Raw genomic sequence first — 59,059 nt, forward strand, 5'->3', positions numbered from 1 at the left:
ATTTAGCTTAGACACATAAACTGGATACAATATAGAATTGTTTTAGAGAGTAACTCTATTAGGCAAATAATAAGGGTTAATTCCGTTTTGGCCCCCGATTTGTGACCAACTCGCCGTTTTGGCCCCTATAAGTGTCCGGCAGTTCGTTTTGGCCCCAATTTCCTGTTTGGCCCCAACATATTTTTGTAAGCTTCTCCATTATACCCTTATGGCAATTCTGTAAATTAAATGTATTTTCTTTCTCTTTGTCCACCTCACTAAGCAATTGCCACGTCATATTCGTCCACATAAGGTCGCCGGAAAATGTCGCCGGCGACCACCATTTTTTTTTTTTTTTTAACTTCTTCTTCTCCAACCATCTCCTTCTTCTTCTCCAACCATCTCCTTCCTTCTTCTTCTCTCTCTCTCCTTCCTCTTCTCTCTCTCTCTCCTTCTTCTTCTCTCTCTCTTCCCCTCTTCTCTCTCTCTTCCCCTCTTCTCTCTCTCTCCCCTCTTCTCTCTCTGTTAGGTTTCCGGCGAAGGGAAACCCTTCGCCGGAAACCGTCTGGATCTGGGGAAAACCCCAGATCCAGGGTTCCTCTTCGTCTGGAAATTTCCAGACGAAGAGGCGTCTGGATCTGGGGTTTTCCCCAGATCCAGACGGTTTCCGGCGAAGGGTTTCCCTTCGCCGGAAGCCTAACAGAGAGAAGAGGGGGAGAGAAAGAGAAGAGGGGAAGAGAGAGAGAAGAAGAAGGAGAGAGAGAAGAAGAAGGAGAGAGAGAAGAAGAAGGAGAGAGAGAGAAGAAGAAGGAGAGAGAGAGAGAAGAGGAAGGAGAGAGAGAGAAGAAGAAGGAAGGAGATGGTTGGAGAAGAAGAAGGAGATGGTTGAAGAAGAAGAAGGAGATGGTTGGAGAAGAAGAAGTTAAAAAAAAAAAAAAAATGGTGGTCGCCGGAAATGATGTCGCCGGCGACATTTTCCGGCGACCTTATGTGGACGAATATGACGTGGCAATTGCTTAGTGAGGTGGACAAAGAGAAAGAAAATATATTTAATTTACAGAATTGCCATAAGGGTATAATGGAGAAGCTTACAAAAATATGTTGGGGCCAAACAGGAAATTGGAGCCAAAACGAACTGCCGGACACTTATAGGGGCCAAAACGGCGAGTTGGTCACAAATCGGGGGCCAAAACGGAATTAACCCAAATAATAAAGTATACAACACAAATAAATGTTTATAGATTATAATTAAATTTCAAAATTAATTCTTTAAAATATAGTAGACCATTTTGACTCATGTTGAATCATTTTGTAAACGTGTTGATACAAGACCTTCCACTACCAGAACTCAGACCACCCACGCGGTAATTGATCTCATGTTTCACATGGGCGGCCATATTTATGTGTACTATCTTTTTTGTTTTTTTGTTAAAAGATTTATTTATTTGTACTATATATTGGATACAAAATTAGTTTCAACAACAAAAAAAATTCTATTGGATACAAAATGAAACATAGACGGTCATGAAGGTGGGTCCAATCATTCTCTTATTTTTTTTAAGTGTCATCAATTAATACATAAAAAACTTAGTACAATATTTATGACTAATTACAAATGAAATAACCTCTTAACAAAAAAAAAAAAATTACAAATGAAATAACAATTCAAATAGAATTACTAATACGAATCTTTACCCATTTAATGAATGTTTGCTAATTCATTTCCGTTGTGAGGGATATGAGATAAAATGATGCCTTGAAATTGTAGGAGAAATTTCTTAATCGGTGTACCATAGATGTTTGGTTACCAGTTTATCATTTTGTTCGGGTGGTTGAGATAATTGACGATTGCCATATTATTTCCCTGTAAAGATGACTAGTCCACCAAATAGGCACCTCATTTACAAAGTAACTCACTTTTACAAAGTTCCGTCATTCAATTTCAACCGGTGCCTTTTTACTTTACTTATTTACTCTCATTTAAAAAAATATTCACTTCTTTGTCCTTCCCACTTATTCCCTCTTATTGGGGAACTGTTGCCAGCAAATGATCGACCGACTATCTACCGACGATCTTATTTTTAAAAAATATTTTGTTCTTCTTCCTTCTCCCTCCTCCTTCCACCACCATCACCCCCTCCAACCACCATCTAGTTCTAGATCTTTGCTTCTCTCTTCATCTCCCCCTTTCTTTTTCTCTCTAAAAAAACCAACACATTTCAGATCTATTAGAGAAAACGAAGACGAAGAGGAATTCCTCCTTTATCTTTGCAACAAAGCAGCATATTTGTTGCCATGTTGCAGGAATGAAGACGAAAAGGAGATACTTTTTCGTCTTCATATTTCCCAACAAATCTCATATTGTTGGATTTTTTAGAGAGAGAGATGACCGAAGGAAAGAGAGAGATGGTGGCTGACGGGTGGTGACTGAAGGGGGAGTGGAAAGAAAAAAAAAGAAAAATATGCAAGTTGGGTTGCTGACATGTGGTATGTTGGCCCCTTTTCTCTCGCGAAAAAAAGAGAGAGAATGATAGGGAAGTGAATACTTGTGCAATTAAGTTCAACAAACAAAAGGATAATGCTACTCAGACTCCCAAAGTACATACAAAGTCAAGAATGTAAGCATTTTGAGGGTGTAGGTTTTATTCACCTTTACCAAAATAAAAGTTATTTACAAATCTTTAACCAAATAGTGCCTACTTTCTTGACTTTGTCTGTACTTTGGGAGTCTGAGCAGCATTATCCAAAAAAAAAAGAATACTTGTGCAATTAAGGAAAAAAAAGGAAAAACCAAGGAAACTGTTAAAATTGATTGACTGGAGAAACTTGTAAAAAGAGTCTATTTTAAAAACTAATCATCTTTAGAAAGCTATTTTGGTGAATTGGTCATGTTTAGGGAGCTAAAATAAAATTAACCAGCCAAAATTCACCTTGTGTTCTTTTTATAATTGTGGTACTTCTGTTTACACCCAACTACCCAAGTCTTCATCAAAACAGATAAGAGTTGTTTGATTTAGTTTTTGTTAAAAATTACTCCATTTATTTGGTGACGGAAAATATTAGTTTCCATTGATAAAAATAAACTGGTTCAACAAAAAAAATGAAATTGATAAAAATAAAGATATTTTATAATTTTCTGTAATTTAGATGGTTATATAGTCTATCGCCCCCTTTGACTATATACCGACATGAGTAATTTCCTCGATAATTTGCTTAGGGCGTGTCTGATATCTCATATTTTCATGAAAATAAAAGAATTTTTATGGAAATAGGTATTTTCACCGTTTGATACGAAACATATTCCATGACTTTAATTCCCTGGAGAATCCATGTCCACGAAATAGTCCACTTTTAATTCCTTACTCCCCCCTAAGAATTATTTTCGTGGAAAGTCAAAAATCAAAATAAAAATATTTTAATATATTCAGATATTTGAAACCTACATATTTATCTCCATATATGTTCAAAATGACATTTTTACCCATAAAATTAGTCAAATAACTTTTACTTATATTTTGGGCAAATGACATTTTTGTCCTTCTTACTAAATGACATGTTTACCAAGTTGTCAAAATGACATTTTGACATTATATAGCGACAATTACATTTTTACCCTTTTATAATATCAAATTGACATTTTACCCTTATGTTGTCAAAATGGCGTTTTTATCCTCATATAATATCAAAATGACATTTTTACCCTTATGTGATATGGATGAAAATTTTTGCATTTATCTTGTAAAAATGGTATATCTATACTCTTATATTAAAATGACAAATTTACCCTTTTATATTAGTAAAATCTTTCTTTTATCAATATATATACGTTGTCAAATTTACATTTTTATCTTATTTTATTAAGGGTTATTTCCCAAATGACCCCCAACTTTGTGACCATCTTCCTGCCTGGCCCCCTACTTAAGCAATAATTCCCGTATGGCCCCATTTTCCCGTTATCTTTAACATTCCGTTACTCTCTCTCCTCCATCACATTTTCTCTCTCTGCCACATCATCTTAGCACGACACATCATCATCTTCTCCGGCAGGGGTCGCTGGCCGGCGACCTTCAAAATTTTTTTTTCTCTCTCTCTTTTAAAATTTTTTTTTAAAAAATTCTCTCCTCTCTCTAAACTCCGGCGAAGGAAAACCCCCTTCGCCGGAGGGTCTGTTCATCACGAACAGACCCAGATCAGGGTCTGTTCGTGATGAACAAACCTCATCACGAACAGACCAGATCATGGTCTGTTCGTGATGAACAGACCCTCCGGCGAAGGGAAACCCCCTTCGCCGGAGTTCAGAGAAAGAAAATGTGATGGAAGAGAGAGAGTAACGGAATGTTAAAGATAACGAAAAATGGGTCATACGGAAATTATTGTTAAAGTAGGAGGGCAGGCAGGAAGCTGGTCACAAAGTTCGGGGCCATTTGGGAAATAATCTTTTTATTAACAACTTGACATTCTTACTATTAAGTTAGCAAAGTGACACAAGGTTAAATCATTTTACAACATAGGGGTAAAAATATAATTTTGACAACATAAGGGTAAAAATGTAATTTTGACAACATAAGGATGAAAATGTAATTTTGGCTACATAAGGGTAAAAATGTCATTTTGACTACATAAAGAGTAAACAAAAACTCAGAATTGAATATTATATTCGTAGAAGTTAGTTGTCAACCAAATAACAAAGTTCGTAATTCTACGGAATAATAAATGACGACCAAACGAAAAAACTCTTATTTCCACGGAATAAATTCCGTGGAAAACTATCCATGAAACTCTTTTATTTCCGTGAAATTATTTCTTTGATATCAAACACAACCTTAGTCATATTGTTTCCTAAGAAATAATTTATTCGTGACAATCTGTGCCATTATTCATTTATTTGTCCTTAAGGCTGAAGGTGCATATTGGAACAATATCATCTTATTTTCAGTACATATTCTTCTAGATAATGTATGACTATATGTAAATATAATAATGAAAGAATCATATCTTCATGAATCACAATCTTAGAAACAAGACAAACATCAAGATGTGATTATTTAAAATAAAAAACTACTTATAAATTTTGATATTCAAACTAATTGAGGTGATCAAGATGTGATTATTATGTTCAACAAAAAAAAAAGTGATTATTAAAAGCTTTTAAATATAAAAATCTTTCTTCACAAGGAATACAAAAATAAAATGAACAGACTGTTAAATCTGTGTAGAATGGCTGAACCTGTAGGATAGGTGTACGGTGTACCTGACTCGGTTCGCCTTCCACTATCATTATCCTTGTACAAATTGAATTCAGTGTTATCATGAACGTTCAATTTGTGACACAACTCGAGAAACCGTTTCCTTGAGAAATAATCTGTACCAATAGTAATTTTGGACGGGCGCGTTTATTTGCGTCTCAAGAACTATTGGGGACAGATATAACGTGGCGTAGTCAACAGAGCCGTGGCTGGGGGGGGGGGGGGTCCGCCCTGGCCCCCCACCCCAGCGGGGCCCATTTATTCTGAAGGTCCACTTATTCTGAAGGTCTTTCTTATTATATATTCGTCGCAGCATATAACATATCGTGAACACCTAGTTAGCTCTACTAGTACTAGTCATGGGCTTTCAAGGACATCACCTAGGTTCAAGTCCCATTGTCTTCAACTTTCCTTGTTTCTTTCCTCTCAATTTTTAATCGAGAGTACAATTGCTAAATGGGCCTCTCTTTTTGCTCAATTATACTTTTACTTATAATTTTATTATGGGTTATTTCCCTAATGGCCCCCTACTTTGTGACCAGCTTCCTGCCTGGCCCCCTACTTTACGAGAAATACCCATATGGCCCCCTTCCGTTATAACACCGTTACTCTCTCTCTTCCATTTCTTTTCTCTCTCCTCCAACATGTTTTCTCTCTCTGCCACCTCGTTAAAACCAGGCAACTCATCATCTTCTCCGGGAAGGTCGCCGGCCGACCAATTTTCCGGCCGGCGACCTTTAAACCTAAAAAAAAAAAAAAAAAATTATTTCATCTCTTCTCTCTCTCAAAAAAAAAAATTTTTTTTTTTTTTTTTGACTTCCTCTCTCTCTCTCTCTAAACTCCGGCGAAGGGGGTTACCCTTCGCCGGAGTTCGGGAGACCTTAAAGGTCTGCCGGAACAGACCTTCATGGTCTGTTCGAGCAGACCATGAAGGTCTGCTCGGGCAGACCTTAAAGGTCTCCCGAACTCCGGCGAAGGGTAACCCCCCTTCGCCGGAGTTTAGAGAGAGAGAGGAAGTCAAAAAAAAAAAAAAACTTTTTTTTTTTGAGAGAGAGGAGAGATGAAATAAAAAAATAATTTTTTTTTTTTTTTAGGTTTGGAGGTCGCCGGCCGGAAAATTGGTCGGCCGGCGACCTTCCCGGAGAAGATGATGAGTTGGCTGGTTTTAACGAGGTGGCAGAGAGAGAAAACATGTTGGAGGAGAGAGAAAAGAAATGGAAGAGAGAGAGAGTAACGGTGTTATAACGGAAGGGGGCCATATGGGTATTTCTCGTAAAGTAGGGGGCCAGGCAGGAAGCTGGTCACAAAGTAGGGGGCCATTAGGGAAATAACCCTTTTATTATTTTACTTATAATTTTATTATTTTGAGTGCATTTCTTTCATTTTTTGAGGTTTTTAAAAAAATATATAAATCTAGGTGTTTTTTTTTTTAAATCCAACAATATATAAATACATATGAGATAATCATGATGTAAAAGATACCATATTCAAAAAATTCTACGAAAAAATTATTAGTTTTTTTATCATTTTGTTCGTAATTTTTTTATTGTAAAAAAGACCGAAAATCAAATTTCGCCCAGGGCCCTCAAATTGTCAGCCTCTCTGGTAGTCAAGAGTGGTTTCTGAATGCAGATGTTATGTGTCCCAAATAATTTCTTCAGCAGCTTTATAAGCGTCCTGAATAGTAATTTTCTGTTAATAAAAAAAAATGCTAGATTCTATTTTCGAGCTACATCAAATTGAGATTTTCTACTATCTATAATCATACAAATTTCACATTCCAGTTGCATATGGATTGTCGAGAAAGTAGAATTTCATTAAATAGTACCATAACCAATGAAGACTTAAATTCCTTTCGTATATTGAACAATGTCAGCTAATTAAAGTTTATAACAAAAAAACAACATTAACAATAATTTCATTCCTTCAGTACTCCTTACCAAATACCATCCATATCCATCACTCAAAAAAATGTACTTTTCAAGCCATTTCAGTAATCAGTATGACTCACATGTCAAATATATTATGGGGAAGATAAGACAAATTAGCTATTAAGGATTTATATTAAAAACCAAGAGATGTCAAATATATTTTTTAATGGGGAGGTTGTTTTGTGTTTTCATAATTTTTTGTTTTCTTATAATTAATTTTTGTGACCTTCGTTGTCATTGATTTTGTAAGTTATAATATTAAATGCGATATATATCAATAGAGCCCGTAGTTGACGTGTATATCTTGCATATCATTTCTTTTAGAGCTGTGATTTAATGAGTTAGACTTATGCGGATCGTTTGACTGAGCATTTGAAGGTATAATCGTACGTAACTTTAGTTGTACGAAATCTTTCTTATTAAAAATTATGAAAATCTATTATTTCAAAATAAAAATACTAAATAAAATTGAAATCAATAAAAATGAATCACAATCTTAGAAACAAATGAGGATCATGTAATTTGGATTTTCCATCTTTAAAAAAAATTAATGAAATCAAAGAGAAGCAAATGCCTAATTACTTATATTCACAGTTAAGAAGGATGATTTTCTTGGATTGACTAGTCAAAATAGATTGACTAAGTAATTGGAAATTACTAGGTTGCTGCTTTTGTAACTCCATTTATTTGGGCTTCCACATCCTTCACCACTTCTTCCTCTACTTCTTGTAGCTGCATATAAATAAACAAATCACCACAAAAAATTAATTACCTCACTAATTACTTTTATAATCTAAATTGCTAGTTAATCAAATATTTTGACACACTTATGAGGCTAGGCGGCTATTAATTAGTGGTACCCAAATTCTTTAATTAAATCAATTAATTTCAATCTACAAATTGCTATATGGAGTATATATTATTTTATCCCATCTTGGACTTGTTCAACTTTTTTTTGTTGTTAAGATACTTGTTCAACGTTGTTCGATACAAATTAATTTTTTTTTAAAAGAGATAGACAAAAACTTCAAACAAATCAATTATTAATTAATTGAGCAACTTGCAAGAAATAATAATTTCTTAAACCTATATATGACTAATACAAAGTTAATTTGATGTACATTTACCATTTTTAATTAATTAATGTTTGTTCGGTAAAAAAGCATAATTAACCAGTCAATATTTATTTGGAGCAAGTGATTAGAATGAGATTAAAAAGTATTATAATTAATACAAGTGATTAATTAAATAATTAGAGTAATGACCTTATGGATGAACTCATCTGCTAGGTGAGCATCTTTGGAGGCTTCTTTAGCTATATCTTCAATGCATGTGACAGCACTTTTAAGGTTACCTTCAGGAAGCTGATCAGCCACCTGCTCCGCCACCTTCTCCACTTCGTCAGCCACCATTTCTATTACCTCAGCCACCGTATCGATTGTCTCTACCACCATGTCTACTTCCTCTGCAGAATAATACTTTCTAAATTAATTAATTCGATCAAATAACTACTCTACTCTACAGAGGCGGAGTCAGGAATTAACCTACTACAGGAGCTAAGGTTAAAATGAATGATATTCCAACCCTAACCAATTGACAATGAGTAAAGAAAACTTGAAATATTTTATCTTATAATATTACTACAACATTTTCTCGTGTGGAACTACTCTCACAAGGCAAGTTTTCTACCATGTCCCCTAACCCCGAGTGGACATGATAAGCATTAACTTATTTATTTATTTAGTAAATAAGTTTTCTACTGCGCCTTTGATTGTCTTAGTTTCGAGATTTCTTAAGTCGAAATAGAAAACAATTGAAGACTTATGACATTCGTATGATCCTATTGATATATATGAATATGCATGCATGACATCAATTTGGAACTTTAGGTTTACTATATGTCACAAGCTTTTGCCCTAAATTTTCAAGGGAACGTTTACATGAATATGCATGCATGAAATTAGTTTCTAAGAATAATTATGTATTAAACCTTAATCAAGCTTACTCTTTAGTAGAAGTAATGGAGCTCCTTTGTGCTTCCACATAGGTAAGATTATAGATAATACTATTCCTAATATCCAGCTTTTCCTGTTTAAATATGATTAATCGGAATTTAGTTCATCATGAAGAAGTATTGAATGAATAATTAAAACCCAATTAGAGGTAAGATTAGCAGATAATTACCAACTACTAGATGAAGGAGGTGGTGTTGAAGGGATGGGAACTCCTGGTAAAGTACTTGCATTTACAATTGTATTTCTACAAAAAAGAGAACACATTTAATTAAGTTGTTAATTGTATTAATTAAGACTAATTCAAAACTAGAAAAATTCGAATAAAGAATTAACAAAAACTTGGAATTATGAACTAACTACTACTCTACTAGTTATTATACCAATTAGAGATGAATAATTGAGGAAAAATTGCAAGAAACTAAGACAAGCTATAACAAGAAGAAGATGAATAATAGTACTTGAATCGACAAGAGGCTGGTCCATTGATGAAATGGATAGATAATCCTTGTAGACGATGATCAAAAATGGTAGATGTAGTTGTAGGTTGGGATTTTATCATCACCATGGGACGACGAACACGAGTAAGATCATGAAGAGAAAGGGTAGTCATATTATTGTTAATCTTCATTAAATTGTAATAAGAAATAGCCATTGTTCTTGTTATTGTTGCAGAGATGGTAGGAATTGGAAAATCTTCACTCTATATAATAAAAAAAAATAGTAATGTATGTCATAAAATTTTGAGGTAAATTCAGCTATCAAGATTGTATGAAATCAGTCATATATATATAAAGTGGTCATATGTAAGTGGCAAGTGGTAGTAATAATGTATTATTATTAGGGAAGATGAACATGAAATCCTCATGGTCTGCTAGATGGAGCAGGTTAGTCAATTTCCTACTTTTTCAAAAATGTACTGCTGTTAGAATTTTTCTTGGTAATCATCTGTTTCCCTCTTCCCAGGAAGGTATACAACATAGACAATTCTGACGAGCAATTCCATCAAGCGCGTCTATTAACCACGTATTGACGGCGTGCGTATAATAGCATATTAAATGGACAAACATATTATACGAAGGTTTAATTCGTCGTATAGTGTTTATTGTTCTGTCTGTTAACATTTGTCGTACTCTTCACTATAAGTACCACCCATATGGGCCTAACATTCTTGCACAAATAAAATAATAACAACAATGATCTTGTGTTCCATTAAAAGATTAATTAAGAGAACAAGAACACAAAACTTGAAAGACTATCTCAATATCTTTTTCTTCATTCAAGCCCTAGAATGAAAAAGTAATACGAATCCAAGCAAAATTATAGCTACCCTGGAAACAATAATACATCCCTTGAGAGAGTTTTTTGTAAAAAAATAAAAAGCCCTAATAAACTATATAATATAGAATTAGCATTTTTAGGTCTTCATCAAATTCTGATTACCCAATGCTCTACTTTGGGCCATTTGGGTGGAGAGCTTTCCCTACTACCACAGATTACAAGGAGCTCACAACCTCATCATCGCAGTTAGAGCCGTTACTATGGGAACTCTTCTCGCACTTCGGAAAACTCTTATGCCTTCCATGGAGTTAGCTTCCTCAGTAGTTTTTTCTTTGTCAAGCATCTGTATCTGTCGTCATCTCGGCCTCTTAAATGAAACTTTGCCTGCCTCTAGAAAAATATAGAGAAATATGAATATATTGCCGATCGACAATACTCGAAAGTAAAACAAGAAAGGTAAATGCCACACCTTGCAAAGAAATAAGCCAACATGAAGCTTAACCTAGAAAAGAGAAGTCGAGTTTAAGCTATTAATGCTGAGGTTCAAGATAAAATTAGTCTAGCTCGGGTGATGAATACATTTGTTGTTAATCTATTTCCCTTGTCAGACTTGTGAAGCATTTTTATCCTCTGAGAGTCTATTTTCATCGTAAAAATGTAACAAGTTCATGTCTTCAGGAAAATATAACCCAATACCCATATAAACAACGACTGTGGACTATTACAAATGCCAAAAAGTGTAAATAACCGTCTATGCAGATTATAATGTCTAACCATAGTTCTTTTTATGGCTCATGAGTATGCTATACAATAAAATTCTACTTTTACACCTTTACATATAAATTTGACTTACAATAAAATAATCTGAACCGAAATCGATAAGATTAATTGAATGAGCCAACTCAACTACCCTTATAATTTTGACATAAACCAACCTGTCCTAAACCAAGTGTACAGCACAATTGCACGAGTAGCATCTCTCCAAAAGAAAACCCACATTGTAAACCTCGTACTCTACGCTATAAGAACCAGTTAGATACACCACAGTTTATGGCCAGTTGGCCATAATTAGATTTCAGCTCCACAACAAGTCTTGTCAGCCCAATTCCTACTCGACACAACTCATTTTATGGCCAACAGCCAAGGCATGTGCCCGTGGTCCAGGTCGTAGCCATATTATTTGTTTTTCCACGGCATCACCCATTTATGGGCATTGCCAGCATTACTGACACATGCCAGATGCCACACAACAGGTGTTGGTGCGACGATGATGTGAAACTCAAGCTCTGCACATTAATTTAATCATTTTTCTTATGAGAAAATCTAGGGCAGTTTCCGTCAAAACTGATTCCGAATCCTTTACGATAAAACAATGATCAATATCAATCCAAAATCAATAAACTAATCCAAATTAGTTAAATTGGATGGAAAAGATTTTCATAAATGAAAGCAACGAGTGAGGAAAACCTAAAGTAATAACTACTCCAACCACGCAATGTATTATAATGGCTCTTCAGTTTAGTTATTACTCTAACTTGACCAAGCTCCACTATGTGAAGTGCTATAGCATCATTGATCTAATTAAGCGCAAGAATTGGAAAAGCAAACCATTCCATACTTGTTATTTTACTAACACTTAGAGCAATTAGAAGAACTACCTACCTTCAAATACACTTATAGAGGTAAATATGTACAAGGATAATTCATGGAAACAAATATTCATCTCTCATTTTGCCACAAAAATTTGAAATTCCTCATCAATAAAAAAAAAAGACAAATGAAGTATGAGAGAAAGATCTCAAACGATTGTTGTAATGGGTTAAGAAAAACTAGAGGCTTAAACTCATGATAGGTGTTGGAGTTATGACTTGTGTACATATACAAATACATATACATATACATGTACATATACGTGTGTGTGTGTGTGTGTGTTAATGTAAGAGTATTATAGTCTTCATAGATTATTTGTGTTTATCTAAAGTATGACCTTGTAAAAAACTATTAAAAAAGAGGTCTATAAGCCAAAATGTTTAGAGATTCCAAGAACATGTATCTCTTCTTTTCATTTGTAGCTCTGACACCATGTTGTAGATCTAGAGTTGAGAGGATAGTGAAGAAAAGTTGAACCTAGTCGAACTTCTTCACCAATTCCTTTCTAACTAGTTTCTTACAAGAAAATACCCTACATAAATACAAATAATCTATAAAGACTATAACACCCTCAGTCCCTCACATTAACTATATATATATATAGACACAAATTGTAACTCCAACAATAGTTATACAATGAGCTTACAACAGGCTAGCCTATGTTGAAATCATTAGGGATTAATATATTTAAAATGAACTAACTCGACTAACCTTATAATTTCAATATATACTAACCCTTTCTAAACTCACCGCATAATAAAATTGAACAAGTAGCATCTCCCAAGGAGAAATTATCCACAATTTAACCGAGACACTCTTACGTTACAATAATACACTACTTACTAATAACATAATTACGATACTATATGAATTATTAATTGATGAAAACACCTTTCTTCCGACAAATAATAATTTAGCTAGAATATTAAGAAGCGAGAGATGCCTTGGTATACTTAAATATGTTTTTCTAACATGTGCCGTAATGCCACATGTTAAGACATAAATTCTTTCTATTTCTATCTGAGAACATCGAAAACGACAATATTGATGAAAAAAGCTAGTATAACTTTACTTGTTAAAAGTAAAAAGAATTTATGTCTTAACATGTGCCTTTAAAGCACATGTTAGGAAAACCTTACTTAAATACATGCCCAAGTATTCACAGCTACGATATGTCTCATCAAATCAATATGTCATCGAATAAGGTTGGCCAAAAGGATAAATTAGGGTTTTATGTTGTTATACGTCATATATCATTATTTTCTATTGTACGATAAAATTTCTTCCTATCGTACAAAACACTTTTTTACCATAAGAATATTTCAAATTGCTAATAGTGTTAAAGTCATCACTTTCTATCGAAATTGAAAATTTATGTTTTACAAAATGGGTTTAGACACATCCTGTACGTAAGAGTATTTACAATGCATTACAACAATCATCACTGAGTTATATTTAGATTTTACCATTACTGTTCAAGTTAAAAAGATTACATTCATACTATCTCTATAGCACTTTCCACTAGAGCATCTTGGATAGTTGCCATCAAAGCCAATTTCAAATCTTTTTTAATAAAAGAGATGGGTAAGACCAAAATCAACTCAAAGCCTAATCAGCTCAAAACCCATCAAATTTTGATAAAGATATTTTGTGGAAACCAATATTCATCTACCATCCTAGCTAGGAAATTTGTAGTTCCTCAGAGAGAGAGAAAAAAAATACACAAATGTGGAAAATTTTGGTAGTAGTTCTCTAAAATTTAACATTTTCTTACTCTGCCTAGCCATTAGCCAAACCCTAACTATATCTGGACAAAGAACAGAGAAATCTAAAAAAGGTAATGGTAAAAGAAATACAAAAACAAGTAAATGCCAGGATCTGTATCTGTAAAAGATTCAATTGGATTGTAAACAAATAATGGGTAAAAAAGAAAACTGAGAGAGAAAGATTCTTACTAATATATAAGACTACTACTGCTGCATTAATGGCGGATTTCTTCTTCGCCCATCCTAGGCCTAGGGTTTGTCGATTGCAACTGGTTGTTCCAACCAAAATGCCTTATATACGAGTAGGAGGCGCCATTAACTTACAGAGGGCGCCTTTAAACATGGGCAACCATGAGCTTGTAGAATTGGGGTGTGAGGCATATAACCAACGGTGCCAATACAAAAATATTGAGGTGCTTCTAGAATTCTCTCTTACCAGTTGAGAGTTAAACTAAGAGAGTAAGAGCTGTAATTAGATTATTAAGAAAACTTTTAGGGCAGCCTCCTACTATCTTTACATTTTTTTTTCTGTTGAAAGTCCTATCTTTACATACTCAAACTTTATGCTGGTATATACTTAGTTACAAAACTAATGGTCCTTCTGATTCTGAGATTAATTCCAATATAACCTGTAGTCTTGGTCCTAAAATCTCAAATGGAACTAATAGGAGAAGATGTGTTGGCTTGATTTCATCCTGAATTTCCAAATTATGTCAACGGAAAATCTTGAATCTTGCTTGGTACTGGTTCTTCTCCATCCTTGTGATATTGCAATTGGAGATCATTCTCTTTTAAAATCAATTAAGAACAAGCACGATTATTATCGACTTCATGAGATCGAAGTGAAGAAGTAAAGCTAGGCTCAAGGATTTTGGTCAAGGAGCGCCTGGCTTATCGGGGGCGCCAATAAAAAAAATGAAACTTTGCGAGGCGCATATAAAAAGGCCGCGGCTTTGGGGAATAAAGAAAATTCTCCGGGGAATAAAGATTTTTCTTAAAACTAGTCAAATAAGATTGACTTTTTATGTTTCTTTTTATTGCTAAGGGGCTTCTAATTTTAGAAGATGCTATAAAAAAGGCTCCTCCATCTCATCACCTCTCTCTGCCACCTAACCTTCTCGCCACCTCATCATCATCTTCTCCGGGAAGGTCGCCGGCCGGCCAATTTTTCGGTCGGCGACCTTCAAACATAAAAAAAAAATCTTTTTCCTCTCTCCGCTTTCTCTCTCTAATTTTTTTTTTTTTCAAAATCACTCTTTTCTCTCTCTCTAGATCTGGTTCACCAGATCTTGTTCACCAGATCTAGATGGTCTGTGAACAGACCTTGTTGAAGGTCTGTTCGCAGGCCATTGAAGGTCTGTTCGCAGACCTTTAATGGCCTGCGAACAGACCTTCAACAAGGTCTGTTCACAGACCATCTAGATCTGGTTCACCAGATCTAGAGAGAGAGAGAGAAGAGTGATTTTGAAAAAAACAAAATTTAGAGAGAGAAAGAGGAGAGAGGAAAAAGATAATTTTTTTTTTATGTTTGAAGGTCGCCGGCCGGAAAATTGGCTGGCCGGCGACCTTCGCCGGAGAAGATGATGATGAGGTGGCGAGAAGGTTAGGTGGCAGAGAGAGGTGATGAGATGGAGGAGAACTTTCAAAAAAATGTATTTTGTATTCCCCATAAAGATTTATTCCCCGGAGAATTTTAAAAAAAATCTGGATTCCCTCGAGAATTTATTCCCCGGAGAATTTTCTTTATTTCCCAAAACCGCGGCCTATAAAAAAGATGAATTTCTAGGAGGCACCTATAGATAAAGGCACGAAGAGCAATTATATAGGCGCCTTTAGTAACACATTAAGAAGTACTTTTAAGTATTTCTTTTGGGAAGTTTTATAAGGCCTCCCCAATTTTGTTAAAAGGCCTCCCCATGAATCATTTTCACTTGCTAAATTATCACTGAGGAGAGGCCTTTTAACAAAAATGAGGGGCCCTATAAAATCTCCCATTTCTTTTTCATGCAAACACGAAAATAGGCTAATATACAAAAAATACTTGCCCTATATGCACACATAACATTTAACTACTAACTATACTAAGCTAATCTATTTAATGGCAAAATTGCATAAACAATTCTTTTAGCGAGAAACGGTTGCAATCTGACCAGTTTATGTGTGTATTGACTGATCTACCAAACCTGATTATTTCAAAGGACATATCAACTATTAGAGGGTCCAAAGATTCAAATATCCATATGGAAGATGATTCATGACGGTAATATTGGAAAAAGAATCCTAATCGATACCTCAGATCTATCAACTTTGTGGTGCAGAAGAAATAAAAACATTTTTCCACCTTTTCGGTGTCTACCAGATTTAGAGAGTCTATTCAAACCACTGGAAGACATACATCTACAAGATTTAACCACAGATTCGATCATAAACCTAGCTAACTTGCTGTTATAGGGAATAAATAGGAAAAGATTTGGTATATGTTTACTTATCTGTTGTGGGGGGTGGTGGAAAATTCGTAATGATCTTCATTTCAACCATAAATAGCATGGTTGTTGGTGGAAAACAAAAGAATAACCAAAGTACGTTCCTAAATACTCTAACCCCTATTATTTGATATTGTTGTGCAGGTTGAGGAATGGGTTCCTCCATTGCCAGGAAGCATAAAGATCAATGTTGATGGTTCATATAAACCATCGTCGGCAACTTGTGTTGCTGTAGCAAGAGATTCATCTGCAGTGACCATTGGAACCAAAACCCAAAATTCGACGCTGATTTCTACTCTTCCTAGGGAGACGCTAGGGTTTAGAATCAATCCTGATTTAGCAGACGAATTAGGGTTGAGGCCTTTTACAGGGGAGGGTGACACTAGGGTTTTTGTGGAACTCTTACCTAACGGCGAGCTCGAAACCCCGTGTATTCTCCAACATTAAATCATCGACTTGTGGGATCACACTAGAGGCACCCACGGATCGATGATATCAAAATCGATCATATAGTTAACCTAAATTGATTTTCCTACACGGTTAACTTAGTTACAACATAGTCTTCTAAAAATTATATTTTACAACTTTGTGGACTTGTATTTGTAACTCTTGTATGAAGGTTATGTATTTCTCAAAAAGAGAATATTAGAGGGTCCGTGAGGACTAAAAACTTTCAAAATGTTCAAAAACCATATTCTAAAATTGAATATTTGAGAACAAATTTTAACAGTTGTGCGAGAATTTAAACGGGTGATATACGAGAAACAAAATATATCCCCAAAAAGACCGATGGAACTACTTTATTCTTAGAGTTGGTAGACGAATCTTATCTCTAATTCTATGGTTTTATTTTATAGATTAAGCCAGACTAACAGAGATTTAAAACAAATTTTAATATTTCAAACATCTATCTATCTGTGATGAAACTTAACCACCGGCCACCGTTAAATGTAATAAGAAATGAAGTACGGATAGACAAAAATAATGCCCTAAAAAGCTAAGTTGCCTGCACAAATAAGATTCCTCAATTATAGGAACAATGAGAAACCGTGTCTAAATATTTAGTGATTTACACGTGCAATAAGGAAACACCATTAAGACATAAGGAATCTATCCACAGTTAATCTTTTCTTCATAATTTAGTTTGGCCCGTCGCTAAACGGAAAGCACTTTCCGTTACGTGAAATTCTTATAATTTCTCATATTTTATGGAGATGGTTTTCTCCAAAACGATGGATTGATATGTGTGACTTTATTGAGTAAGACATTACCATAATTTAAAATTATTTGATCGATTTTGACCTTCTTTTGGGGGATTTTTCGTATATAAAGTTAACTCTGGATCAAAAAATTTCAACAACCGAATGAAACAACTTTAGGTTTTAGATTTATTATTTTTCTCTACTTCAGTCACTAACGAAGATATCTCGGTTCATTATGCAAGTAGTTGTAGTGGCCAAAAATCGTACTAGGCCCAATTCGTCCAAATGTCGCCTAGACCCAACCTACATCGAGTAAATGTCACTTGGGCCTAGCCCACTCGTCTACTGGTTGGACACTCTCCAACTAGGAATTCGACCCATTAGAAGCCTGAAGGCTCCAAGCCTATGTGAGCGTCCATCTAGACAAACAATAAACCATTAAAAAGCAACAATACTCCAAGCACGCCTTGGTCGCCCTCAACCGAGCCTGCCGGTTACCGAGTCAACCTCAACTCCGGAGACCTCGCCACGTATTCATTTGACGAAGTCCCTCTAAAACCCCACGTCGCCTTAAGTACCGTTAGGCGATCTCAGACTACGAAGAATCTAAAGTCGAGGCGGCGTAATCGTACGATCGAGTTACTCCAGACGACAGATCGACGGCCAAGAACGAGTCTCCCTTAGGGCTTGAGGTCACCCTCGACCCCAATTATCTCGGATCTGACAGACTCCACGAGTCCATCAGTCGCCTATAAATAGAAGGAGACTCAGACTCCAAAGGCATGGAATACCAGCTAGAAAATGACTGAACACTCTTCTCTCTCTCATCTTTAGTATCTTCAGTGCTCTAGACGACGATAATCGACCTTCGAATTCCAGAAGACTTGAAGGATAATCTTCTAGGGGATCACTCTAGACGGCGATATTACATCTTCAAGCTCCATCACTCTCGAAGTCCTTCTCAAGTCCCTGTTACATCCCACTTCTTCCTTATCCGGAATCTCCGATCGAGACGACCTCTCGACCTGCTCCAAGAGATCAATCCGACCAACTATCCCGTAGAGTCGAAGCCCCGACCACTCTACGAGTCTAGCCACCCTCCGACGATACAACACGGTGACACCCTCGGCATTCAATCGTTTAAATACTTATTTTTATAGTTTGCTGACTTGACCGTCGGAGTGCCCTTGGCAAGACACCATCCCGGTGTCCCCAAGACTTCACGGTTTTACTTGTTTTTGTCTGTCTACAGGTCCAACCGAAACTTCGTCCATCTCGAGGTCTAAAGCCCAAGTTGTCGGTGGCCCATCAATCGACGATCTACTAATTGTGTGATTTTCTACCGTCCACAGTTTGGCGCCCACCGTGGGGCCCCTTCAACTAACATCTCAGACGACCTCATCAATGGAAGAAGGAATGGTAGCCTCACCAAACGATGTCTCGACCCAGATCGCCGAACTCACTGCTCAGATGAAAGAAAATGCCCAAAAATTTAAGGCCTTGGAGGAGGAGAATGCCCTGGTTCGAGCGGAAAATCAACTACTTCAAGAAAAAGTTACTGAACTCACCATGGTGTATCCAACAGGACCTAGGTTTCGAACTCCAGTCAACCCGATGCAATCCTTGGTGACCCCTGAAGCAGGAAACTCCTCTAGCCAACCAACTGTCCAGTCTGGCACCATCGGCGTCTCGATTTCGAATCCAGTGACTAATACTACGACTCCGACAACAACATTATTACCATCTTTCCAAAGCTCAGCTCGAATCAATCAACAATCGCAGTCGATGACTGCCCCTCTTTTCTCATCCTCCCTTACTCTTCCTACTTTACTACCTACTAGTGTACCCTTTAGTCTGTTGACTAACGGTCTGAACTCTGGCTTTGCAGGAACCCCCTTGGAGCAGGCGATGGCTAAAAAATTGGCGGAGATGGAGGCTCTGATCACTCGCATTCCAGGAGTCCCAACCCCCCTTAGAAAGAGTCTACCACAGAGTTATGCAGACTCCCCTTTCGTCGATGCCATCGCCTTAGTGGAGATGCCGAAGAAATTTTCATTCCCAAGTATGAGAATGTATGATGGCACCTCAGATCCAGACGACCATATTGCATCCTACAAGCAGAGGATGTTCACTGCAGCCATACCCAGGGACCTTAGAGAGGCTTGCATGTGCAAAAGCTTCGGGTCGAGCCTCATTGGTCCAGCTCTCCAGTGGTACACCAACCTGCCGAACAACTCCATCGTCTCATTTGCCCAGCTGACAGACACGTTCGTTGAACAGTTCGCGAGTAGTAAGAAGTTAGAGAAGCTCTCTGGAGACCTTTACCGACTTAGCCAGAGGCGAGGTGAACCACTTAGAGATTATGTAGGGAGGTTCAACAGAGAGAAAGTCTCGATCCCCTATTGCAACCAAGAGACGACAGTGGATGCATTTCGAAAAGGGTTACTTCCAGACAGTGAACTCTACAAAGAACTCACCAAGTTCAACTGCACCACCATGGAGGATGTCCTAGCTCGAGTTTGGATAGCAATCCGTTGGGAAGAAGACAAGTACCATCAAAATAGACACTACCCTAGCGACGAGCGGTCTCGAGAACGTCGTTTGAGACGAACAGATCATAGGTCAGATGGCAGACACTTAGAGCCCTACACTACCTCAAGGCGACCTCAAACCCGAGACGATAGAAAACCACTTGATCCAACAGGTCTAACTGCCGAACGAACCAGTTCGCATCAGAGTTCCAGACTACAACATGAACATCGAACCATCTGAGTAGTAGGGCAAGGTGGACAAACTACAAGTCGAAGATGAACTCAACATTAATAAGAGTTGGAATGCAGCACATCTAAAGTTGTACCATTTCTAAACTCTGAACTTTTTTAATTACATTTCATCTTGAATAAACTTACTGACTTAAGCATCGGAGAGTCGGTGGCTACGCCACCGACTAACCCTCTAGCTTGATTTTTTGCAGGTTAGAGCATCTTACTAAGACAAACAGACATCTCGCCAGAGGTGTATTTCTAACCTTCTAAAATTGTACCTCAAAAGTTTACACTGTCTTAAAAACTCTACTGAGTAACTTTTATACTGGATGGTCGATGGTTCCACCATCAACCTCCCCTCTTACCCAATCGCAGAGCGACTACAAACGACAGGGGGACAAGCATGGCTGGAAAACAACACCTCCATCATCCACCAACTTTAGTCGACTCTAGAGAGTCTGGAAAAGTTGATTCAACTTCTAGGCTAAAGGGCACGAAACATTCTACACCTACAATCTGGGGCAAAAAAAAAAAAAACATCAAATAACCCCTTGGGAGCACGACCTAGCTGGAACCAGACCTAAATCTTGCACTATCCTGGACTCCACACAAGGTTAATCGATGTTCATCTCGACTCCCATACTGATAACAGGAAGTATTGAATGTCTTCACCCATTATTTCTATCATTCTTTGTTGATAGAAAATTATTGATTTGTGCGTCAGAGGGCTGATGGTGTTGCTGTCGACCTTCGCTTTTGTGTGTGCAGCTCGGTCAAAGCTCGTGGACAAACAGGAGAAGCACAACCTTCACCCATCCACCGAAGCTAGCCAGCAAATAATCAACCTAAGTCCAGAAAAATAATGTTCTGCACTTAGGCTGGGGGGGACAAATGGTGCCTAAAATGCGAGCTCGAATTCCCTCAAAGCTAAATGGAGACTAGAGCTATCAACCTTAAAACTTCAGACGAAGAACATAAGACTTCAACGAAAAACAAAAAATTTCTAGAAGCTTACTGTCGCTTCGACGAAGTAGCAAGGTTCACGCTCGAGCTCCAACTGGCCTAACAGGGGACAGATAATACCATGAAATGCAAGCTTAAACTTCCAACATAGCCACACAGAAGACTAGAGCTATCGACCTCATACTTCAGATGAAGAACATAAGACTTCGACGAAAAAACAAAAATTCTAAGAAGCTTACTGTCACTTCAAACGAAGCAACGAGGTTCACGCTCGAACTTCAATCGGCTTTAAAGGGAGCACTACAATACTACATACCTTTTTGTACCCCCCCACATGATCCACACAAGGCGCCATTAATCTCCCTTCCTCTAATACTCTTTTACAACTCTTTCTACACATTGTAGCGGGTCGAGACGTCTCCGAGACTCCACCCGGCCTATGGAAGGTTCGAGATAGACACATCTTGGGGAATATAAATACCTCGGGTGTTACCTAAAGAGAAGGAAAGCTCGAGACCTCGAAGTCATCAAGATATCACAACGTCTTCGAGACCTCACTCTCTTCCTGAAAGATTGCACCGTCGAGCTTCACCTGAAAAAATGACGCCTCAAGGCTTTTTGACTCTGAAATTCAACCATGGTGCAGAAAGTCTGCCATCCCAAATGGCTTTATTCAAGAATGGTATCTCCAGGTCCAACTAAGTAAACAATAGGGGGCCTCAAATGTTAACTTAAAAAAGTGCACCCTCAAAATTCTGGCGACTAGGCACGAGAGGACAAGCTCTAAAACTACTTGCTTGTAACATTTTCTTACTCAAAATGTTCAAATTATGTAACTTAAAGCATGAATTTAATGAAGAGATTACCATCCTTTCATATTCAGAAGTTCAACACTACACTTCTCTAAAGGAATATAAATAAAATGTGATTAGAACAACAACAAAACACTACAAAAGCCCCATGGGCGTCGGAAGTCATACATAACTCGAAGGCGTTCTATACATGTCTAGAAGATGAAACAACATGAGCCATTTGCCACACTCTCTAACTTCCCTGCTACATCTCATTCTGTACGAAGTCCTTTCTCATTCTCCATCATCTTGTCTCGATCACACAATCTAGTAGAGTTCCCCATCTCAACGAGGTCTACCTCACATGTGTTATGCTCTGCCTTGAACCCTTCATAAGCGACCTTCAACTCGTCGAGTAGCTTGCCATCGACTCAACGATTTACTCATTATAGTCAGAGGGAACCTTCTGAGCATGAAAGTTTTTAAATACAATCCACACCAAACAAAGAGGTATGTCGATCACTCGGCTAAATATGTTTTATAGGTATTGCGAAGTCTAAAGCTTCATATAAGTATTTCCATTTCACTCAAATAGGTCAAGCCGACACTAAGTCCATCTAGAGTATGTTTTGTCTTTTTAGGGAAACTAAAATCCCGTTAACATAAAGCGTGTGGTCGGCTCGAGTCTAGCAGATAGTTGAACATTTAAAGCTACCAAAACATTCCCATTTGACTTGAGTCCATCATTAAACCATCTGGACTGCTCTAGGCAACTCCAAGGTTAAAATTTCATGAACTTCAAAACACATTGATTTTACAAATATACTACCCACAAATATATATATATATATATATATGCATCCCACACAGTCATTTGAGATTCTTGAAAACAAATGGTAGCTAGAATTTTAAGTAGTCGTCGCCACTCGCCAATACAGAAATAAAAGACCCGTGATTCCATACACAATATTAACAGTAAAATTTTTTAAGGGTTTTTGCAACCAAAAAATAAAATAAAAAATACAATAAGCACGTGGAGTTCTCCAAACTACATGGCATTTTTGAGAAAACTCAAAGTGCCTAAAGGCAGTTTAGAAATTTCCTCCAAACTGCCTTTAAGCAATTTGGAGGAAAATCCCCAACTGCCTAACGGCAGGTTGGAGGCAACTTCCTCCAACCCGCCTAAGGGGGGTTTGGAGGATTTTCCTTCCAAACCACTCTTAGGCGGTTTGGGATTCTTTCCCTCCAAACTGCCCTTTGGCAGGTTGGAGGTTTTTCTTATGCTAAGCTGGTGTCGTGGACTATTTTATCAGGCGCTCAGATGACGGATTTGGATTACGTGGTTAATTGTAAAAATTCTTAACACATAATTAAGGTCGAACAAAGACAAACTACGACATTTGGTCAGCGTTCATTCGAGGTAACTCGATGATGACGATGTTTGACAAGAAAATATATTTTGGATACATCTCTTGATGTTGGAACTCCGCTAGTATGACTATAAACCTGACACCTCCTCTGAGTTACAAAATCTACTCACTAAGTGAGCCACTCGCCAACTTAGAGAGTGGGGGACAAACTGTAGTGGCCAAAAATCGTACTAGGCCCAATTCGTCCAAATGTCGCCTAGACCCAACCTACATCGAGTAAATGTCACTTGGGCCTAGCCCACTCGTCTACTGGTTGGACACTCTCCAACTAGGAATTCGACCCATTAGAAGCCTGAAGGCTCCAAGCCTATGTGAGCGTCCATCTAGACAAACAATAAACCATTAAAAAGCAACAATACTCCAAGCACGCCTTGGTCGCCCTCAACCGAGCCTGCCGGTTACCGAGTCAACCTCAACTCCGGAGACCTCGCCACGTATTCATTTGACGAAGTCCCTCTAAAACCCCACGTCGCCTTAAGTACCGTTAGGCGATCTCAGACTACGAAGAATCTAAAGTCGAGGCGGCGTAATCGTACGATCGAGTTACTCCAGACGACAGATCGACGGCCAAGAACGAGTCTCCCTTAGGGCTTGAGGTCACCCTCGACCCCAATTATCTCGGATCTGACAGACTCCACGAGTCCATCAGTCGCCTATAAATAGAAGGAGACTCAGACTCCAAAGGCATGGAATACCAGCTAGAAAATGACTGAACACTCTTCTCTCTCTCATCTTTAGTATCTTCAGTGCTCTAGACGACGATAATCGACCTTCGAATTCCAGAAGACTTGAAGGATAATCTTCTAGGGGATCACTCTAGACGGCGATATTACATCTTCAAGCTCCATCACTCTCGAAGTCCTTCTCAAGTCCCTGTTACATCCCACTTCTTCCTTATCCGGAATCTCCGATCGAGACGACCTCTCGACCTGCTCCAGGAGATCAATCCGACCAACTATCCCGTAGAGTCGAAGCCCCGACCACTCTACGAGTCTAGCCACCCTCCGACGATACAACACGGTGACACCCTCGGCATTCAATCGTTTAAATACTTATTTTTATAGTTTGCTGACTTGACCGTCGGAGTGCCCTTGGCAAGACACCATCCCGGTGTCCCCAAGACTTCACGGTTTTACTTGTTTTTGTCTGTCTACAGGTCCAACCGAAACTTCGTCCATCTCGAGGTCTAAAGCCCAAGTTGTCGGTGGCCCATCAATCGACGATCTACTAATTGTGTGATTTTCTACCGTCCACAGTAGTTGTTTTATTTATACCTGGTTTCCTGATATTTATACCCTCAGTAATCTTCCTTTAACGCAAGTGTGTTTCGCTCTAGTGATGGATGCTATTGTTTTATGCTGTGGCGACCAGTGTTCGAATCCCATGGTTGCAGTTTTTTGCTTTTAATTTCTTTCACTTTTATGAAGAGTTGCTGAAGAGCATTGTTATTTGCTTAGTCACACTCTTAATTTTTGAATTTCTTATTTAGTTCAAACTTCCTTTAACTGAGATGGCATAAACTTAAAAGACTCACATTATCATGCTTTGTTACATTTTTTAGTATGTAACTTTTTTATTTGAAGTGTTATTGAACAATTCTACACAGATTTTGTAGAAAATTTGATAATGGTTTCTAAAAGCATTATCTTTTTTAGATATACAATAATTGTCGAAAAAAACTTGTCATACGATTGTCTAATATATTGTAGCTTATAAAGTTAGACAAAAAAATCTTCTATTACTTTGTTGCCTCAGAAACTTAAGATAAACGTGAGAATCGTAATACAAAAAGATGTCACGTGAATTTCAAAATTGGCAGAAAATATAAGTCTGTCCAGAGTTTTCAGTTGAAATTTATTTTATATTAACTTTAGGCTAGCCCTGTGTAACATAGAATCCTAGATCCGCGCCTGCCAGACTTAGATTGAATTTTGTTTTTTTCATTTAAATATTTGGGTTGAATGTTAATTAAGAGCCAGTTTAGTAGTTTCCATTTTCTATATACTATGCTGGATTTTTTGAATTGAACTCGATATTGATTTATGTTTATTTTTTATAAAAATATACATCCTGGGGTACTTATGAAATTTGTTGTTTCTATGCATGCAATTTGCAGAATTAACACAATTTCCATTGTAACAAATATATTTGCTTTCAATCAAAATCCTGATTTATTATTCGTTCTATAAAATATAAAATTTTATTTATTTACTTGTAATCATTTTATTAGATTAATTGGAGTATCAAAGATTTGAGATATTCTAGGTGATATTGAAACAAGAAAAGAATAGAAAAATTATTCAATGCCGCCCCAATCACCCAGTCACCGATGACCGACCATAGTCACATCCAGTCCAATCCAATGACAAAGAGGATTTTTGTGTGATATGAATGAGATGCATAAGGTTTGGTGGCATTCATCTCTGAGTAACCATTTTATTACGACTACAACGACTCTATATTCTATTAGGATGCCACTATATACAACTTCAGTTTTGCTAAAGACAATTATTAGACAAAAATAACTAAATAAAACTGACCAAAATTGTGTCTTAAATTGCTAACCAACACCAAAAATCATATATAACTGAATCTCTCCTCCATTCTATACACAACTCTAAAAAAATTATTACACAAAATAACTAAATAAAATTAATTGAATTTTGTCTTAAATTGTTAAACCCAACACTAAAAGAAAAAAAATCAAATATAATCGATTTTTTTCTCAAAATTCAAATTTCTATTACCAAAATTAATGATTCATAAATAAAATTTATTCGAACATTAAATTAAACAGTTAACAAAATATTAACAAATAACAAAAAATATTATATTCCAATCAGAACATTCCATGTTGTAATTTGAGGTAAAATCCAAAGAAAAAAAAAACCAAATATAACCGAATTTTTTCTCAAAAAATCTTGGGTTCAAATTTCTATTACCATAATTATTTATTCATAAATAAGATTATTCATAAATAAAATTTTAAAACCTATAACACGTTTAAGTATTTTTTTTTTCTTAAATATTAGATAACACTAATACAACTAATTTTATTTTTGTTTAATAATTTAATAAAAGAAAAAATTGTGTCTAGTAAATAATTTTGGGAAGTTAAAACATAGTTGTGTTTAGCAATCTAAGATTCAAAAAATTATTTGCTAGATAAAACCAATAAATCGATCTTTGGTGTTGTTTAGCAATTTAATAAAAAATAAATGGTTGTGTCTAGCAAATAGCTTTATGAAGCAATTATACAGCTTCGTTTAACATTTGTCTTCTATTATGATATCTCTCTTTATCTATCTATCTAGGTAGACCTATTAATACATCTATATATATCTACATAATAAAACAGTAAGAAAAAACGTTGACTGATACAAACATCATTTTTTAATAAAGAATATTATCTAGAAGCACTTTCCAAAATTTAAAATACCAGTTACTCCTTTTTCATTTCTAAGAATTAGCCTTTGTTCTGTAAACCCTAATTTTAGGTTGCTTTCTTTTTTTATTTTGGAGTAATTTTTTTTTGAATTGTATTTTGGAGTAATTTTTTCTCTCTAGATTATCATCTGAACCTGAATCAAATAAAACCAAAATCAATCTCAAAATCAGCTTAAACCAGAGTAAAGTTACTCAGATGTTTCAGACATCGCGAATCGGACAAAATACAAACAATCTAAAATCTAACTCAATCCGCATCTCTAAAGAAAACCAGATCTTGGAGAAAAACACACTACCTTAGTGGTGTGATACTAAAATCCATTCCTTGACATTTTCATATCCTTAGAAAATTAATTTACCCTCTTCATTAAGGGGAAACTAAAAAAAAAAAGTTACATACATCATCTACAAACTACCCCAACAATAATTATCTACATGCAGTAGGAACTTCATCAAGTCAAGGAAATACCTTCACTTGATATTAAAAAAACTGATGAAAATTTTGTAGGATAGAAAATAAAACCATGTATATATCTTAGCTAACTACTCCTAAGGAAGAAGATACTGAGTTCTTGACCATTGCTTCCATCAGGATTAATCAAATGAAAAGATTCTGAATCCGACGACCCAGATACTCGTTTAAAATTTGCCCGAAGATACATCAGATCGCCATGATTATGATTACGGTTACGATTATAATCTTCATGATCATCGGCGGAAGTTATTAGGGTTTTTCCACTTATTGTTCCAACACCCACAACCACACTTTGCATCAACTTAAGAACTTTCTTATCAACCTGTGTCGGTACACGTTTTATTGCGAATCCGACCTTTCTTCCATTACAATACATAGTCCAAACTGGTACAGACAAGAGAGAATTCGACGAACGTTTTCGTGTATAGCTATTGCATTCCAATGAAAGCCTAAGCAACCCATTCTTCATTTCTTTAGCAAGGATACTTGTAGGTATAGCAAGTTCAAGAAGAAGAATAGGTATACTAGAATTAGGGTTTGACTGAATGCATAAGTTAACTTTTCCTCGACGGTAACCGAAGATTGTGCCTGTCATGGTGCTGTTGGTAGGTGTTTCTGTGGTGATATCGCTACGAACTAAGTTGCTAAGTTGTCGCTGAAGATAATAACGGTAACTATCATTATTATAGTAATGTCGTCTTTGTCTTGTTTCTAGTTGTTTATCTGAGTAGCTGTTACGGCTACCGTCTGAGCTGGTCTCCATGTAGTTCCGTCCCTGACTGCAGCTTGGAATGAGGAACCACAAAACCGATCGGAGAAGCCTCCACGACCGAACTTGTTTTTGACAGTCGACTACTGTCACTCCGTCCACAATGTGGGTGGCGCCGCCTGTTGAAGCCAACATGGTGGTTAGTTTTATACAAGTTAGATGAAATAAGAAGAAGATGAAGAAAGTGGTGATGATGTTTGGAGTCATAGGATTGAAATAATGATTATAGGGTTTATATATAGGGAGAGGAATTAGGGACGGTTATTGGTTTTTTCTAAAGAAAAAAGTGCACATTTTTTAATTAGAAAAAAGTACTTAAGAAAAAGTACTTTTAATTTTTTAAAGTTTTGGTGTTGGTTTAAAGGGAGAGAAAAGTATGTTTATGAGTGGGATTTCATTTTATTTGTGGGGACATGAGACAACCAATCAGTAACCACTTGGAAACGTGATCCAAATTGCGACAAGAAACATCTAGTAATACAATTTTAGGGTGGACAATTTTAACTCCTAGTAGAATGGCTTAATTTCATGAAAAAGTATGTCATAATTAATTTTTTCGCATGTTTGGGTTGTAAGAGAAATTTCATTATATTAATGGGATTAGACTTTTCTCTATGTTGGCTTCCATGTGAGGCAATATATGTACTTTCTTTTTGCATTTAAAGTTTTGACTCCCAAATCATTATAGGTGTATTACGGAAAAATAAAGAAATTTTTCAGGGTTTGAAGTTTTGGGTGGAAACGAAAAAAAATTATTTGAAGTTTTGGGTGGAAACAAAAAAATTACTAGATTTTTTTATTTCTCCCAAACAACCAAATCTTTTCCAGCTTCTTCTTCCTTTCACCTACCACCACCATCTCCGACTACAATTTTTTTTTTCTCCCGCTTTCCATCTCCGGCGAAGGGGATGAGCCCCCTCCCCTTCGTTGGAGATGGAGATAAGAAAGAGAGAAAAAGAGAAGAAAGAGAAACATAAGAGAGAGAAGAGAGAGAGAGGAGAGATAGAGAGAAAGGGGAGAGAGAAGATGATGATGTCGCCGGACGTCGCCGGCAATACCCGGACGTCGACTTTCTGCCGGCGACGTTAAGGCCTGTTTGGTTTCATTTTTTTTGTTTTCCACCGTCTTCCCCGGAAATATTTCTGTTTTCCCCAAAGCGGTGGCCCAATTTATTTAATTTAAATTTAGATTATATTTTGATGTTATCCGTTAAATATAGTCCGGTCTCCTTGAAGATCCGCTGATGAAACGTTACAAAACGAATAGGTTTGAGGAGGCCATAATCGAACCATCAAGGTCTAAGACAATAAGAAATAATTCCAAACCAAACTATCTTTTTAATTGGGAAATATTGATTTTTGGATAAGAAGACATACAACAAAGGACTTGATTAATTAGGTTTGACCAAGGGGAACACATTAATTGGTCTGTGAGATTTCAGAGAGAGGAAGAGAAAGTAAGTTTTCATTATATGATTTGATCAATTAAAATTCTCTTATATAGTGTTTCTAGAGAGAGAAAGGAGAGGGACGAAACAACTCAGCAATTGAGAGGGAAAGTTTGTTAGAATTAATGTAACAAACTTTCCTCAATCAATATTACAACAAGAACCCTCACTCTATAGGCACCATTTATGTTCTTTATTACATACAATGTCTTACACTCTTATTACACCTCTTCTCCTACAACCCCCCCCCCCCCCCCCCCCCCCCCCAAAATCTGAACCAGAAACTTTAGATTGGATAAGAGAGAAGAAAATTGAGGATTAGTGAGACCTTTCGTGAAGACATCATTTAATTGAGAAGAAGGAACAAAGTCAATCTTCAGCACACCAGAAGCAACAAGTTCTCGAATGAAATGGTAATCGATTTCCACATGTTTGGTGTGAGCATGGAAGATTGGATTAGCAACCAAGTGCTTAACATCCATATTATCACAGAGCAAGGATGAAAGGATGACAAAGAGAGAACCCCAGCTCATCCATCACTAAGAAATCCATAGAAGTTCAAAAGTAACTTTGGCCATAGCTTTGTATTCTGCTTCAGTGCTCAATCGAGCCACAGTAGGCTGCTTCTTAGAAGACCATGCAACTAAAGTACAACCAAGAAACACAACATACCCAACAGTAGAGCGCCGAGAATAAGGGCACCCGACCCAATCAGAGTCACTATATACTCGAAGAGAAGACGATATGTGGAACATTCACAAATGGCATATGCAAGAGAACCTTATCTGAAGTAGGTGTCTCAGGCTGAGGAAGACTATTATCCTCAAATGGATAAGAGCATTCATCAAAAACAACATGTCTCGACAAATAGAATTTCCCAGTATGAATATCAAAACACACCTATAGCCTTTATAAAGAAGACTAAACCCCAGAAAAAGACACCTTATTGATTTGGGACTCAACTTATCCTTTCTTATAGCACCTAGATGAGGATAACAAGCTGAGTCAAATACTTTGATGGTAGAATAATCAGGCACCTTATCAAATAATACCTCAAAATGAAATTTACCCTTTAAAAGCTTAATAGGAAGTCGTTTCAACACATATGTAGCATATTCAAAAGCATCAATCCAATATTCTTTAGGAACATGAACTCTTAAAACAAGCCAGACCATCACTTTTATGTTTCATAGGATAAAGCCATAGAAATCTACTAAATCATCTAAAAAGATGATGTAATATCGAAAGCCAGAAGCTGATGGTATAGGGGAAGGATCCCAAATGTCACAGTGAACGAAGTTCAATGGTGTAGGAGTTAAGCTTGAAGATAACTCAAAAGGATGGCACTTACTTTTGCTCAACTGACAATTAATCACACAAATGAGAAATCTCCTCAGAAGTCAGTTGAATATGGTTTGATTTATGTAAAGGCCCAAGAACTCATTGAGCTGTGTGACCCAACCTTTAATGCCACAAAGAAGGAGAAACTGCTAAATTTGCAGTTAAAGCTTCAATTTGAGTGGTAGACTAGGGTATAAACTCAATGGGATAAAGATTGTTTACCATTGGCCCTTCTAAAAGAGTAGACGGAGAAGATAAGTCTTTAATGTTGTAACCCCATAGAAAGAATTCGACTGAACAATCATTGTCCTTTATAAATTTAGATATGGACAGTAAATTCTTTCTAATACTAGGTACAAGTAGTATATCATGAAGATCAAACTCTTGAGAAGCAGCTAACACCTTAGAATTACCAGTACTTCAAATACCAATGGTCTTATCATTGCCAACCATTACTGACTCATTACCAAAATAAGGAGTAGAATGTGCAAGTACCTTGGAGTCATTAGTCATATGACTTGAGCACCAGTATTTTCAATCCAAGATTTAGAAGGTTGTGTTGAAATGAGATTAGCAGTAAGACCTTCCTCAATGAAAGCAATGTTACATTTTTCTTGAGAAGACTCAGATTCACCATCAATTGTATTAGACTTTGAAGAATCTCCAATATGAAGGCCAACAAACGACTGAGGATCTGAAGGTCTAGAAAGAGCATATCGAAATCTACACTTACTGGCCTTATGGCCCCATTTATGACAAATACCACAAGAATGCTAGAGAAATCGAAGTTCTCAGACTTCTGATGATGTAATGGATGATTTGTTTGAGGTGAATTTGAGATATGAGGCTTTATTTGAGAAGAATTCTTATGTTTCATTTGATTTGTATTAGATCTATCTGAATAAGATCTAGAATTTAATGCATAGCCTGATTTTGTATAATTTGTGTGTTTTTTTTATTATAAATGTTCTTTTGATTCGATGAAGATGGTTTATGATAATCAGTAGGCTTCACATAATACGCAGATTGTTCATCAAACTTCTCCTGAGTAGATAACCATTGCTCATGATGAAGAAGACGAGATCTCAGTTCAGGAAAGTTGATTCGAGTTGTTCGATTATCAATAACAACTATAAATTGACTATAATCTTTTCCTAATCCAGATACAACAATTCTAATTATCTCTTTTTCATAAATCTTATCATTTACTGCAACTAAAGAATCAGAAAGTGATTTAATCTTTCGTAAATACTCACTGATAGTAGTTGATCCTTTCCTTGTGTTCTGAATCTCTCTTCGAAGAAGATCTTGCTTAGCTTCAAACTCCTCAACATAAACTGTATTAAAATAGTTCCAAATTTGCTGAGAAGTTTTCAATCCTAACACATCTGATGAAACAGATCTGGAGAAGGTAGCTTTTAAGCATGATTTAACAAAGTTATGTTGCTTTCGCCAGATCATAAGCGGGATTTAAAATTTCTTTACCATCTTCATAGATCGAAGCTTGTCGTGCTGTTATGGATCCATCAAATATAACCTATCAAGTCATTACTGATCAAGATAGTTTCGAATTGATCTCTCCATAACAAAAATTCGTCTCATTTATTTTCTCTGCTATGAAGTTCGTGACATTTAGAGTAAGAAGACGATTTGAAGATTGAGAAGAAGATGAATTTTTATGTGAGCTAATTTCCTCCATTGTTAGGTTTCGAAGAAAAAACCCTAGAACTCTGATACAATGTGAGATTTCAGAGAGAGGAAGAGAAAGAAATTTTTCATTATATGATTTGATTAATTACAATTCTCTTATATAGTGTTTCTAGAGAGAGAAAGGAAAGGGACGAAACAACTCAGCAATTGAGAGAGTTTGTTAGAATGTAACAAACTTTCTTGAATCTAAATTACAAAAAGAACCCTCACTGTATAGGCACCCTCTCTGTTCTTTATTACACATAATGGCTCACACTCTCATTACACCTCTTCTCCTAATATGGTCGTTCTTCTCCCTTTCTTAACGTTAGGGAAGGGTCGCCGATAGAAGGGCATTGTCGACGACCAAATTTTTTCTTTTTACTTCAGTTTACTTCCATTGCCACACCAGCACCATCGCTGGACCACCACCCTCTCTCCTCCTCTTCCTCCTCCTCTTCCAACTCCTTCTTCTTCTCTCCTCTTCCCTCTTATTTCTCACTCTCTCCCAGTTCCAGCGAGAGGATCCTTCACCTAGATCCTTCGTCTGAAAAATCAAACGAAAGGTTCTGACAAAAGATTCCTCCCGTTCACCTAACAAAGAGGGAGATAATATATATATACATTACATGTACATATATAATAGAGAAAGTGGCCAAAAATTATTAGGGTAAATTTTGTTTGATCGAATCCTTTATCCCCACATCATTTCTTCACTCAATTTTGTATTGTTTCCAACCAAAATAGTATTCTTGAAACGAGAGTCAAATTATACTAAGTGACAATTAGTAATAAATTCAGTACGGGTATAATTTGCGGTGGTCTGAGTCCATAGCGGCCTCTTTGGTCCCAACTTAATATAAGGCCTTTTGATTTGGATTTTATATATCAATTTCAAAATAATAGTTATATTCTACACAAATTTTTAACATAATTCAAGTTGTAGCTCACTGGTTAAGAATTTATTTCTCTTTCAAATTATGGCACAATGGTTAAAATTTATATCACATACAAGAGGTCAAGTGTTCAAATCTCCTCATAAAATTAGTTAACGAGTGGTAGCGTGCATCTAGTTTGCAATACGAAAGTCCTATGTTCAACCTCATGAAAGTGCAAATCAAGGATTATTGAATTTGAGTATAAAAAAATTAGTTTGATGGGCTTTAGGCCTCTAGTTTAGTTAGACTTTAGGTCCGGTAGTTAGGATGTTTGATTTCAGGCGATTACAGTGCTTATCATATCTTGATGATGTATCAATACCTTCGCAATGACCTCGTAGTCAATAATAAAAAATCCTCTCGTGAAACATTATTACAAACTAATTTAATTTTTTTCTACCATACATTACATTGGGCTTCAATTTCAACTCCCATTGGAGTCTCCCAATTACTTGGGCGGGCCCGGGTATAATCAAATAGTAACATATTTTTGCATATCTTATAACCCACAACCTCTATACAAAATACCATCTTTCCAACCACTCCACCCAATGGGTCCTGCTCACACTGTACCTTAAAATTTATTGTATGTATTCTTTTTACAGTTATATATATATGTGCAGCCAGACGGTCCTTTTCAAAGCTAGGAGCGCTAGATTTTGTGCTGCCAGACTTTTTTGGTGCTTTTTTATTTCATATTATAGTACAAGAAGTTCTAGATAATGACATTAACCCTTTCAATCATTTCACCTAAATTACTTCTTTTAGCAAATTTCATAAGCATCTCAGACAATTTATTTATTCCTCCTACGTGACTACTTACTAGCCAGAATATCTTCCACAACAAAGAACTGCTAGCCCTGAATTTCTCATGTTTGGGAAGCTTGAAGTCCTAGCCTGAGTTTTTAACACCCAATCATGTTGTAGGTGTTTAATTTACTGGAAATTTGGTTTTCTTATCCTCCCTCCTATTTTCTCCTCATGGCTGAGGTCGCTTCTTTTCTATTTCATTTTTCTTTCGAAAAAAACGAGACTCGTTTGTAGAGAGGGATTAGTTCTTCGTTGGCGAGTTTCAATCCCAATTCCTTTCTCTCTCCCCTTCCTCAAACTACTACCTACTTTACTCTAAGTAAGAAATTATCAAGATTTGTATATATTTGCCTAATTGTCTATGAAATTGATACACGTATACATAATATGTACATTTTTTATTTTAACTTAAAGCATGCGTCAACGTAAACATATAAATTGAGTTGTAAAGTAAAATACTTTTTTTTTGTTGAGAGTAAAGTAAAATACTTGAATATTGTAGGCTCTATAAAATAAGTAGAACCAAACATTACTACACTTGTAAAGTTTATTTTGATATATCGTCCTACTAATTGTTCAACAAGAAGAGTTAGACGTGTTGGGGTATTGATGCAGGCGCATAAGCGTGTGGGCCACGTCCACGCGTGCCCACACCCTATTGGGTCATAATAGTAGTTTATTTAGTAGAAGAGAAGTTACTTTAATTTAATATTTCTTTAATTTTAAGTTTCTATGTTTGAGTAGTTTATTATTTTAGGAATCCAGTTTGAGTCTATCTAGGAGGGTTTATTATCTTATGAAAGGAGATCTAGTCTATGTTATTATTCACCTTGAAGAGAAAAACAATTGAAGTTATTAAGAATTTAAGTTTAGTTTATCGTTTCTTACAGTTTTCTTTAATTGTTCTTAGTTTATTTTATTGTTCTTTAATTATTCCGCTGCGTCTACATCAAGTGGTATTCAGAGCCATTTTTTTTAACCAATCACAATGGTTAATCCTACCGTTCCTACTCCAACAATCAAAGAGAAGACACCAACTTTTGCCTCCGAATGGGACAACATCAACAAGAAGTTATCCTCGGTTACAAAATTGGAAGAAGCTTTCGAAAATTACAAGAAGGAAAATATGGAAAAATTCGATCAAGTCAATGATTCCATCATGAAGTTATCTAAACAACTCGAAGGCATATCTAAGTCTCCCTCTTTTACCACCACTCCTTCTTCTACTACTTCCATTCAAACATCATTGCCAATCCAAACCACAACACTAATTTCAAATTCCCTACTTGGACAACCTAACACTAACCCAATCCCGACCACTTTCCTCCCACCGATTCACATCAACCCTACATCACCACTCTCACCGGTTTTCCCACTAACATACATAAACCCTACATCCATTCCAGCCACACCACCTTTCTCCTTCAATGAACAACAAACATCAAACCAACCCGAATCGTTCTCCCACCATTCTACTACAAACCCAAGTATCACCCAACCGAACCCCTTTCAAACACCTCGGCAATATTATTCACCAAACACCATCCCACTCGAAACCCAAACCCAAAACCGCCACACCGAACCCTCACGAACCAACATGGACACACCTATTCGCCAACACTCTCGTGCCATCTCTCCACATCTCACGCCCATTCGAGGAACACCCTCTTCTCACCAACAAACCGATAGTCACCACACCTCCCATCACCACGAACCGGATACCGTAACCCACCATGCCCATGAATTTGCCGATAGCTACCAACCTACCCGAACCGACCATCAACTGACCCACCGCCTACCCGCCTCCCTCTCATAACCGAGACATAGGGTCCCCATTAACCCATACCCAAAACCGAGAAGACCTATTTGAGCCCGACTACTCCCCTTACCATCATGAAGCCCGTCCACCAAACCGATCACACCTTTATGAACCGGCTAGAACCAAAAACCGACCCACCTTTCCGGAACCACATCATAACGGGTCCATGCAACGTAACCGTTATACTCGCCCCCGTTCCAAGTATGATGAACCAGACGACTATCACCTAGAGGATGATCACGATTCTCCACCACCTTCTTCTATGTACCGTGTCCGAATGGACGTCCCGGCATATGACGGTTCAATCAACATTGAAAACTTTTTGGATTATATAGCTCGAATGGAAATATTCTTTGATGTTATGCAGGTATATGGACAAGAACAGGTTAGATTTGTCACCGAATATCTTTCAAAAACAGCTTTAACATGGTGGAAACAAGAATCTGAACAACGACAGGTATCAAATCTTCCTCCCATATCCTCGTGGTCTGAACTTAAGCCACTTATGATGGCCCGTTTCCTCCCTCCCAATTATGAAAATCAGTTATGTCTGGAATATCTTCGTTGTCGTCAAGGACGACGTTCAGTTGAGGAATATGCCTCCGAATTTCAGCGTTTAAGTACTCGGCTTAATCTACCCGATACTGAATCCATGAAATTGGAAAAATTTAAAGATGGCCTTCGAGGTGACATTAAGGATCTTGTCAACCTCCGTCCTTTCTCTTCCGTCTCGGAATGTATTAGTGTGGCTCGTTCTTTTGAATCGGATTCTAGATCTATTTACAGGGGGAACTATAATCGTACTAATTATATTCGACAACCTACAGATGATACTGCTCTTTCGAAACAATCAGATGATGGAGCTAAGATTGTTCCTGAAAATCCTTACAAAAAACAACCTCCAGGTAAGTGTTATCGTTGCTTTGAGACAGGTCACTATTCTAATAATTGCCCGTTACGTGGTAAGGCAAATTTAGTGGAAAAACAGGATTACTTGGATGAGGAGACCGATCATGTCAATGTTGACCCGGATTCAGGTGACCGTGTTATGTTAGTCACTCGTCGTATATTTTTTACTCCTATTGAACATGACCTTTCTCAACGGAAAAATTTATTTGTTACTCGAGGAACGGTCTTGAACAAAGTTTGTACGATTGTTATTGATAATGGGTGTGTGGAAAATTTGATTTCTTCAAAACTTGTGGCTTACCTGGGTATTCCTACTATTCCAAAACCACACCTTTATCATATTGCTTGGATTCAATCTGGTACTGCTACCCGTGTTGATCGAATGTGTACCTTTTCCCTCTCTTTTGGCTCTTTCTATTTATCTGACATTACTTGTGATGTTACCGATATGGATCTTTGTCATATTATTTTGGGACGCCCTTGGCAGTCGGATGTGGATGCTATTTACAAGGGCCGTTTGAACGTTTATGAGTTTCCATGGATGAAGAAGATTATCACCTTGTTACCGATTGCGAAAGGATCTAATGAACTTGCTTCCATCTTCCAATCGGTTCGGGACGAACCTTCTGGGGAACGGGGTGCTGATGCAGGCGCATAAGCGTGTGGGCCACGTCCACGCGTGCCCACACCCTATTGGGTCATAATAGTAGTTTATTTAATAGAAGAGAAGTTACTTTAATTTGATATTTCTTTAATTTTAAGTTTCTATGTTTGAGTAGTTTATTATTTTAGGAATCCTAGTTTGAGTCTATCTAGGAAGGTTTATTATCTTATAAAAGGAGATCTAGTCTATGTTATTATTCACCTTGAAGAGAAAAACAATTGAAGTTATTGAGAATTTAAGTTTAGTTTATCGTTTCTTACAGTTTTCTTCAATTGTTCTTAGTTTATTTTATTGTTCTTTAATTATTCCGCTGCGTCTACATCAGGTATGCTGTCATATTTATATATTTACACATTTATATACTAAAATGTGGGCAGTGGAATCTAATCTAATTATACTTCCTCCGTCCCAAATTAAGAGTCCACTATTCATCTTTTAGACGTCCCAAATCAAGAGTCTCATTCCTAATATGTCATTTAAAGTCCTCTACTTTTTCATGATACATTTTTTTTTATATTTCTAATATACGGTGCATTAATTAAGCTAATTAAGATATTTGACATTTTCCAATACAAAACTTGGTTTTTCTTTGTAATCTTTTAATTACTTCAAGAAAAGTTTATTAGTTCAAGAAAAGTTACATGTACTTCTAGAATGAAAATTATAATCCTTGAATTACTTCAACAGAAGTTGTCAAATAAATAAGGGTAGACCTGGAAGAAGAAAAAAATATGAAAATAAGTTGGATTACCAATGTGGGACTCTTAATTTTGGGACATGAGAGAGTATTTAAGCTTATTTCATGTGTTTAGAGCATCTCCAATGCGACACTCAAACTTTAAAACTTAAAGTGTCGCATAAGAACTTTTAGAGTTCTTCTTTAAAAACCACCTTCAATGCAAAACTCAAAACGAATCTCTAAAGTGATGTGGTAGAGTTTATTTTGTATATCCTTACGAAGACACTCTAAATTTAGTGTCATTTTGAATATCTCTAAGTGCCACATAACCAAATCAATTAATATTATGGTTAAAATATAAGCTCTAGAGTTTCTCTTGAGTGTTGAAATGAAAAAGATTTTTTGATTGAGTATATCTAAATAAACATGCAGGAAAAAATCGTTTAAAGATCTAATTTTCACACTTAACGTTTAGAATTTGTAGGAGTCTTGCATTGGAGATGCTCTAACGTCTTGCCAATGAAACCCTTGTAATATCATGTAAGCGTATAGAAATAAGTAAAAGCTATAACAAACAAAATTTCTTGATTAATGTTATATGACCAAAGAATTAGAACCGACTGCGGTGATGTGGTCGTTTTCAATTAGTCGATACATTTCACTCACCAAGGTCTCTTCACTTGGAGCCACCCATCACGATGTCTGTAATAACCCTAAGTTTTGGGCCAAACAGTGTTTCTCAAAGTTCCAAACCTACGTGGAACCATGTTTGCCGTACAACATGAATGGGTGTTAAAAACTCAACCAATTAATTTATTCTGCAGGGAGAGAGAGAGAGAGATAGGGGTACAGGTAGTACAACAATGAGTTGTTGCAATAATAAGAGTTGATTGGGGGCAAAAGTGAAGAGGCAGAACTGTGGAAGGAGAAAAACAAATGAGGGATGTTTCTACTTTTTTTTTTTTTTCCAAGCTAGCTAGCTAAGCTTGGTTGTTTGTTCTTTCCTTCCCACTTGGGTTGAAAGTGGATACCTCTCCTCCCTTCTTATTCCGTTGTCTTCTTCCTATGAAAAGTGAACTCTCATTCTTTCTTTATCACATACACGACCAAATATATTAGGGTTTTTGTTTTCTTCTTATCTTTTTACGTGGAAAACAAAAACAAAAATAGACTAATCAAACATGATTTGTTTTTTCCTTTTATTTTTTAATTATATATATATAAATGACTAACATAAGATTTAACCCCTCCGACTTCTGAGATTCATTTTGTGAAGATTTTTTTACCGGATACTAATAAACATAGAAGAAGAGAAATACCAACTACTTGAACAGTTGAACCAATGGTCCCGTTGGTATAAAATTAGGTTACAAAGACTACCAGCAAATACATAAAAATAAATAACTGAGAAGAAAGAATTTCGACCCTTAATACACACATAACTAAAATATCCAAAATTATTATATCTCAATTCAGTGAATTCATTAGTCCAACCTAACAATAAGCAGAGAAAAGTTGGGAAAACTACCCAAAATCACTAGTTACTTTCAAGATATTTAAATATTAGTCAGTGTTTTGGAGGATCAGATAGTTCCTTTTCAAGGGACCCGTTCACATGGCGGTAACAGGCAATAGCCACCTTGTCCAATTCAAGAAAGAATTGACAGAGGGATGGTGATAGATTCATGGTCTCAAGAACTTACCTCATTATATGATAAACACTATGAATTATTTTTTTTTGATCCCTTATTTTGACCAACTCTTTTTTTACCCCCTTACTTTCTATAAATCCAAAATTGACTTATTTTTGAAAACATCGCCAGTTAACTTTAATGATTAATTTTTGTATTTCCATATCACTCTTGTTATAAAAGTGATTTTGTAAATTCAAATTTGCCCGCTTTTAAACATGGTTTAATTCAAAAAATTCCAATTTATTTAGAACAAACTAGGGGGCCAAAATGGAATTTATTTTAAAACCATTAAAGACACCTCATCTCTCCTCTACTTCATCATTTCTCTCCTCCACTTCATCATCTCTATCCTCCACATCATCTCTCTCACCACCTCATCTTCTTCTCCGATGAAGGTCGCCGACAGACCACACTAGTTCCTTTCCAAGATATTTGAATATTAGTGCTTTGGAGGATCAGATAGTTCCTTTTTAAAGGGTCCGTTCACATGGCGGTAATAGGCAATAACCACCTTGTCAAATTCAAGAAAGAATTGACAGAGGGATGGTGATAGAATCATGGACTTGGGAACTTATCTCATTATATTATAAAAAACACTAGAATTTTTTTTTTAGCCTCCTATTTTGTGACCAACTTCTTTTTTAGCCTCATATTTTTCGTAAATTCAAAATTCACTCTTTTTTGTTAACACCGTTACTTAACTTTAGTTGTTAGTTTTTGTATTTCTATAATTGCCCTTGTTATAAAAGTGATTTTGTAAATTCAAAATTGACCCGCTTTCAAACATGGATTAATTTCTAAAATATCCAACTTATTTAGAACAAACGAGGGGGCCAAAATAAAATTTCTTTTAAAACCACTAAAGACACCTCATCTCTCCTCCACTTCATCATCTCTCTCCTCCACATCATCTCTCTCACCACCTCCTCATCTTCTCCGATGAAGGTCTCCAACCTACTAAATTGCTGGCGACCTTCAAACTACAAAAAAAAGATATTTGGAAAAAGAATTTTTGGGCTTATAGCCCAAAAAACGGATCCTAATAGTAGATATAATCCTCTCTAATCCTATAAAGGGTTTTAAAATCAAAAAAATAATATAAATGAATATCTAGTCCATTTGGTCTCATCTAGAGAGAAAACACAAATCTCTAGAATAAATATTATTTCACAATCCCTAATCTAACCTTTCCATATTTTATAACTAATTTACCTTCGAAATCTATGCATATCTTTTTTCCATATTTGTCTCTCATATTTCTCTCCAATCATGTTCTATTCAAAGTAAGGATATCTTCATTATTTTCAGTAACGGAAACTCTTTATTTGATCTTTTTAAAACCGATTCTATGCATATCTTTTTCCATATTTATCTCTCATATTTCTCTCCAATCATGTTTCTATTCAAAGTAAGGATATCTTCATTATTTTCAATAACGGAAACTCTTTATTTGATCTCTCTAAAACCGATTCAGTTTGACAAACCTCCATTAAACTCAGAAAATCTTCTTCTTCTACATTATATTGTTGTCCAAATTCATCATTTATCAGGTTTAATACTTTTGAAATCTTTATAAACACCATTGTTAATATCTAATATTTCTTCTTATAACTAAAACCCTAATTATTTCGCTCTATTATAAAACGTATCAGATTTATGATACATATCTATAAGATCTGTTTACTAATTCATTAACTTCGAATGTATGATATTTATTTTCTCTCTCTAAAATTTTCATAACTATTTAAGATCTTTATGTTTATTCCTTATTCAATGATTCATAACTAAAACCCTAAAATTTTCATAACTGTTTAAGATCTTTATGTTTATTCCTTATTTAATGATTCCTTCAAAGTTAGTATGTTATGTTTGAATCCAGTGATAATATCATATTTCTTTAGATCTATGATTAATCTTCTGTTGTTTCTGATATTTCGTGAGATCAGATTATCAATCATCAATCGAATGCTTGATGTTTATGTTCTTTCTCTCTCTTAAAATTTCATTTATGTTTTTGATCTTGATGTTTAATCCTTCAACTCGAGTTTGACATTATTGCAATCAATCATCATAGCAGATATCTTTAGATTTGTAGTTTAAACTTAATGATATTCTCATTTTTTTCTTCAGATCTGGTCTTCAATCCGTACGGATTTATGAAACATTTGTTCTTTCGTACGGTTACTCATAACAGAATTTACAGTACATGTACTTTATCGTAAATTACGAACATTTATAGTAAATTATGGATATTTTATAGAACATTACCCGTGCTTTAACACCAAAACAGTACTTATTTCATTAGTAGAAATACTTCGCTTTACTATCAAATCTCCTGTACTTTGCAATAAAGTATATATAATTTACGTATATGTTCATGTTCTTACCATTATGTATATAATTTACGTATAAGTGCACATAAATTATGTATTATTTATTTACCATTACGTGTACTTTTCACCCAAAACAGTAGCCTGATAAGTTTACCAAACTACTCAAAACCTTTAAATGTTGTCAGAATTTGACAAACATTATATATAATTTACGAAACTGTACATGTAGTTTATAATACAATATATGATTTTTTTTTCTTTAATGTATGTGTATTTATGTGTGTAGATTTGATATACCAGATGAAATTTCAAAGAGAATCATCAAATCAAAGTGAGTCAACGAAACTAATGGAGAGTACATGGATGGGCACCATTTTTGAACCAAAGAAGATTTTGTACTTTTTTTTTGTAACAGAATGTAAAGGATGTGTAATGTAAAAGAAATTATGTGTAATTTATTGAACAAGACCCACATACATTTGATAAATTATGTTGTATACTTGACAAATGATGGTTTCCTCGTTATAAATAATACATAATTTACGTATTTGTTTCATAATTTGTACTCTATGTGTATTTATGTATGAGTAAAAACGAAAACATATGTTGCTTTAATGTTCCCAGAAAAATATACTATTTCCAAGTCTGAAAGTTAAGGGAGAGAAAGTGATATATATATTTTGTATATTAATCCCCAAATCACGCTAAATCGTTCCTAGAAAATACACTATTTCCAAATCTGAAAGTTAAGTGAGAGAAAATTGATTTGAATCGAAAAAAATTTACATAGTAAGAGAGAGAAAATTGATTTGGTTTCCAAATCTGTAAAGAGAGAGAAAATTGATTTGATTACGATTTTTGTTTTGAATTGATTTGGAAATAGATTTGCTTTCCAAAACGGTTAGAAGATAGAGAAAAATCAATTTCGAATTTATACGTTAGCTGCTTTAAATCCCCTAAATCACGCCCACATTAGAAACATTCCAAATTCACCCCGAAAAATAAAAAATCCCGTGATTTTTGTAGGAGGGACATGGACGGTAGTTATCTCATAAAGAATGGGTTCTTATGTCCATAATGTAAAAGGACTAAATATCCATGTTTTGGGAAGATTGGATCATAAACCTTTTTTGAATATTATTTTGGTCTATATACCCACGGACCCTTGGAAAAACTACCCAATATCACTAGTTCCTTTCCAAGATATTTGAATATTAGTGCTTTGGAGGATCAGATAGTCCTTTTCAAGGGACCGGTTCACATGGCGGTAATAGGCAATAGCCACCTTGTCCAATTCAAGAAAGAATTTAGAGAGGGATGGTGATAGATTCATGGTATCTGGAACTTCCCTCATTATATGATAAAAAACACTACGAGTTATTCTGTTTTTGGCCCTCTACTTTGTGATCAACTTCTTTTCGTCATCTGTTTTTCGTAAATTTAAAATTGATCTCCTTTTGTTAACATCGTCAGTTAACTTTAATAGTTATTTTTTGTGTTTCCATAATCGCCCTTGTCATAAAAGTGATTTTGTAAATTTATACCTGACCCCCTTTCAAACATGTGTTTGTTCACAAAAAATTCTTAGAACAAATTTGGGGGCCAAAATGGAATTTATTTTAAAACCAATAAAGACACCTCATTTCTCCTCCATTTCATCACCTCTCTCCTCCGCGGATTTTATAAATTTATTTATTTATTGTACCATAATAGGATACATACTTCTAAACGGTTTAGTTAGCTGTTTGGATCAAACTAATACTCAAAATCAGTAAAAAAAGTACCAAACATTTCATAATTGTTGTTCATGTAAAAAAACTCGTGCTAATTTGGTTTACAACTTCTCCACGCTAGGACAACAATTACCCTTGAAAACAGGGAATTCTTCGACCTTCGTGTCCAAATACAAAGAGATTTAGAAATCGAATCAGATGGAACAATAAAGGGTTCTTCCTTCTTCGCTGTACACTTACTCTTCTTCTTCTTCATAGAGTTTCACAAGTTCTCATTTTCCTAAGTAAGACTTCTCAGCTTCTCCGTCTGTTTTGATTTAACATTTTTCATGAATGTCTGAGTACCATCTCCTCCTGATCACAAACCATATATATAATATTAAGTCCAGTAACATATAACCCAAACACTTAGGTAAACATTGATCCCAGTCCTATCGAGCACAAAAATTCAAGCATTAAGCAATTGTTGTCCACTTTACGAATTTTAGGATGAATTTCAATTGAAGATAGAGTTTGTTCTGTCTGAAATATGTCGGACTGATCTGAATCCGAAGCTTTGCTTTAGGTTTCAGACTGGTCGGTCTTTGCCCAAGTGTCAATAGATGTTCAGGGTCAAAAGAGATTGATCTTAATCAATCTCATCATACGGGGCTAACAACCATTTGAACGGATGCTATTAGCCCATCCCTTGTATTAGACGTGTCTTTTGAATTGAGGATGACATGTAGGAAAGAGAAATTCCAGTGAGACTTGACACGGAGGACAATTTGAATTAGCTTCTAAGATTCTACCATTGCTCTGTATTATTCTTATTAATCAATGATACTACTTTATCTTCTAAAAAATAAACAAAAAAGAAGTCCTTTGGTATAGGAAGAGCAATTTTTAGCCAAGGCAGTGCATTAGATAGGGAGAGCATTCTTTTCATAATAGGGAGAGACAAACACTATTTTCTAAAATATCCCAACTTTAAACTTTGGTCCCTCCCCTCAAACTATTTTCGACCAAAAGATAGAGAAGAGAGAAAAATCATGTTCGAGCAAAAACCTGTTCGTCGGTCAAAGGGAGAGAAGAGAGATAAACACCCTTAAAACCTGTTCAACCAAAAGAGAGGAAAACCCCTAAATCTGTTTTTTTTCGATCAAAGAGAGAGATATAAAGATGAAAACCTAAACCTTAGATGACTAACACAACACTCATCTCCATAGAGGGGTTTGTAATATTTGTTATTGCTTGATTTCTCCGTAGTTTTTTAGGGTTTTAACACTGATTAAAGTAACTTTTGAAGATTCATAAAAGAAATTTCGCTTAGCATAAATAAAAATTCATGAATGAAAATAGTGAAAATTTTCATCCAGAGGGACTGAAAATTTAAACAAATTTCGCCCAAAGCGGATGAACAAACAGAACAATTTCAGCCGGCTCGGTCGAAATTTATTGTTTTTTTCAGCGAACCCGGCCGAAATTTGTTGTCTTTTTCAGCCATCCCGATTGAAATTTGTTGTCTTTTTCAGTCGACCCAACTGGAAATCCTTTACGAAACAAAAACGATCTAAAACCCTAAAACATTTGTTCGACCATAGAGGAAGACAAGAAAATGATTTTTCTTTACCTTAGACATATTATCTTTATATATGTCTTTGTTTAAGTCGATATCTTCGTTTAAGTCGATGCCCTCATTTAAGTCGATGGTTTCGTTTAAGTCAATGTCTTCGTTTCAGTCAAAGGACTCTTCTTTCTTGATGTAGGTGGTCTCCTTCTTCATTAATGATGGATCCTCATCCATGAGATCTTGAGGCACGATTAAAAGCTTGAAACTAAGATTACAGTGATGGTAAACTTTGCAAGTTTTTTAGTACTCATGGTGATGTTGTTAGTAGTGACGATATTAGGGTTGGGTTATTTATGTGAGAGAAAACTACAAGTGAATAGAATATTAGATTTATAAATGATCCTTATAACACCCTCCTTAAACTAATTTGGTAAAGGAAGAGCAAATGCATAAATGCCACTTTCTAACGCACTGCCTTTACTAAACATTGTTCTTCCTATACCAAAGGCCAAAAAGAATTACTTGAGTACAATAAACACTTGCACGTCATATAATATACTAATTAGTTTGGATATTGTCCTAAAAATACTCATACACCACTCTAAGAGCATCTCCAATGCAACACTCAAACTCTAAATCTTAGAGTGCCACATAAGTTTTTTTAGAGTTTTGCTTTAAAATCCATCTCCAATACAAAACTCAACATGAATCTCTAAAGTGACTTGTCAAGATTTATTTTAGAGATCCTTAGGAGGACACTCTAAATTTAGAGTGTCCTCTTTTAGAGTTTCTCTTGAGTGCTGCTGGAGAAGGTTTTGCAATAGAGTGTCTCTAAATGGCCAAATAGGAAAGAAGCCATTTAGAGATCCATTTTTCATACTTGACACATAAGATTTTTAGAGTTTTTCTTGAGTCTTGCATTGGAGGTGCTCTAAGGCTACAAGGATACACCGGAGGCCGTCATATTTTATGTCTTTAATAACACGAATCAATAACTAATAAATATCCACAACCCTAAATATCAATCTTGTGACCCTACTACTGGAGCACCGCCGCAAAATACATAAGAGTTTATTTCTTACACTTGAGTTTACTTAAAGTTAAACCGTAAGATATTTTTTAATCTACTTTACGCCCAATATTCTCTATTGCAATTACAATATCTTATTCGGAATTGAATTCATTACAGTTCTATAGATATATAGGCCTCAAAGAGGGTCGAAAAGAATCTACTTACGCGAATGTGCCCCTAAAATTTATAATCCCAGCTCGTCCAAGAGGGCTGAGCAAGGGAATTATTGTTGGGGTATACCAGAACTGATGGTGTCATAGCTTTGATGAGTGTGGGCTAGCTAGACAAATTTTAAATGTACTCACCATTTTTGTTATATACACTTACATGTTAAGTCAAAAATATTTCTTGTCCAAAAGTCAAAGGAGATGTAAGTGTATATAACAAAAACCGTGAGTGCATTTAATAGTTCTTGGCTAGCTATAGATACCTGATCTCTCCATCTTCGAAATTCTTAACAGAGTATGTATTTCGTCCAGTGAAGTGAGCACCCAACCCACTGAGGTTCCCCTAGGCCTAAGGTGAAGGTGCTCCTAGGTCTATCTGACTCGGAGTCGGAAGCAGTGGTAAGTGTGTCTATAGAACTCTTACTATACTAACCTTGTGGTCCTGTAAACTTCTCAATTAGAAAATGATATAGAACCCTCTCACTTTATCTCAAACTTTACCTATTTTTCTAGACAATTATAGGATAGGATGGGTACCAGTACAATCTTGTCATTTTCTCTCTCTTATTCCTTATTGTTCACGTAAAAATTAAGGTACAAAACGAGGTAATGTCTAAGAGTGCTCTATCATGGTAGTTCTTAACATGTATGGTTAGGTCCATATATTTTCCGGCAAGTATATGGTCTTGTGACATTTAAATCTTATTTTGTAGATAAACTGCATTAAAAATTATAGTATTTGTTTACAAAAAATGATAATGTGTCCAATTGGTGTACTGGCCAAAAACGGATCATGTACATCGTATCGACCAAAAATAGTACACAGGCCTCTTGAGCGAGTGCTCGTCAGAATACAACATGGGACGATCCTACTAGCGGCCCACTAGGCGTAGCAAAAAAATCCGCCAATGACTTTCACATTTCGAACCCAATATGCGTAGCAAGGCCAATACGCCGAGCGTGCCCACTCAAACCCAATATGTAAAGTGTGCTTACTCTTATCTGTCACACTAACCTACTCGTATTCTCCACATGGCCACCTAGCTACATCCACCTTCGGTTACTAGTGTTCGTTTTAGACCAGGGCCAACCCAAACATTCGGGACATCCCGAGCGAAACTAAAATTTGTAGTCTTAATATAATGCATGCTAAAAAAAAATCTATAATAGGGTTTAGGAGTGGCTTTGAACCCTTAACATATTTCATTACTCTTAACAACACACTTTGCTATAATTTAAATCATATTACAAATATGTTTAAATTATATAATTACTAGGCATAACCCCCGCACAAGGTGTGGGGGAAATGCCCCTTACGAATAAAAAGACGGGTTGAATACACTTCTAAGTTATTGCAATTCATGTGAATGAAATCATTTATCACGTTATGTATCAAAGAAAAATACAGGTTAAATACATATTTAACTATTAACTTTTTTAAAAGAAAAAGATATTTAGTAGTGAGATTCCAAAACGAAAAGAACATATCTTTCTTCGAAACTCATCTAAATCCTTCAATTTTAAACAACCATCCACCAAACCCATCATTCCTCACCATCCACCAGTTACAACTATTTTTAAAATAAATCATAATAACATGGATACACCGATATTTCATGTTTAGAGTAATGACATCAAATTTACTCATCGTTCAAATTTTGTGGCTTCAGATTTAAGTGGTTCACAAAGTTAGGAAATGTATAAATAGGTTGAAAGTAGTTATTATGAACTAAAAGATGCACAAAAGTTGTAGACTTTGTAACTGACTAAACAAAGACGGTCCAATAAAACATATTTAAATCAAAACACTGCAATGATAAGAGCGAGCCCAACCCTAAGAGGTTGAGGCTCACAACTCAAATGTTGGGCCTCAACCCCTTAGTCCAACCCGGGACGTTTGGGGGCTGAGCTGAGAGTCCACTGAGGGCCTCTCGCACATGATCGTTGGGTTCGACGGTCATGTGGGGAAGTTCCCTAGTATTTGGGTTTAGCTCCAACAACCCACATCGGGTTGATTTCCTATATATAGAGAACCAGCCTGTAATTTCCAAAAAATTGAATTTAAAATAAATTTAAAAATAGTTCATACATGTGTTTCGCACATACACAAGATCACATACATTTTCCGCACACCCACAAAAAACTCACACAGGTGTTTCACACATGAACAAATTTTAGGCCTAAGCCCCTCTTTGATTGGAGTTTTTTTTTTTGAAAGCTCTTAGATTGGAGTTTATTTTTGAAATAGAGCCCCTCAATTTATTTAGAATAAACAAAAATTAGTTTTTATGCCTAAACCCCTCTTGGATTGGAGTTGGAAAAAATATCATGATAAGAATCACAATTTATAACATTTGTAATCAATAGAAGTTAATTGGAAGGGACACTCACTTCAATGTTGCCCCGAAACAAAACCCTTTAAAGGATTTTTTTAATCTTTACGCTCACCTAATAAACAGAAAAAGATTAACGTTGACGGAGCTTAACGACGACGGGGAGCAGCAGCAGCTGCTGTAGCGAGGAATTGGAGGGGAGAGACAATGGATTTCCTAACAGAGGTTTTCCCACCGGTTTCATCCTTACACAGCGAAATGAAAGAGTTTGCCTTAGGGTTACTTCGGAGAGAAGATGGACTTTATACCTATGACTTGGAGGGGGACTCACTAACAATTGTAATTAACTTAATTCTCAACGGACAGGATGCTTGCCCGTGGAGACTTATGCATGATCTAGGGACGCTACGTGGCAATCTGGCCAGACAAAGTGTAACCATTTCCCACTGTTATAGAGAAGCGAATTTCGTCCGTAACGAGTTGGCAAATTCGGCTTTGACCCTTTCTTTTCAGAATTAGTCCTTGTAATTTTTTTTTGTGCACATGTAACTCTTCCATCCTAGTGATGGTTTAATCTATGCTATTCGGATTTCCTTCAAAAAAATAAACAGAAAAAGAAAAACCTAAAGCAAATGAGAAGGCAAACGCAATTGACACGCGAAAATTGAAAAGACACTCTTAAATCTGATTTAAAAATATAAAATATGTTGAGAAAAAAAGAGGACAATTACACAATAAAACCCGTCCAAGAGATGATTTTAATCATACGAACTGGTGGGTGTTTATATTGCACTGCTATGAAGAACTGAAGATAGAAATGTGTTTGGTCCCTTGACCAACTCTGATATCTGGATTAACAAGCACCAAGTTGGCAAGCTACTGATTTTTGGTAACTCAAAGTGTGATCCTCGATTATTTCGGTTGTTCCTAGTCAGCATAATTAGAACAATTATTTTGTATTGGATCTAATTGTATAAAGTTTAGGCCTAGTTGTCTTCGACTTTTCTTACAACAATAACACTCGAGGCTAGTATACGATAAATATTGGTTCCTATTTTGTGTTTCCAGCGGCATACACTACTTCTAAAGTGTGATCCCAAAATAAAGATAACTCACATGATATAACTCCTTACAATCATCCTTCATATGCCAACACGTGAAAGACAAAATTTAATTATATCACACAGACAGTATTCGTTGACAAAAGGTGGCGTTGATCTTCCATTTTGGAACATTCTAGTCCTTTTCTGTTATATGTGCATTAGTTAGCTAACCGATATTCAAGTTGTTTTCTATTGTTGTTGTAAGCAAAAGTGACCATGGTTCTTTTTGTAGCCCATGAGTGTTGAACTTTGAATAATTTATTCATGTCACGGAGAGCCTGGAGCCTCTATCAAACAAGGAAATCGTTATTTACCTAAAGACTTAATTAAGAAAAACTTGAAAATAAGCAAAGAGAAAACTATATCATCAAATGTCAAGGGATAACCATTACAAGTAATACTTTATACCTAGTCTATAATAGTGATATGAACTGAACCTGTGATTATCACAATAGCTGTGGTGATTAAATAACTCTAAATTAAAAATTGGCTACAGAGAAATAAGAATGTTTACTTTAACAAGAATAAAGAATGACATATTCTTCATCTTATATAAGTGTAAAAGGTTGCGATACACATAAGCCATATCATATAGAGTTCAATAATTTATGATAAATAGGAAAAAATCCATCATTGAAATCGTAGCACCTATATGTTTATGTATTTGATTTGGCAAAACAGACAAAATTAAATGTTTAGAAATCTCTCAGCTATAATACAAAAAAAAAAAAAATAGATAACGCGATGAGTTCATGTAAGAATTTTACTGAACACTTATTGTGTCAACTGTTTGAGTTATTACAAGCATACAATAGCTAACCAAGTTCAACTTGAAATATTTGCAGTCTAGAAGACTACAACCATCAACAAAAGTTGTGTCTTGACTCTTGACTAAATCATATCAAACATTTGACATACAAAAATCTTGTTTCATTCTCTCACAGAGCTACTGACTAAATCATATGAAATATTTTGAGAAATAATGTAAAAGTATGGCTTCAAATTCTCCTGTTTATCAACTTAAAGAATAAACCAATGATAGGATTGAGACATTTACTTGATATATTGCTATGTTAATTGGGAAGCAAAGTATTATCTAATCCAGCCAATTGATATGGCTCAGAAATATTTACTCCAAATCTCCTCGGAAAAGTTTGGTTCTTCTCAGTGTTTAGATACAAATGTGACGAAGGGAAGATGTATCTGACGTTTTCTATTGAAATTCAGAAGAGTGTAATCGAACCTATTCCAATATAATATATAAGATATGCTTGGTGGTATAATTTAATTCGATTGATTATTTTAACGCATTTGAGATTTCCAATTGGAAGAAGGCAGTCTCGAGTAACAGATGGTGTAATTGAAGTCGATTTGATGAAGTGTAGAGATTGGGGAGATGTAACTGACTGGAAAAATTGAAAAGGAGAAGAGTAATTGAATCAATTCCAAGAGGAAAGAGAGAAGACGATTTATTGCTCCATATTGTCCTCATCAACAATAAGATGACCATGATTTATCATAGTCTTTGTCCTAGTAAGCAAATCATATGCCTTGGTATGCCTAGTCAGCTTTTCCTAGTCAGCATTTAAGAAAATTAATTTTATTCTAATCATATGAATATGAATATTCAATCTTAAAATTTCATCATACCCTCCTAAGTTTGTTTTAGTCTCTACACCAACTATAGCCAAAATATGAATATTGGATGACAAAATAAATAAATAAAAAAACTTTACACTAAAGGATCAAAATACATATCATTCTCAAATCGGAGCAACTTGATATATAATCTTATTACATTGGTTTAATTTACTAATATTACGACATGCCAATTAAAATCTATTATACAAAACAAAATAAAAAACTTTACATATATCAATCTCAAACCGGAGCAACTATTTTATGTTTGATAGTTTTAAGAAAAAAAATATGTGCATATGACCATCCGGATCTGTTGTAAAAGAAATAGTAGAGAGAAAAAAATGAGAAAAAGAAATATTCAAGTACAATGAACCTCTAAAAAAAAAAGTACAACGAATGAAAGAAAGAAAGTTTTATAACCATCACATGAGATTAACTTTGAATTGAAGAAGGCATTCAAAAGGATAATAATACTTTCAATGATTTAATAGGGGAAGGTGAAAGGTAGGTCATTTATGTTGTATAACTTAGAGTTTGTCCCAATCATATGTTTATGTAGCAATCTAGTCAGCATGTAAGTGTATTGATTATGTCCCAGTCATATTGATTGTATTGATCATGTCCCAGTCATATTGATCTATTTTGTATAATAGATTATTTTGAAAGTAACATAAAAAATCCAAAATACGAGATCTTTGATTACATTGGGCCTAAAAGTGGAGGACTGAGTCTTACGCTACTCTGAAGAAAAGTAGATCGCTCATACTAAGAACGCACCAGACTAGGGGCAACAAACATCGTAAGGCCGAGTTGCTACCCTTTAGAGATAAAAAGCTCCCAGTAAGTCGATTAAGATCCTACTATACCATATCTAATAAGCCCCACGTCCTTATGGCGACTATTACCTTCTACCGTGTATATATAGAGATGGACTCTCATTGAAAGAGATCTCAAATCTCATACATATATCTGAACTTGATGTAGACGCAGCGGAGTAATTAAAGAACAATTAAATAAACTAAGAACAATTAAAGAAAACGATAAACTAAACTTAAAATCTTAATAACTTCAATTGATTTTCTCTTCAAGGTGAATAATAACATAGACTAGATCCCCTTTTATAAGATAATAAACCTCCCTAGATAGACTCAAACTAGGATTCCTAAAATAATAAACTACTCAAACATAGAAACTTTAAAATAAAGAAATATCAAATTATAGTAACTTCTTTTCTACTAAATAGACTACTATTAAGACTTAATAGGGTGTGGGCACGCGTGGATGATGGGACATGAAAATGTCTCATCTGAATCTTTTAACTCGGGTTAGTTAGTCCAGTTCGAGCGGTTACTCTGATGAGTTGGTTGATTTTCTTTCTCAGGTCTCGTTTACGGAGTTCGATGCGGAAACATGTGATCAAGACATATTTGAGGGGCATTTTGGTCATTTTGATGACAAGGGTATTCTGGTCAATATTAGTTCTCATGTGAAAGTAGAGTCCAATACGAATCCATCGGCGAAAGCGGAAGTCAAATCGGAGTCCGGATGAATAAATTAGAGCAAGTCAAAGTTCGGGTCAACTTGGGTATACTAAAAGTCAAGAGGGACACGTGGCATGCATCCGGCAAGAAATCGAATGGATCATGGAATGCGCGGGCTACTTTCTGTCACGTCTAGAGGTACACCAAGAGATACGCCTGACCCGGACAGCCCGAACCGACTCGATGACGTCAGCTGACGTCATCATCTTCTTCCTCCTTTTATTATACCCGAGAGCTGTCTAAACGAAGAGAGAAAGGAAAGAAAAGAGAAGAAAGGAAAGAAAAGAGAGAAAGGAAAGAAAGATTAGACCGAGAAGGAAAGATAGGAAGCTGGTCGGATGGAGATTATTTTGTTTCTCTATTCGGCTGGTTTAGGTTTTCTCGATAAACCACCTCGGCTATAAGAAACAGAGAGGTAGGATGGATATGGGATCTCTCGGCTGGGACTAAAATAATCCATTTTTGTCACAGTTAGAAACAGATTAACAGAGAAAACAAGTTAAGAGAGAGAGAAGGAAACATCTCGGCCATTAAAATACTGTACAACCGAGAGCTAGAGAGAGAGAGAGAGTTGATTCTTTTCTGTTTTTGTTTCTCTTTCTTCTTCTAATCATTCTCTTCGTGAGAGAGAGAAGGTCAGATTGAAAGAGAGCTAGAGAGAGAAGGCTACTGATTTGTAGAGAGAGAGAGAGAGAGAGATTGAATCAATTCTAGAATTTCATTATTTTGATCTTCTTCTTCTCCTTTCTTTTACTGTTCGGTTGGAGAGAGAAAGAGAGATATTATTGTATTACAGAGAGAGAGAGAAAGGTTAGAGTGAGAAAGAAGGAGAAAACAGTAGAGAGAGAGAAAATCCAGTTGAGGAAAATAGTTTTCCCACAAGGAAGTATTTTCCGAGAAGACGAGAAAACTATTTTCCCTAAGGGTCTGTTTGGCAGAATTCTGGGAAAACAGCAGGAAAATACATCTTCCAGGGCCTGTTTGGTTGCAAATCAGAAGGAAAATTAAGTTTCTTTACTCTCCTACTTATATATTTTTAAATGTTTATCTCTTATCTCATGAGTAGCTAATTTTCCTTTAGTCTAGGGTTTTGATGAAGTTCTAACTATGTTTATTAGACAATTATTTTGATAAATTAAATGCTTCATGTATTGATTTCTTTCAAACTTTGTTCATGATTTATTCATCGATTAATATTCTTGAGTTGATTTATCATATTTAGAGTGACACCTTTAAATTTGTCTTTGTTAATTAAATTGCAATAAAATCAACTTTAAAAAGAAAAACCAATTTCAAAGAAAACCTTATTAGTCATAGGATTTAGAATAGATTGACTTAGTCTCTGAGGAACGAACCGGTCTTACCGGAAACTACAACTTGACACCCGTGCACTTGCGGGTGTAGACCTAATTAGGTAACTTTTTAGGCTCATCAAGTTTTTGGCGCCGCTGCCGGGGACTAAGTTTTAAATTTTTTCTAATCTTGGAAAGTTCTATTTTTGGTAAGTTTTGAATTTTGGATACTTTGACTTGCTTCTCTGTTTTTGGTGTGCAGAACACTAAGGAGCTGAAGAGGAGGCGCAACAAGGAAGAGGAGCTCAAAAGGAGAAATTTACAGTTTTTATTTTTTGTATTTATTTTGGTGAGAAAGAGAGACTTTAGACTTTTTAGACTTTCTTTTTGTGTTTTAAGTTTTGACCCTAAACTTAAAGGGCTTAATTGTAACCAAAAACCAAAACGAAGCCTCGGGTTCGGACACTTAAGGGAAGAGTGGCCCGGGTCGTCCACAAAGTTCATCGCCCGTCTTGAACGGGAGGTAATTTCTTGATCACCCACGAATCCCCTGTAAGTGGGTACTTTTGTGTTTGTTTTTCTATATGATCTTCGTAGTGATTCCTTGGTTTTGAAAAAAAAAAAAAAAAAAAAAAAAAAAAATTTGAAAGAGAGATGGATAAATCGTGGTCCCAACATGAAGAGGTTGTTGATTTGAAGTCGTCTGACTCGCTTAAGGACGATGAATCATGGTTGATAAATGTGTTAAATGAGGCCATTGTCTCGCTTGACTTTGGTGAGGATATAGAATTCTTTAAGGACCCTGAGTACATCGCGATCAAAGAGAGGATAGAAGGTTTATCTAAACCGACTTCTAGGGAGTGTGAGTCTGATATTAGGGTTTCTCCATTGAAGGAACCCGAAGTACCTCTTTTAGAGAACCCTAGTTTAAGTCCGGGTGCCATTGATAATCATCTAGATTTCTTTGTATTTTGTCCCTCGAAACCATGTGTAGATTTTGAAACACTCACTCCCTCTGTCGATCATCCATATGAAGACCCATTCTATCCGATCTGTACTCTCTCTAGTGCGGTGCCAAACTTAACGACCTTATTGTCGTCTAAGTTTGGGGATTGTCCTTCTTACTTGATAGTCTCACTTACACTATCACTAATTCACAAAAATGTGAGACTATCGTTCACTGAATATTTTGTGTTTTGGGTGGACCCACAGATGTATCGAATATTGGTTTACAGTTAGTTACACTTCTGTAATCCAGTAGGTATGATTTTTTCTATTTTACGAATCATCTGTTTCGTCTGGCTGAAGACGTTAAACTTAGCGCTTTCTGGGAGGCAACCCATGCAGAGGACGCTGAACCGGGTAATATCTCTCCCTTCACCCTGTTATTTTTGCATAGTCTTCAGAACATTGAGGACAATGTTCAGTTTAAGTTTGGGGATAGGGGAATGAATTTTTTTTGCTAAGTCCTTATTTCAAAAATTCAAAAGGGTTCAAAATTTTAAATTTTTGGATTGAGAAAGGGAGTCTAGTTGTTTTTGCTTGTTAATAGTTATATAGTCTAGTTGGTTGTACTATGCTTTTGCTAAAGGTTTTTCCACGAATTTCGAGTCTTGAAGTTGTCTGTGCACTAGCCATGTGAGTGTTAGATAGGTGAAGAGTTGACTTTTCTGAGAGAACTTAATCGATCATTAGTGGAGACTTAACCTATGTGAGATTCTGAGCCTTTCTTGTTGTTTTGAGTGATCTCTTCTGAGCTAATTCCGAGTAGAGTGAAGAGCTACTCAACCTCGCAATATTGAAAGAAGAACTCATATGATCTCTTGAGTTCAAATTTTACAACCACTAGGGATGTCATTAGGAAGCGAACCTTTCTCTTGTAGTCTGAGAAACTTGAAAGCAGTGTCAACTAGAGGAAGATAGGAACCTCATTCATCATTTAGAACCCTGAGAATTAGGCATGAAGCAAAATGAAGAGAATATTACCAAGGAAGAATAATGTCAAGAAAGTAGTATGTTGTGTATTTTGAGTTTTATTACCAGAAGCGTATTTAAAAAAAAAAAAAAAAAAAAAAAAAAAAAAAAAAAAATGTTTGTTTTTGTTTATCCCAAAGTAGTTCTTGAAGATTTGAAGACGTCGAGTTCTAGTTCATCCTTAGTCTATCAACCTCTAGGAAGCATGGTTAGACAGTTGATCAGGTGAGAAGAGTTGGTTAGCTTCCCTATTCCATATTAGTGGTTGTTTCCTTTCTATGAGATCAGTCGTTTACGAAAAATTTAGTCCATCTTTTGTAATGTGTTGAGTTTTCTTTCATACTCATACTCGCACATTGAGTGAGCCATTTCTGAGTGACTTTAATTTTTGAGCGTATGACCGTGAGGCAGTAGTCGAGGCGAAATGTATTGAGAAGGTAATCGAGGTCTTGTCTGTTCGGAACTGAAATGATCCTCATATTGGCTGGTCACGTGCACTTCGGGTCTTGATTACTAGTGAAGGAATTTTTAGCATTTGTATGGTTTGGTCGATTTGGATTTCATTTCTATTAACTTTCAAAAATCTACCGGATAAACATTTTTAGTCCTTATCATATTTAGACCCTTTTGCGTTTTTGAGATTTTCGAATTTTGTGGGTAGATTCACTGCAAACCCTCACGAGACAAAACTCGTCCTCTAGGGCAACCTAGAGGTTTAACGGCTTGTTGCACGTTCTAAGTGCAATCGTGATTCCCTACGAAAGTGGTGAAGTGGGTTTAATTTTATTTTTCTGTTTTGCTCGGGGACTAGCAAAATGTAAGTTTGGGGATGTTTGATGAGTTTGTTAAAACTCAATTATATATTGTCAATTTACGCTTGTTAATTCCCAAAGTTGATAAAATTAATGGAGTTAATTGATTTTTCAGGAATAGCTCAAAGATGCAAAGAAGCCAATATTATGGGAAATTGATGTCTAATTTGATATGCAAATGAGTCGGTTCAAGTAATGTTAATTTGGGGATGATTTTGTAAATGAGTTAGTTTATAGGGGTTATTACTAAAGGAACCTAAAATTAATTATCAAAGACCCTTTAAATGGACCCCACGTGAACCACAGGAATAGGTTTTTAGACTGGAATTGGATGGTGATGTCATCCAATTGATTTGGTTCAAATGGGTCCCACGTGAGAATGATGAGATAAAAAAGGAAGACTCCGACTTTTGTTATCTAATGGGCAGCCAGGATGCTTTCCAAATTTGGTCCTTGGTAATCGAAAATTTGAGGGAAACATTCTCTTCCCTGCTGAATGGTTACAGTAGAGAATATAGAAAGTGATTGAAGGTGAACAAGAGAGATGGAGCTGCTGTATTTAGAGAGAGAAACTCATGAAAATTCTTTGAAGATTGATGAAGATAATTCTAGAGATTTGCCTGAGCTGAAGATCGATTTAGAGAGAGAATAGATATTTTCTTTCATCATCTATCAAGTTGCATTAACATAATGTTTGAGAAAGGTAAGAACACAGAGAGAGGGATTCGATTGATAACAACATGGAAGTTTTAAATTGAAATTCAAAGAGGTAAGAAGAAGATATTTTATCTATATTAAACAGAGAGAGAGAAATCACAGCAAGGCTAGTAAGGCAAGTCTCATCCCTTTTTCTCTTTCTTTTATCTCTGTCTTTTTGGAAATCAAATTATTGACAGTAAAGAGAAAGAGTGAGCTGGAGATTTTGAAGGAAACATATTAGATTGAAGAACTTTTAGAAAGAAATATAGAGAGAGACAACCAAGAGGGATTGTGAAGATTTGAGAGGGATTGGGACTGCCTTTCTTTGGCTGATCTCTGCTGGGTTGGATTGATTTTTAGAGAAATAATTTCAGAGCTTGATTATATCTTTCTATAAGTGATTGAGGAAGATTATACTGGAAATTGGAGACAAATCAGGAAGCTTCGGTTTCTTCTATCTATATATAACAACAAGAAGATGACAGGGAAGGATATCTCATCTTTGGGGAGAACAAAAACAAGGGGGTCGGAATAATCTTTGAGGCTCTGTCTTCTTCATCTTCTCTAGAGCTTCAAGGACATAATTTTTAGAGAGAGATAGATAGAATTCATAGATTTATTTTTCTT

At 35.8% G+C, this 59,059-nt stretch overlaps 2 protein-coding genes and 1 long non-coding RNA gene across 3 annotated transcripts; all 3 read right to left on the minus strand.

Moving 5' to 3' along the window:
• Positions 1–7,630: 7,630 nt before the first annotated feature.
• On the minus strand, positions 7,631–9,931 carry LOC147565166 (uncharacterized). Its single transcript, XM_086666554.1, has 5 exons — positions 9,630–9,931; positions 9,341–9,415; positions 9,162–9,244; positions 8,422–8,621; positions 7,631–7,888 (listed from the first exon to the last, which is right to left on the minus strand). Exons 1-5 carry the CDS (start codon positions 9,821–9,823, stop codon positions 7,814–7,816), a joined length of 627 nt encoding a protein of 208 aa, XP_086522680.1. The 5' UTR covers positions 9,824–9,931; the 3' UTR covers positions 7,631–7,813.
• Positions 9,932–10,353: 422 nt separating this feature from the next.
• On the minus strand, positions 10,354–14,141 carry LOC147565167 (uncharacterized). The gene is made up of 2 exons (XR_015230125.1): positions 14,055–14,141; positions 10,354–10,839 (listed from the first exon to the last, which is right to left on the minus strand). It is a non-coding gene; the product is annotated as an uncharacterized LOC147565167 (long non-coding RNA).
• A 13,252-nt stretch (positions 14,142–27,393) lies between these two features.
• On the minus strand, positions 27,394–28,325 carry LOC147565168 (protein MIZU-KUSSEI 1-like). The gene has a single exon (XM_086666566.1). The coding sequence runs from the start codon at positions 28,323–28,325 to the stop codon at positions 27,486–27,488; it is 840 nt and encodes a 279-aa protein (XP_086522692.1). The 3' UTR covers positions 27,394–27,485.
• Between the last annotated feature and the right edge of the window lie 30,734 nt (positions 28,326–59,059).

This window comes from Eschscholzia californica, unplaced genomic scaffold (assembly GCF_041429995.1).
Source record: "Eschscholzia californica isolate CP2 unplaced genomic scaffold, dmEscCali1.0.p SCAF_1, whole genome shotgun sequence".
NCBI classification, from domain to species: Eukaryota; Viridiplantae; Streptophyta; class Magnoliopsida; order Ranunculales; family Papaveraceae; genus Eschscholzia; species Eschscholzia californica.

Bases quoted from the DNA above. Each gene is read 5' to 3' on its own strand.
- LOC147565166 (XM_086666554.1), bottom strand. From the start codon at position 9,823: ATGGCTATTTCTTATTACAATTTAATGAAGATTAACAATAATATGACT. The intron at 9,416-9,629 runs GTACTATTATTC...TCTTTTTTGTAG, and splicing joins CCAGCCTCTTGTCGATTCAA to AAATACAATTGTAAATGCAA. The intron at 9,245-9,340 runs GTAATTATCTGC...ATATTTAAACAG, and splicing joins CCTCCTTCATCTAGTAGTTG to GAAAAGCTGGATATTAGGAA.
- LOC147565168 (XM_086666566.1), bottom strand. From the start codon at position 28,325: ATGTTGGCTTCAACAGGCGGCGCCACCCACATTGTGGACGGAGTGACA.